The sequence below is a fragment of the Castanea sativa genome, chromosome 2, assembly GCF_040712315.1.
Source record: "Castanea sativa cultivar Marrone di Chiusa Pesio chromosome 2, ASM4071231v1".
Classification (NCBI taxonomy): domain Eukaryota; kingdom Viridiplantae; phylum Streptophyta; class Magnoliopsida; order Fagales; family Fagaceae; genus Castanea; species Castanea sativa.
In genome coordinates this window covers 15,807,994-15,878,657 of record NC_134014.1, presented here as the reverse complement: position 1 = coordinate 15,878,657, position 70,664 = coordinate 15,807,994, and the positions used below count along the sequence as shown (strand labels likewise).

General features: G+C 37.2%; 7 protein-coding genes and 1 pseudogene across 12 annotated transcripts in view; 3 read left to right on the top strand and 5 right to left on the bottom strand.

Annotated features, from left to right (window-relative positions):
* The first annotated feature begins 16,601 nt into the window (after positions 1-16,601).
* LOC142623362 (uncharacterized) lies at positions 16,602-18,856 on the top strand. 2 transcript variants are annotated; one of them, XM_075796760.1, is made up of 3 exons: positions 16,602-16,764; positions 16,912-17,060; positions 18,576-18,856. In XM_075796760.1, the coding sequence occupies exons 2-3, from the start codon at positions 16,932-16,934 to the stop codon at positions 18,675-18,677; spliced, it is 231 nt and encodes a 76-aa protein (XP_075652875.1). In that variant the 5' UTR covers positions 16,602-16,764; positions 16,912-16,931; the 3' UTR covers positions 18,678-18,856. The 2 variants fall into 2 exon arrangements, with proteins under 2 accessions (XP_075652875.1, XP_075652873.1); XM_075796758.1 differs by having other exon boundaries at positions 16,606-16,769.
* Positions 18,857-21,010: 2,154 nt separating this feature from the next.
* On the top strand, positions 21,011-26,023 carry LOC142626236 (U-box domain-containing protein 44-like). 2 transcript variants are annotated; one of them, XM_075800035.1, is made up of 4 exons: positions 21,011-21,254; positions 21,640-22,922; positions 23,502-23,802; positions 24,286-26,023. In XM_075800035.1, the coding sequence occupies exons 2-4, from the start codon at positions 21,690-21,692 to the stop codon at positions 25,779-25,781; spliced, it is 3,030 nt and encodes a 1,009-aa protein (XP_075656150.1). In that variant the 5' UTR covers positions 21,011-21,254; positions 21,640-21,689; the 3' UTR covers positions 25,782-26,023. The 2 variants fall into 2 exon arrangements, with proteins under 2 accessions (XP_075656150.1, XP_075656149.1); XM_075800034.1 differs by having other exon boundaries at positions 21,013-21,254; positions 23,481-23,802.
* Positions 26,024-32,641: 6,618 nt separating this feature from the next.
* On the top strand, positions 32,642-39,422 carry LOC142623780 (uncharacterized). Of its 3 annotated transcripts, XM_075797238.1 has the most exons (6): positions 32,642-33,020; positions 33,771-34,009; positions 35,273-35,421; positions 36,436-38,336; positions 38,608-38,767; positions 38,938-39,422. In XM_075797238.1, exons 2-4 carry the CDS (start codon positions 33,940-33,942, stop codon positions 36,733-36,735), a joined length of 519 nt encoding a protein of 172 aa, XP_075653353.1. In that variant the 5' UTR covers positions 32,642-33,020; positions 33,771-33,939; the 3' UTR covers positions 36,736-38,336; positions 38,608-38,767; positions 38,938-39,422. The 3 variants fall into 3 exon arrangements, with proteins under 3 accessions (XP_075653353.1, XP_075653354.1, XP_075653352.1); XM_075797239.1 differs by having other exon boundaries at positions 33,817-34,009; positions 38,608-39,422; XM_075797237.1 differs by having other exon boundaries at positions 38,608-39,422.
* On the bottom strand, positions 37,906-41,469 carry LOC142623779 (cation/H(+) antiporter 19). Its single transcript, XM_075797236.1, has 4 exons — positions 41,139-41,469; positions 39,994-40,995; positions 38,601-39,272; positions 37,906-38,448 (listed from the first exon to the last, which is right to left on the bottom strand). Exons 1-4 carry the CDS (start codon positions 41,337-41,339, stop codon positions 37,906-37,908), a joined length of 2,418 nt encoding a protein of 805 aa, XP_075653351.1. The 5' UTR covers positions 41,340-41,469.
* A 6,306-nt stretch (positions 41,470-47,775) lies between these two features.
* Positions 47,776-50,133, bottom strand: LOC142624114 (zinc finger BED domain-containing protein RICESLEEPER 2-like; annotated as a pseudogene).
* A 7,186-nt stretch (positions 50,134-57,319) lies between these two features.
* Positions 57,320-57,718, bottom strand: LOC142624949 (uncharacterized). Its single transcript, XM_075798669.1, has one exon. It carries the CDS (start codon positions 57,716-57,718, stop codon positions 57,320-57,322), a length of 399 nt encoding a protein of 132 aa, XP_075654784.1.
* Positions 57,719-65,830: 8,112 nt separating this feature from the next.
* Positions 65,831-68,254, bottom strand: LOC142623181 (large ribosomal subunit protein uL18c). The gene is made up of 3 exons (XM_075796580.1): positions 67,877-68,254; positions 66,414-66,575; positions 65,831-66,195 (listed from the first exon to the last, which is right to left on the bottom strand). The coding sequence occupies exons 1-3, from the start codon at positions 68,078-68,080 to the stop codon at positions 66,046-66,048; spliced, it is 516 nt and encodes a 171-aa protein (XP_075652695.1). The 5' UTR covers positions 68,081-68,254; the 3' UTR covers positions 65,831-66,045.
* Positions 68,255-69,731: 1,477 nt separating this feature from the next.
* The window catches only part of LOC142623340 (rhomboid-like protein 14, mitochondrial), a 2,510-nt gene continuing 1,577 nt past the window's right edge, over positions 69,732-70,664 (bottom strand). For both annotated transcript variants that reach the window (XM_075796736.1, XM_075796737.1), the window contains exon 2: positions 69,732-70,664. This exon is cut by the window's right edge. In XM_075796736.1, coding sequence (XP_075652851.1) covers positions 69,981-70,664 — 684 coding nt within the window. In that variant the 3' untranslated portion in view covers positions 69,732-69,980.

Below are 70,664 nucleotides of genomic sequence, written 5' to 3'. Positions count from 1 at the left end.
CTACCCGCAAGGTATAAACCCCATTTGCCGAAATAACACAGATACTAATTAAAACACAAAAATCCCAGTTCATTTCAACCTACAAGGTATAAACCTCGAGAGGCAACTCTGCATTAGACCCTGCCTTCTCATAGTCTTCAACAGTGCAAGCTTTACCAATAACACCCAAGTTACCATTGCATTAAAGGAAAAAAATCATATCACACTTAATGCCTGTCGCCTCCATTTTATTTCTCTTTGTTCTAGATGAATAAAAAAGACATATATGGTAGAATCTACATTGATAAGAACAAGCATTCTTATTGAGACTAAAACTCATAGGGAGGAAAGTAGACATATGATAGGAATCAAATATGCAAAGAAATATTAATAGTCAAAAGTATTCAAATGTATATCATCCTAATGGAAAATCAGGATCAACCAGGACAAAAATAAGCATTGATTGAAATCTTCTTTGGTATCAAGATAAGAGCTATGGATAATGGTGCAGGGAAGCATGTAGGCTATTCTAATTTGGGTTTAGTTAGCAATATCAGTTGCTGAGAACATTCAGTAGGTGGTTAAACACCTCTACAAGAACGCTAAGTTCCAAGAAAAGAACACAAAGGCTTCAATTTTTGTTAACTCTAAAAAACTAAGTACAAAATGGAATCCACTTAGTAGCTTGCCAAGTATCAAACTAATATTGGCTAATGCTATTCCAAATAAGAAACTAGCTAATGAGAATCTGTTAAAATAGATTAGAGTGGCTGCCACCCTTGTAACAAGCTGACTGAAGCCCTTTGTTTGGAAACATGGATAGTGTAACTAACTAACCACTGAACAGATAAGACTTCCAAGCTGCATAAATGGTTTTGTATTTCCACTAGTCTTGTCTATAAGCTTCAAAAGGACTTCTTCAATCACTTTACAGCCACTTGATTGACTTCTTAACATCTTGAAATTGCATATAAGATGCTCTTGCATCAAATAGTCACTAATGACAGGTACATTTGAAATTAACAATTTTTCTATCCTCCCACTTTTCCACTCTTCCAACCAAATGGACCCTTAAGTTTGATGACGTCATGTTAAGCAATCTTGGATCTCTATTATAAAAAGCTACCATTACTTCAGGTCATTCTATGGTACACACCTATTTTTTTAGTGGGTATGGTACCCACCCAAATCTTAGCCATAATTTTTATTATTTTAATTTTGACTATATATTTAAGTTTAGTAGTAAACCTGTTACCAGCACAATAGGTAGTGTATAAAAAAAAAAAAAATAGAAAGAAACAGAGAACGAAAAATTGCCACTGCCATTGCCACCGCCATCGCCATTGCCATTGCCATTGCCACCGCTCACCATCCACCACCTTTAGATCATATTCCACTACCACCAGTGAGAATTTTTTTTAGTATTTGAGAAGTTGTTATTTATTTATTTAATTTTATTTGGGTATTTTTCTTAGATTAGATTCTATCTAGGTCATGGTTTTAAAAATCGGACCAAAGGAAAAAATGGATTAGCCTTCGGTTCTCGATTTTTCTTGGTTTTTTCCGGTAGGTAATAGAGATTGGGCTGTCTAGTATGTGTTTGAAACCATTACTTGTAGGATTGTTAGGAAACCCACCAATAAATAAATTGAATAAATTGGGAGCCTAAATCCTTTGTCCAAGTCTTCAGCTTGCATAGGTTTGGGGACCACTCCATCAATTTCAAGCTTATACTTCTATTACTAACATGTTTTGTTTTGTGACTCTATTACTAGTAATAAGAGCAACGCGCATGAAATTGTTAGATTGTAAGAAATTTGGCACAAGTTAAGCTCGGAGAAAGAGCTTTTGGATTCCATTACATGTTCATTTCAGTACAAAAAAACGTGGGCTATAACAGTGTTTTTTTGGATAGGGCCTATAGCTGCGTTTAAAAAATGTAGCTATAGCTAACCTATAGCCTTAAACCACGATTATAAGTTAAATCTATAGCCGCGTTAAAAAACATGGCTATAAGTGCCGAATAATATATATACATATATTTTAAAGGGATGACCTTTAGCCACGTTTAAAAAACGCAGCTATAGCTAGCCTATAGCCGCATTTTTAAAACGTGGCTATAGGTCCAGCCAAATAATTTTTTTTTAAAGGATGACTTATAGCCACATTTGAAAAACGTGGCTATAGGTTCAGCCGAATAATATATATATATATATATATATATATATATATATATATATATATATATATATATATATATATATATATATATATTTTAAAGGATGACTTATAGCCACATTTGAAAAACGTGGCTATAGGTTCAGCCGAATAATATATATATATATATATATATATATATATATATATATATATATATATATATTTTAAAGGATGACTTATAGCCACATTTGAAAAACGTGGCTATAGGTTCAGCCGAATAATATATATATATATATATATATATATATATATATATATAAATGATGACCTATAACCAAGTTTTAAAAAATGCGGCTATATAAATTGTGAAGGAAATTTCCTTCATAATTTATGGGTGTCACCCTTTGTGTTCTCAATTGTTTTAGGTAGTTATGAAGAATTTGACTTATAGTTTTAAATTTTGATAAGAGAGTTTTAACAATGATATCATGTAGTATATTTTATGCCAAAGTCTCCAACCCCAATAAAGGTGAAATATTATAGATTTATCAGCTAGTATCAATTATTTGGTGACACCTCTTTTTTTTTTTAATATATATATAAATATATATATATATATATATATATATATATATATATCCATAAAAAGTATCAATTATCTTTGTACTTAATAGAGAGATGATGAACTTCACTAGGGTTTTTTTTTTTTTTTTTTTTTTAAGCATTAGTTGGTGCAGCTTTGCAGTATGGTTTTTTAAGAAATAGAGCATGTATTAATAAGATTTGAATAGGGATTTTAAAATATTTTTTCTTTGTCCATATTCACATTATTTGGAAAATATTTAATCTTGTTTCCTTTGCTTTATCAATTTACCAGAGCTAAATTTGGAAATGGAGAGCTTCCTTCAAACCAAATCTCAGTGCATTATAAGTTTCTATGTCTTCAGAGCAACTATCTAAGCTAATTGGCTACAACTATTGTGGGGAGTAAAAGGGCCCAAGTGGGCATATGGGCCTTTGGGCTGTAACATGGAGGGCCGACCTGCTCCAGGATTAAACTCTATGAGTTGGCTCATACGCCGAGGGTCCGAGGATACAACCAAGGGAGAGTTTCACCTCGGACAGATCCTAGAGAATTCAAGATTTCATTATAAAGGTCAAGGCACAAACTCTGGAAAGACTAGTGGTTAAAAGGGGACATCCTGAATCTTCTAGATGCACTAGTATTAAAGAAAATATCAAGGGTAAAGGCTGCCACCTCCGCATTAAAGGCTCTGCACCTACCTCCTCAGCCGCATTAATGGGAGGTGACCCAGCTGGGCGGTGAGGTGGAAACTTCTAGTCCCTTCGAAAAGTATCGGGCAGGAAGTATAAAAGGGGGTAAAGGCCAAAGAAAAAGGGCGGTAGCTAAGAAAGAAATTGAGAAAGTGTAATCTTTAAGGAAGAAGTAGAAATAATAAAGAAGTAGTCCTCGGCTCGAGTCAGGGATATCCATTGCAATTATTGTTCGTTGTTTACCTTTATTTGTTTATAAAAAGCCTGTTATCGAGCTCCAGGTACTTCAAACCTAGATTTCAAGCCCACGCTTCTACAAATTTTATTGTTTAAGGCTCGTTGCCTGAGCCAGGCGTGATTGTCTTGGGGTTCGGGTGCAATTGTGCACTTACAATTGACACGTCTGGGAAATCTAGTCTAGAGGTAGGGATACTATGGCGGGCTTAGGTGCTGCCATCCAAGTCACGGGGATCACGCGGAGGATCATTTCGAGCGTCTTGAACGTCGAAGGGATCGTGAGGGAAGCGTCCACACGGGAATACCCGGGGGCTAGCCATACTCATGGTGGGGGTAGCACTACCCACGAGGAGGGTTCTACGAGTTCCATGCAGAGGGAAATCAATCGTTTGAAGAGGAAGTTGCGCCGTGCTAAACGTAGGTTTTCACCGTCCTCGTCTAATTCTTCCTCGAGAGGAGGATAGGGAGGTGGCTACGGCTCAAGGTCGCGCTCCCCATCGGTGCAACGTCCTCGGTGAGGAGGACGACCAGCCGGCCCACGGACGTAAGAAGCTTCGTTCTAGAGGCTTAGGCAACGATGCTATGAGTAGGGCGTTGCACCAACTCTCCAAATCTCCGTTTACACGGAGGATTGAGAAAAGGAAGGCTTCCCGAAGGTTTACCCGGCCCACTTTTACCATCTACAATGGGGGCCCGGATCCGGTGGAGCACGTGAGTCACTTTAACCGAGAGGATGGCGGTGCATCTGGCACAACGAGACCACTGATGTGTAAAGTTTTCCCCTCTGGCACAGGACCTGTTGCTAAGAGGTGGTTCAACGGCCTTAAATCGGGGTCCATAGGTTCGTTTGGGGAGCTTACTAGAGCATTCGCTTTCGCGGTTCATTACGTGTGGCGAGTACCTCGGCCATTGGACTCGGCTGTTATCCATGACCATGAGGGAAGGGGAGACGTTGAAAGCATACTTAAAGGGTTGCGGGAGATGTTTAATGAAATTGATGGTGAATTTGATGAGGTGGGACTTAATAACTTTAAGGTAGGCATTCCTACTGATCACGACTTGAGAAAGTCTTTGACTAAAAAGCCGTCGTAGTGTACGTCGCCTGATGGACCGTATTGACGAGTATAAGAGAGTGGAGGAAGACCAACGGCAAGGTAAGGGAAAGGAGAAGGTTATCCCAGGGGAGAAGGGATTTCGGGTCGGACAGGTACCACAACGAGGCCGAGGAGAGATTACGTTCGGCGAGTCCGGCTCGGCGGCACCTCGGGCCGTGAGCACATGTGTTCGAGAACCGGTGCATCATTGTTGGAGAAAGTTTGCAAGGAGCCCTTTTCAAGTGGCCTGGTAAGATGTCGGGACCTGCGAAGAGGAATCCGAACCTCTTTTGTCGGTACCATCGGGATGTGGGCCACACTCACAGAAGTCGGACCCTTTGGAACCATTTGGAGCAGCTTGTAGATGAAGAAAAAGCTGAAGCGGCACTTGTGTCGACCTGCGGCGTCGGGGCAGCGGTCAGGCTCAGAACAATCAGAGGAACAATTTGTCTCGGCCGGCATTGGGAACAATCAATGTTATCTTCGGCGCACCTGGTAGGGGCCGACTCGGGTCAGGTCCGGCGAGATGGCGGTTTCCCATTCTCGGGCCGAGGATGCGGGCGGCAGGCCGAAGAGGATGAAGGGCACTTTGCCGTCTTAGATTCTCAAGAAGCGGATAAGGTAGGGACTATCCGGCCTCGTGGATGCCCTTGTCGTTATGCTTAGGATAGGGAATTCGATGTGAGGAGGGTGATGATAGATCGGGCGGCGGTGCGGATATCATGTACCCTGATCTATTTAAGGGGTTAAGGTTGAAGTTGGAAGATCTTACTCCTTATGATTCGCCACTTATAAGCTTTGAAGGGAGAGCCGTTGTGCCGAAGGGACAGATCCGTTTGCCCGTTCAATTCGGCTCAGAAACGGTTGAGGTGGACTTCATTGTGGTTGACGCGTACTCTCCATATACGCCATCCTCGCAGGCCTTGGTGCACGCGGCTTGAAGTGTCTCCTCTACCTTGCATGTTAAAGTTAAATTCCCTCGGGGGAATGTGTTGAGGGAAATCCTCGGCGGCCAATCGGTGGCCGGGCGGTGCATATCGGCGGCGGTCTTGCATCGGACGGAAGCGAGCCTTCGGCTTTAATTACCAAAGACTTATAGCGGTTAATAGCTCCTCGATTCATCTGGAATGGTGACGAGGAGAGGAGACACGTTGTGAGGAGTTAGAAAATTTCCGGTAAGAAGACCCCGGAGAGGTTCTTTCAAGTCGGTATACTTTTGCCGCACCAAGAGAAGATGGAATTGTTAGAATTTTTGAAGGAAAATATTGATGTTTTTACGTGGGATCCTTATGAAGCTCCAGGCGTTGATTCGAGCTTCATTTGTCATCATTTAAATGTCAACCCAGCTATTGTTCAGAAGGCGGCCACCTCGGCGATCTTCTGAGAAACATTCAGTGAAGGAAGAGGTTCTTAAACTCAAGAGGGTGGGGCTATCAAAGAAGTTTTCTACCCAGGAGTGGTTGGCCTATCTTGTTGTTGTTAAAAAGAAGAATGGGACATGGAGGGTATGTGTGGACTTTCCTGGTCGAACAAGGCCTGCCCCAAGGATTCGTTCCCGATGCCTCGTATTGATCAGCGGTGGATGCTACTGTCGGACATCCCAGGATGAGTTTTCTGGACGCCTTCTAGGGGTATCACCAGATTCCCTTGGCATTGGAGGATCAAGAGAAGACTGCTTTCATTACTCCAACGAGGAATTATCATTATAAGGTCATGCCATTTGGTTTGAAGAATGCTGGGGCTACCTACCAAAGGATGATGACTAGAATGTTTGAACAGCAACTGGAGAAGACTATTGAAGTATATGTGGATGATATGGTGGTGAAGAGCAAAACAATACCCTCACACGTGAGAGACCTGGCTGACACCTTTCAGGAATTAAGAAAGTATAAGCTACGCCTTAACGCCTCAAAATGCTCTTTCGGCGTTGGGTCTGGAAAATTTTTGGGGTACATGATCACTCATAGAGGCATAGAGGTAAACTCAACACAGGTTAAGGCTATTCAGGACTTGCAGCCTCCTCGAAACCCAAAAGAAGTCCAGAAATTAACCGGAATGATTGCCGCCTTGAACAGATTTATATCTCGGTCGGCTGACCGATGTCGTCCTTTCTTTCAGTTGTTGAACAAATGGAAAGGGTTCCAATGGACCGAGGACTGCGCGTTAGCTTTCCAACAACTCAAGCAATATCTTTCTCGGCCGCCCATTTTGTCTCGTCTCGAGGCGAACGAGGTCTTATTTGCTTATCTGGCAGTGGCTGTCCATGCGGTCAGCCTGGTCCTTATAAGGAATGATGACGGGGTGCAAAGGCCGGTATACTACGTTAGCAAATCTTTAAACGATGCTGAGGTGTGTTATCTACCTTTGGAGAAAGCACTTCTGGCCATAGTTCATGCCACGCGAAAGGTTCCTCATTATTTCCAGTCCCACATCGTGGTTGTCCTGATCCAATTGCCCCTCAAGGCAGTGCTACATAGTGCCGACTATTCAGGCAGGATAGCAAAGTGGGGGACCATCCTGGGGGCTTTTGACGTTAAATACAAGCCTCGCACCTCGGTGAAGGGTCAGGTCCTCGCTGACTTGGTGGCAGAGTTTACTGAACCATTGCTAGAAGAAACTCTAAAAGAAGCACACATGGATGGAAAATCAGTTGGAGTGATCACTGCCGCAGTGCCCTCGGCTTGGAAAGTGTATGTGGATGGGGCTACTAATCAAAGAGGGTCTGGTGTTGTACTTGTTCTAATGTCCCCTGAAGGAATTGTCTTCGAAAAATCTTTAAGATTGGCCTTCTCGGCTACTAACAATGAGGCCGAGTATGAAGCAGTCTTGGTAGGCATGCAGATGGTACGTAGGATGGGTGGAAGGGAAATCCATGTGTTCTCGGACTCTCAGTTAGTGGTCGGCCAAGTCATGGGGACCATGGAGGCTAGAGACCCCAGAATGCAGGAATATTTGGCCCAGGTCGACGTCGGCGGGCGGAATTTGACTCCTTTGCCTTAGCTCACATTCCTAGGAGTGGAAACACCCATGCAGACTCTTTAGCCACAATAGCAACATCTTTGACTCAGGGTTTGCCCAGGATTATCCTTGTGGAGGATTTGCTAAAGCCAACTCTTACCCCCATCAATGTGGCTCGCATCCATCTAGTAAGGCCTGGACCTAGTTGGATTGACCCGGTCGTGTCTTTTCTTAAGAATGACATCCTTCAGGACAAATTGGAAGCGGGTAGATACGTCGAAAGGCGCCACGCTTCGGTTGTTCGAGGATCGAAGCTGTATAACGATCATTTTCAGGACCGTACTTGCATTGTGTGCACCACGACTCGGAAGTGCCTTGGAAGAACTGCGTGAAGGGATTTGTGGTAGCCACACTGGGGGAAGGTCCACGGCCTGAGACTTCGACTTAGGGTTATTGGTGGCCCAATATGCAAAGGGAGGCTCAAGACTACGCCAGGAAATGTGATTAATGCCAGAGGTTCGCCCCTAACATCCATCAACCTGGAGGAGTTCTTAACCCCTTTCCAGTCCTTGGCCCTTCGCTTAGTGGGGATTGGACATAGTGGGGCCATTTTCGAGGGCAGCAAGTAACAAAAGATGGTTGCTTGTAGGAATGGATTACTTTACTAAATGGGTCGAGGCCGAACCCTTGGCAAACATTAGAGATGTTGATTCCAAGAAGTTTGTGTGGAAGAACATCGTCACTAGATTTGGAATACCACATACACTTATATCAGATAATGGTGTCCAATTTGACAGCAAAGCTTTCAGGAAGTATTGCGGTGACATAGGTATCATAAATAGGTACTCCACCCCAGCTTATCCTCAGGGAAATGGACAAGCCGAGACCATTAACAAGGTCATAGTCAACAGGCTCAAGAAGAGGTTGGACGATGCGAAAGGCAGATGGGTAGAAGAGCTCCCTCATGTTCTGTGGACGTATCGGACCACACCGCGCAGGTCCACTGGAGAAACGCCATTCTCTATGACTTATGGAGCCGAGGCGGTGATACCTCTGGAATCTGGTTTTCCTACCCTAAAGGCGAGCTCTTTTAGCCCAGAGAATAACAAGGGACTCTTGGAGAAAGGTCTTGATTTACTTGAGGAACGGCGCGAGGCAGCTATGGTCCAAATGGCTTATTATCAACAGAAGCTAAAACGAGGATATGATGCCCACGTGAAGCTAAGGCCACTTGCACCTGGTGATCTTGTGCTAAGAAAAGTTGTGGGCACCTACAGACACCCGGCTTAGGGTAAGCTAGGACCCCGGCGGGAAGGCCACATCGCATTGTTTCGGTCGGCGTAGGGTCATATCGGCTAGGCGACCTAGATGAAAGAATTGTACCACGCCCATGGAATGTAAATAATCTTAGAAGGTATTATTATTAATAAAATGTGCTTTTGTCGGTTAACATTTCAAAGTTATGAGTACCTCGACGCATGCGGTTACTACTTTTAAGAATCAAACGAAACTTGGTTAAGTGTCGTCCTCGGACCACGAACCTTGTGGAAATTGATATCTTGTCACTTGTTAAATGAGAACCTTAGTTATGCCGGGTCCTCGGACCTCCTACTTTGGGAAAATTAACATTTGAAGTTACAATCCTTAAGAATAAAACAGAAACTTGGTTAAGTGTCGTCCTCGGACCAGAAACCTTGTGGAAATTGATATCTTGTCAGTTGTTAAACGAACCTTAGTTATGCGGGTCCTCGGACCTCATACTTTTTGGGAAAATTAACATTTGAAGTTACAATCCTTAAGAATCAAACAGAAACTTGGTTAAGTGTCGTCCTCGGACCATAAACCTTGTGGAAATTGATATCTTGTCACTTGTTAAACAGAACCTTAGTTATGCCGGGTCCTCGGACCTCCTACTTTGAGAAAATTAACATTTGAAGTTACTATTCTTAAGAATCAAACAGAAACTTGGTTAAGTGTAGTTCTCGGATCACAAACCTTGTGGAAATTGATGTCTTATCGTTTGTTAAACAAAACCTTAGTTATGCCGGGTCCTCGGACCTCCTACTTAGGGAAAATTAACATTTGAAGTTACTGATCTAAATAATCAAACAGCAACTTGGTTAAGTCTTGTTCTCGGACCGCAAACTTGATTAAAGTTAATTTCTTATTGCGTTTAGAAATTAGTGCCTTACTGTTTGTTAGATCGGATCTTAAAGTTCTATATCTTTAAGTGTTAAGCAAATTTATGTAAGGAATGGTTCTTGGATCTTACATCCTACTAAAAACAAAACCACACATTATAAGGGTTTAACCGTTATATGAGGTCTTTTTTTTTACCAAGGCATTGTTTAAAATATCTCAACCATGTCATCTGCTGTTAAGTCATTAATACTAAAACATGCGAATGATTGCGTGGAGGTTATGATTGTGTAATACTTGGAGTTAGATTTGTTTGTTCTGTCCCTTTTTGACTATGTACTAATGGCAATCTTTATCACAAATACAAAAAGAATAAAGTAAAACGGATGCAACATAGGTGAGAATCAAATGAAATTGTTCTTCATTAATCATTCAAATATACATTACATATTTAATTCAAATATGGAAAAAGAGAAGTCCTAAGCTAGGTCCTAAGCTTTTGGAGGGGGGTCTTGCTGAGAAGTGTTGGTGGCCTCGGTCTTTCTGGACTCCAAGGCTCGAAGGGAGACGGCACTTGCTTTCCTTTGTCTGTCTGCCTTTGTTGGAGGGACGTTGGACTCCACATTCGCTCGAGGTCCTTCTCGGCATCCCCGTCTCCTTCCTTTTCTTTATTAGAACCCGAAGGTTACGTAGGATACGGAATTAGCTTTAGGACCATGGGAGGAAGAGCGGGAGAGTTGTTTCGGGGGTAGGAGTAGCGGCGGGAGCCTCTTCAATATCCTGTATCTCCAGGAAGCCGAACATTCTCGGACTTCCTCGGTCAGGGGATAGAGGAACTCCTGCTACGTTCAGAGCTTCCCCCGGACCTTTTGACGGTACTCACGGCAAGGCCGCAAGGCTTTTGTCGGTTGCTCCTCGGTGACCGCTACCCCTTCCTCGTAACTCGCACCTTGGCGGCTTCTAGAGAACGATGGAATGCGCGGCTTCCTCCTTCATTCGAGCAAGTTCATTCTCCAAATCAGAGCGCTACCTTTGGGCTTGGGAGAGATCGTCATCTTTTCACGAAGAAGCTTGCGGCGCCTGTCCTATAGGGTCTTCATGGTCTTCAGGTTCGCCTTGGCCCCATTTTTCTCTCTCTTTAGCTCAACCACCTCCGAGGTAAGCTTCTCATTTTCAACAAGGGCTATGCCTAAGGACTTCTCAGTCTCCAGCCTGATTTCAAGCTCAGCTATGCCCGAGTGTCTTCTATAAATTTCTCGGCTACGAAGACTTCCTGAATGGCCTGCAATAAAGTGCGAGGAAGTCAGATATAGCAAGACACTTATGAATAATCTGATATTGTTAAAAGTGGAATCTTCCTAAAAGGGTTAAACTTACCAGCGCTAAATCCTTTTTTAAAGAGAGGAATAGTTGTGGCTTGCTCATTTTTTCCAAGGTTTCCATGTCCTTGGGCAGCAGAAGAGGGCGCTCCAACACTTCGGCCAAGTGGTGGGCATGGCCTTGTTGAACCGCCCTTATACTGGATTGGCAAGAGATGGGTGCACCGTCCAGTCTTAAGTCGGGGGACCAGGTGGCCGGTGCTCGGCGCACTTCGGCCACGTCCCTGGTTTCCCCGCTTTCAACTGAGCGGGCCCTACCCTTACCTTTATCCAGCTTCTGCTGCTGAACCGATGGGGGTTGTTGTCGTGGTTTCTTGGGGTCCTTGCTGCTCTTCCCCTCGGCCTCCCCCTTTCTTTTCTTTTTGGGATCCTCGGCTGGAAGTTTTGGCTCAGCTGGAGGAGGGGGAGGTGGCAAAGATGGAAGAGCTTGGGACCCTCCCGTCTTTCTCTCAACAACCTTCGCAGCTCTATTGGTTAGGAGACCCTTCATCCTGTCCATATCCTCTTCGGATTCGTCCTCTGGTTGGGCAACGACTAACCCTACAATTCCAGAAGCCTCAGTGGCTTCTTCTTCCTCGTCAGAGAGTACGACGAACTGGTTCCCTCGAGGTCTTTCGGTGTCTTCAAGTTGGAACTATTCTATCTCCTCGTCTAGCGTGTGTGAAGAAGACACCTGCTCTTCTGGAACAACGGTTGCCTGAGAGTGCACAGCGAGGGGAATTGCCGCTATGGGCTGTGTGTATAAAACGGTGTGAGGGGCGTCAGGGAGATCGTGGTCGTCCAAAAAGTGGGGCCGGGCTACGTTTATCTTCCTTCGCCTTCGGTCACCGGCGACTATGGCGTTTTCTATCTCCTGGAAGTCCGAAGAAATGAGAGTGTACCCTAGAATCAGATGAGCAGCTCTGAGTTGTAGGTTCTCGCTGACAAACACCTCAGAGCGCAGTACTCGGTTGAGATCTGCAACGTTGCAGTGGCTTAAGCGTGGGCACACGTGTTGCTTATCTGCAAAGGAAGACACCAAATCAAACGAACATGGTCAGATTCACACAACATATAATAAACCTAAATAAACGTGAATACATGTGAATGCGCATTTTTGTGAGTATTAGAGGAGTTTGTGCGGGGGGGGGGGGGAGGTTAATCCTAAGGTGTCGCACCTGGATCTCCCCACTCAATTAGGCAGTGGAGGCCGTCGTGCCAGTTCCCAGAGACGATCATGTAGTCATCCTTCATGCCTTTGTTGGATTTGGGCAGACAGGAGATTAGCCTAACGACGGCGAGCGGGATTTACTGTCGTAACCGACGTGGGAGCGTTTTTGGGACTCGTCCAGAACGACGACATCGTGCCAGGTGTGGTTTAGCCCCATTTGCTCGTTTAGAGCATCGACGCTACCCAAAACTCTAAAAATGTTTGGGAGGCACTGATCGGGACACAAGGCGGTGGTTGCGAAGGTACTCCCGTTACGAGGGCTTCATTGGGAGGGTCATCCCACCCTCTCCAAAGGCTATCATTGGGATGATAACCTCTCCCTCCTTTCTAGAGGCCGGCCACGGCTTCTGCCGGAGCAATATTTTAAACCTACATCGCCGGGAATGTGATACTTGGCTGCGAAGCCTTCCATTCCGGCGGCGGTATCAACTAGACACTTGAATTTTCCCATCAAATATGAACGAAAGACTAAATTCTAAAAGGGTGAATGTTTATAAGGAGAGGGAGGACAGGGTCCGAGGAGAAAGGGTTAAGAGAGAAAAAGGAATAAGAACTTACAGACTTGAAGTTGTGCGAGTTTCCACGGAGTTGTGTAGACAAAAGGTGATTACTGATGTTTTGATGGGATTAGTCTCTGGAGAAATAAATGAAGGCGCAGATTCCCGAAGCGTCACGACGTGCGAGAAGCGGCCTCGAAATTATATTTGTCCCGCCCAAATTTTCATGGGATAATAAGGACCGTTGGATGCTCATCTCACCGTTGAACGTGGGGGACAAGGTATAACTTACGGTAATAAATACGCCCGTTTTTGAAAATAAAACCGCCAAGTGTCACCCTCCGAAACGCGAAACGGTTTTCACACGTGTGGTTATTTGCAGAAAGTGTGGAGGAAGTGTTCGTTGGATCAAAACCCTATTTTTCTCCTCGGATGATGAAAAAATAGAGTTTTGAGGGGCTATTGTGGGGAGTAAAAGGGCCCAAGTGGGCATATGGGCCTTTGGGCTGTAACATGGAGGGCCGACCTGCTCCAGGATTAAACTCTATGAGTTGGCCCATACGCCGAGGGTCCGAGGATACAGCCAAGGGAGAGTTTCACCTTGGACAGATCCTAGAGAATTCAAGATTTCATTATAAAGGTCAAGGCACAAACTCTGGAAAGACTAGTGGTTAAAAGGGGACATCCTGAATCTTCTAGATGCACTAGTATTAAAGAAAATATCAAGGGTAAAGGCTGCCACCTCCGCATTAAAGGCTCTGCACCTACCTCCCTGGCCGCATTAATGGGGAGGTGACCCCTGAACAGTGAGGTGGAAACTTCTAGTCACTGTTCAAAAAGTATCAGGGCAGGAAGTATAAAAGGGGGGTAAAGGCCAAAGAAAAAGGGGGGCGGTAGCTAAGAAAGAAATTGAGAAAGTGTAATCTTTAAGGAAGAAGTAGAAATAATAAAGAAGTAGTCCTCGGCTCGAGTCCGAGGATATCCATTGCAATTATTGTTCGTTGTTTACCTTTATTTGTTTATAAAAGCCTGTTATCGAGCTCCCAGTACTTCAAACCTAGGTTTCAAACCCACGCTCTACAAATTTTATTGTTTAAGGCTCATTGGGCCTGAGCCCGTGAGTCTTTGGGTCCAGGTGCAATTGTGCACTTATAACTATGATCTTTATTTGTAAAATTACCAAATAGTTGACGAGAAAATTGTTGAGGAAATATTCAATGTAATTGTTAGCTATTGATAACATTGCATTTTGGCAAACTTTGAAATCTAGAATTATTTTAAAATGTAGTTATAGACTTGCTACTGGTTTGGTGTGTTTTTGCTTTTGCTTGGTTGATTCATTTTGTTATAGGCTACTACTGGATATCCTTTATTTTATGCCAAATTGATCTGAATATGCAGAATATTTTTTCCTTCATTAGCTAATGAGTCAATAACTGATGTGCCAACAATGATGTGCTTCTCAATATATTTTTTTAATATTATTATTAATTTTGGAAGTTTAAAAATGTATTTTAGTCAGTCTATATATTAATGAAGAAATTTTGGTAATATTCGAGGTTTTGTGGTATATTAGTCATTTTATAGATTTTTAGGACTATTTTTTGACATCCTTAATTTCCAGGGCATTTTTTTTTTAAATTTTTAGGTTTATGATTGTTTTGGGATAATTCATTGTTAAAATTTTAATTATTACCAAGATTTTTATGAATTAACCAGTTATAATAATTTAAAAAATCAAATATTAGAACATTAATTTCTTAGAATGGAATCTTATGAGAATGCAATCTTGTATCTTGCATTATAAGAGGACCATCAAAACTGACATTTGTAGTAAATTATTATTATCCGATGTAATTTTGTTACCATTGAATGTGACCAATAATATAGAAGGACCATCAAATGTGACCTAGGTATTAGGTACCACAAAGGTTATCGAGATCAAGATCATATATAGTATCGATGAGAGGGTTCAGGGATCGGATTATAAAATTGGCACAAGGATGATCATACTTTTTGATTAAAATATATGAAAAAATTTACCTATGATTACTATAATTATAATTCGTAATATATGTTAAAAAAATTGAACAAAAGTAATTTGATGAGTGAAATTACTAATAAAAGGTGAAGTACCAATTTTCAATTATAATATGATGTTGGAACCATTCAATGTGAGTAAAAAATAATAGAATCACCAAATGTGACAAAAGTACAGTCATATGTGATGTTAGTATTGTCTAATGTGACATTGGAACCATCTTATATGACTAAAAAAATAATAGAACCACTAAATGTGACGTACAATAATATGTGATGTTGAAACTATCCAATATAACTAAAAAATAATAGAAGTACCGAATGCGACAAAACTAAGGTTATATGTGATATTGATAATAACTAATGTGACATTGAAGCCATCTAATGTGACTAAAAAATAATAGAACCACTTAATTTGATAAAAATACAGTTATATGTGATGTTGGTACTACCCTATATGACGTTGAAACCTTAAAAAATGTAAGTTAAAAATAAGGGAACTACAGAATGTGACAAAAGTACAGTCATATGTGATATTGGTACTGCCTATTACGACAATGGAACCGTAAAAAATGTGAATAAAAAAATAAAGGAACCACCAAATATGATAAAAGTACAGTCACATATGATGCTGGTACTACTTCGTGTGACGATGAAATCGTCAAATGTGAGTAAATAAAAATAAGGGAACCATTAAATGTGACAAAAGTACAATCATATGTGATGTTAGTACTGCCCATAATGTTGATGGAACCGTCAAAATGTGAGAAGAAAATAAGAGTTCCACCAAATGAGACAAAAGTATGATCACATGTGATGTTGGTATATCTCAATGTGACAATAGAACCATAAATGTTTTGATTACTTAGTATAGTAGGTTACCTACTTGTGGAAACCGTACTCCCCTAAAAAAATTAGGGTTTGAAGAATTACCCCATTTCTTCTTGTACCTTTTTTTTCTTTGAAATAAACGGTTTGTTTTTGACATAAAATATTTTTCGACTAGAGAAAAAATTGTTTTTTGGTGTTTGATTGTATTTTTGAGAATACCCGGCAAAACAATTTCTTGTGTTTGGTTAGTACACAATTTTAATTTTAAGTATACAAAAATTAAATTGCAATTTCTGTTCACACCACACACAACAACTAAATCTAGATTCATATTGAAGATAGTACAAAATACCGAATAACCAAAAAAATTCAACAGAATACCACGGAACCACAATATCAAGAATAAAAAAAAAAATGTCAACATGAATTAATTCAACCCAGATTTGACCGAAATAAACAATGAAGTCAAGTGGGAAAAAAAAAAAACCACATCATGTAGATCAGTGAAACAAAAAAAAAAAAAAAATTTATTATATTATATTTAAAAAGCTTGTGAATTTTCTGCTGAAGATCAGTGAGAGAGAGGAAGACCTAATCAAAGTGTGAGGGGCCAAGATTTGCTTTTTTTTTTTTTAATACAGCCCACTGGTGCAAGCTAATCTTTGGGCTGAGCTATTCATGGCCCAAAGTGGTGCAAACTAATCTTTTAGCCTACTTTCATTAAAAAAAAAAAAAAAGAATCTTATAGCCCGCAACTTAGGAAAGTTGAGCCCAAACATTTTCTGTAAATTTAACTCAGATTGGGAATAGGCCACCGATTCCAGCTAGAAATAGAATAGATAAAAAAAAAAAAAAATCTCAATTACACTTTACAAATTACAATATTTTGAGATTTGAGAGCTGAAAAAGGAAGCATTTTGATTTTGTTCATAATCCGTACTTTCCTCTCAACTCCACAACCACAGGTAAGGTAACCAACAAGTCTCCTTCTTTCACTTCTAAATTTGTGCACTCTCGCTATTTTCTTTTTCTTTGGCAGCCAAAGATGGGTTCTTTTCTTTTCTGGGTCTTGTCTTGTTTGATGAAATTATTGATTTTGTTGTCTTTTTTAGAGTACCCAAAAAAAAAAAAAATGTCATCTTTGGGAACTTCGAAGGGAATTCTGGAGATTGCGAAGTTCGGGGTTTATGTGACCGTTCCCATTGTTCTTATGTACACTTTCGCTAACAACACCAAGAATCTCCAGAAATTCATGGGAAACGTAATCTCTCTCTCTCCTTTGGGCTATAATTCTTTGTTTTGAAAATTTATTTTCCCTATCTAGTTGTGAATTCAGTTAGGGGTGTTGTTTGGGAAATGCCCTTTTATCATAAACTACTTGTCAGTTATATGAAACATGGAGCTGTTTACTTTCCCAGATTAGAAGTTTTTGTTTTGGTTTTGCAAGAATTTGAATTAACCTATTTCAATGTGCTTAGACTCACAACAATTTTCACAAAATATTTCACTAGTTCTGAGTTGGCAAGTTGTGAATTGTAGATGATAAAAGTGATGTCACCAAATGATAATCAAATTAGAACCGGCTAACTCAATTATTGTGAAAAATCTTGTGTCTGTGGCATTATATGATCTATTCACCCCCACCCCCACCCCCCTAAAAAAGAAAAGAAATGCTTGATTGGGTAGTGTGGGGGACATCCATTATTTTGAGTCTTTGCTTGTTTGTTTTTTATTATAATTTTAGTATTTTGCAATTGTGAGTTTGTGGGTGTGGGAGTGATTTCATGATTGCCTTCACAATAGAATTGGTGCGAATGCAAAAAGATGCAGGACAATAGAAATTTATTTGTTGAGTGTTGTCGATGGTATTATTGTAGCATAGATTTTTTTTAATTATCTTTGAGTTATTATTACTGCAAAAATATGATTGTCTTTCATGACATCTCATAAGATCGTTTACGAATATCTTCAGTGAAAGAATGAGCCTATTATGTTTTCTATTGCTTTAATTTGGAGAAAAAACAGTCTCTTAAACCTCAAAGAAGTTTCTAACACCAACAACCATTTCTCCTCGAATAATATAAATGAGTTTTTCACACTGATAAGCAAATGAGCTTATTAGATTGGTGGAAACTAGTATGAAAGGTAATATGTTACATGTCTATTGGCCACAAAAGCAGGAGATTTCTTGCATCCAGGATAGTGACACTGCACACTACATATTGTGTAGGCTTCACAAAGAATATCAATTTCCAATATCCTAGGGTGATAGATGTAAATCGTGTAAGATGTTTCTCCACAAAAAAAAAAAGGGCTTGTGTATGAATTTGATTTAATCACTCCTATCAAGGCTGGAATTTCATATGTGGTTTGAAAAGTTGAATTGTTTTTGTTTTTTTTTATAAAAGTGGTGAGTTATCCAGTAACTTACCAATAAAATAACTGAATATATTTCCAATTCTTTGTTTTCATAACGTGTCTAATTTATTATCTAATCTGAGCAGTAGCTTACCTGGCACCTCCTCCACTTATAAGTTCCAAGGAGAGGGCAAGGCCGTGGGTTCAGGACTTACCGTGTGCACATGTAACTTACCAATAAAAAAATGGCTATTGGCTGTAAATCTTATGACCTATATTATTGTCACGTGAAGATTTGTTTTTATTGCTTTATACTTATCGTTTTTTTTTTTGGTATGGATTATTGTCTTGATCTATTGTGAAAGCTCTAAATAATGTGTTTTTTTATTTTTATTTTATTTTTTGTTTTGTTGTGAAGCGATCTTATGTTGTGTATCCCCCAGAGGCCCAAAGGCCTCCATCACCAGAAGAATTAAGGGAGATGGCTCGTGAGCTGGCTCGTAAGAATAACATCCGTTGATGTTCTTTAGGGGTGTAAGTGATCCTTGTAGGTATTTGGTGGTATTTAGTATTGCTTTTGAAATATCAAGTTGTATGTAATATGCAGAAATGAACATCATGGGACTCATACTCAAAATAATCTTTTTTGTTTGAATAATGTTCCTTTAAATCCCATTGATCCTTCTTTATTTTTTAAAAGCTTGGACATGGTATCTTCGTAATAGGTAAGGCTAACTGACATAGTGGAATACTTCTTTAATGATTTATGTACAATTCAAGCTGGCTGAACTTACATCATTGCCTTATTTTTTGCATAATGTGACATATTTATCTCCATTGTGCCCTGTGCATTTGTCTTAATTGAATGCTGAAGCTAGATAAATGAAACTGGACCATTTTTTGTAACAAAGCTTGTAGCCAGGTGACCTGGGGAGCTAATTGTGAAACTATAGAAACACAGATTTCAAGTGCCCAATGGATACAAGATATGATGTCTCTTGTTGGGTTCTGTTTGCAACTGAAAAACATTTTGATGTGACTTGTGGTTATCCCATATGCATGCAATCTTTTGAGAATGCAGTTAGGTTTGTGCACCTTGTTTTCTATTTTAGCATCAGAGTTACCTATTAGTATCCACAAAAAAAAAAAAAAAAAAAAAAAAAAAAAAAAGAGTTAGCTGAAATTGTTCATCTCTGTGTGGCCATTTGAAAGGTCAACTGACAGCTGGTTCACTTTTATCCAACTTTGAATCAATCAAATGATTGCTGAACTTCATTTTCAAACAAGATTGACACACTCCCCGACCAGTGCAGAGCAAACGTAGGAAAGGGTTGGGTCGAGGAAGGGATATATCGGGTAGAGGAAGGGATATACCCTACCGGTAAAGTTTGTGCGTGGTATGTAAGGGATTCGGCATGATTAAAGTATGTAGGTTCCGTTCATTTGGAAACAGTTTATTTAGCTGAAATTAAATTTTTTTTGCTAAAAGTACTGTAAATAAAGCTAAAAATTAGCTGAAATAGTACAGTGGGATTTATGAATAGTGCTAAAAAATACAATGAAACTTATGAATAGAAGTAAAAATAAATTAAATGTTTAAAAAAGTTGTCCAGTATAAGCTATTCCAAACACAACCGTAGTGTTGGGTTTTTTTTGGTTAAAATTTTTATGTTATTTGAGTTTAACTAGTTGTTAGACTTTTTATTAATACAAAATTATTAGGCTCCTTGATTGAGCCCAAAGAAAAGAATAACATGTCCATGAGGGTCCCCCCACCCCCCTCCAAAATACCTTCTAGATTCCAAAGAAGGTATTGAATGACAATATAATTATTTTTTATATTTGTTATTATTTTTACAATTCTAAGAGTTAAGAAAAAATTATTAAAATAAAAGAACAAGAAAAAAAAAATTATTGAGGAAATAATTTTGCAAGACGATGACTATGATAATAATTTTGCAACAAAAAAAAACACTAAATTAGATGGAATTTATTAGGTAAGATGATGAAAATAAAATTAATTATGGCTCATATGTCATGTACTATCAGCTTTGAGATCAATCAATTTGAATGTGAACATTGTTAAGTTAATTTATTTAGTTAGCTTTATTACATAAGTGATAATTAAATTAGTTATTAGTTGAATATATTCCGAATTTTATAATAAATATACCTTTTATATATTTATAAATTTTATTAGGTGTTGGTGTATTTTACAATACATAATATATAAAAAAAAAAAAAAAAAAATTCACAATAAACAGTGGTCATAAGCAGCATGAGGAAGAGAGAGAACCAGTCCGTAAAATGCAAAATAAAGAATGAACACAGACGTGGACAAGATGTTTCAGAACTGGAACTAGTATGAATGTCAAGTGGAACCATTGCATTTAACATAATTCCATGATTCCATCAGGCATGAAATTATATAAAAAGCCGATATCTGCTAGGAAGTGCAATAATTTAACATAATTCCATCACGCATAATATTAATATGAAAGTAACACACTGGGTCCAATCTTTTTCATGTCCAATTTATATATTTTTCAGGCTTTGATTAATCATTAAATACCATACAAACCATTTGAAAACTGAAATCATTCTGGCCCTTTAAAGGGTTGAACCTCAACCTTATCTTTAGCTGACCCTTTCTTTAAAAAGAAGAAGAAGACGAAAAAAAAAAAAAGACTGGAAAAATAGGAAAACTAACGGTCAAATAAACTGTAGCTATCAGGACCCTCGTCAAAGGAAAAACAAAAAACAATTTTCATGGAAAAGAGTAGGTACTGATTGGGGCTGGCCCTCCAAGTAGAAATTTCTCGGCAAAATATATGTGCCTTCATACGCTCGTTTTTAAGTCTCTGTCCAGACCGCGTCCATAAGCTTTAAACAGCTAGCAATTTTAATAATAATAATAAAGAGACTGAAATTTCTCTGCAAGATTCCTGGGAGAAGAAAATCTTGACTTGCTCGGTCAAGTCGTCTCCTTCCGCACACGACAATGGTAGTATTATAGACTGGCAATTGTTACTACAACCAAGGTTTCAATTCTAAGATACAAACCAAACAACATTTCAAGCTCTCTCACTTTGGACAGGTAAATTTTTACTCATCCATGTTATCAGTTTTTCTTTCTTTTGCACTTTTCCTGCTTGGAACATATTCAGTTGAGTCTGTCTTTTTTTGTTTTTATGGTTACCTTAAATTTTGTTCTTTAATACCTTTTTGAATTCTGTAGACCCTTTGTCGGGTACCAAACAGAACATCATGATTTCCAAAAGTTAAGTTTATGCCAACTTGTTTAATTTGTATAGTTGCCTTCTTCTTCTTTTTTTTTCTTTTCTTTTTTTAAATCTTATAAAAATTCACTCTTGAGTTATGTTTGTTTATTTTTCAGCTTTAGCAGTATAACTTGTTATGTGAATATTATATTGAGGTTGAGACTTAGTTGTGAATTGAAACCCTCTAAATTTTTAATGAAGGTTTGTGGAGGTTTATATCCAAGTTGCTAGGTGCATGAATTTAGTTTATAATGGCTTTGGAGCTCATACCTATAGGGACCATCTTGGCCGTGCTGACAAGCCAGGTCTTTAAAACAGCTCTTGCTGCAAAAGATGTTCTTTTTGAGAAGGAGAGTTTCAAGGTTCTGTCAAAGCATTTGTTTGATATTGAACCAGTCTTAAAGGAACTGCAGCTTCAAGAATTAAATGATTCTCAAGCTGCAAGGCTTGCTCTGGAGTCTCTTGAAGCAGATGTTAAAAAGGCAAATAATTTGGTTGAGAAGTACAAAAGTCGAGCCCGCTTCTACTTACTGGTCAAGTGCAGACACATTGTCAAGGAGGTACAAGAAGTCACAAGGGACATTGGAAAATCTTTGGCTGCATTATCCCTTGCGAATACTGAAGTCCTATCAAGGATATCTGATCAGGTAGATAGGTTACAGAATGAGATGCAAAGAGTTGAATTTGAGACTTCACATTCTCAGCTCCAAATTGTTGACAAGTTAGACCAAGGTCTTAGGGACCAGAAACTAGATCAGGGTTTTGCAAATGACATGCTTGAAGAAATAGCAAGGGCAGTTGGGGTGCCTGTTGAGCCCTCTCAGATAAGCAAAGAGCTAGCCAGCTTCAGAAGGGAAAAAGAAGAAGCTGCCAACAGGAAAGAAAGAGCTGAAGTACTCTTCTTGGAGCAGATTATTGAGCTGCTCTCTCGGGCTGATGCTGCAAGGGATTATGAAGAAGTCAAGAAGCAGTATCTCCTAAGGTTTCAGGTTATAGAGCGATATGATGAGAGGGAAGAGAATATCCGACCACTTAATTCTTTTTATTGTCGAATAAGTAAAACTTTGATGGTTGATCCCGTTAGCCTTTGCACTGGTACTACATGTGAGCGAGCTGCCATTGAAGCTTTGTTAGACAGTGGGGAGAGAACTGACCCAGAAACAGGTGAGGTTCTTGAAGACACCTCTCTAAGGTCGAACCTTCCACTTAGACAATCAATAGAGGAGTGGCGAGAACTTAATTACTGCCTGAAGATACGTTGTTCCAAGGCAAAGTTATTATCAGGTATGGACTCGTCTGTGGAAGAGGCCCTGAGCCAAATGCAGGATCTTATGAAGGAGAGTTCTATTAACAAGGACTGGATTTCTGTTGGAGGGCTTACTGATATTATTATCTCCATACTTGGGAGCTCACACAACAAAGATGTGAAGAGAAAGATTTTAATTACCCTGAAGGATGTTGTAGAAGGGCATGCAAGAAATAAGGTAAGAAGCTTTCAAATACCATGTAAATTGTAAAGGAAAAACAAAAGAGAGAGAAAGGAACCAAGTATTTCTTAGTGTGCAGCGAAGCAGGCTGCCCTTTTTATTCTTTATATTGTTTTTTTTCCTTGTGCTTGTTTTGTTAGAGCATGCACCTCTATTTTTGACGATTTGGATTAACACTAATAAGTTCATGGAAAGAAGATTTTCATCTAATTTTCATTGATCTATAAAAAACCCTCCTGAAAACTTTCGTATACATTTTCTTCTGTTGTTAATTTTTTTTTGGGTACAAATATAAGGATAGAATCTCATTTTGTGTTGCATATGTCCAGAATTTTTTTTTTGAAATTCCTGCTAAGTGGATTGTACAAGATTTGATACTGTATAGATTTTTGAGCCTGAGTCCTAGTGAGATTTTTTGTTCTTTCTCTTTGTCATAAAAAATTTCATACCTGAAAAAACCTATTTGAATTTTAAAATTATCAAAGCAGAATGGGGAAGTGAATAATTTAAATGCTTCACAACATTCTAAATTGACTAGTTTAATCAAATTTATAGGAAAAAGTGTTTGAATCCCAGGGATGGGATCGCATTATTCCTTGCCTGGGGCGTGACTCAAGCATCTCAAAGGCCGCGGTTGAATTACTATATGAGTTGCTGCAAGAGAGATCTGGATGGAATGTGTCTGTTTGCAGGAAACTCTCTCATCAGCATAGCAGTGCAATTCTTTTCCTTGTTACCCTGTTAAAGGGTCCCATTAGGGAGTCAGCAGAGATTGCAGAAAGAATCTTGATGAAGCTATTTGAGATAAATGAGGAAACCATTTCTTGTGCTGCTAAGGCTGGCTGGTATAAACCACTTATTGATCGCATAGTTGAAGGTAATAGGATCCATTTACTTTAAAGGCCTAGAAATTAGATGTTTTTGTTTTTTGCTTATTAGAAAGAAAAAAATTGACATCACTTATTGATTTCATGTTTGTGATTCATGGTTGTGAAGATTCTACCACTTGTGCAAAGAAATATTAGAGAATTGTCATCTAGCAAAATCAGCAGATTACCACAAATTCCGCACTATATTATTTTGTTCTTCCCATAGTATTTAATGGTAATCAATTTTTGATATGCTATATCATGCATGAGACCATTGATGAATTTCATTTCATGGGACATACATACATTCCCCTTGTTATCCTTTTCTCTGTGTACAGAGAACTGTTCCAACAAATTTTCTTATTCTCTATGGTATATATGATATGAGTTATTCTGTTTGTACTCTTCACAATGAAGCTGCTGTGTCTGATTGACTTTAATCTTTTGAATGAAGGTTTGTCACGTAATTTAATCATTCTGAATTTTTCCAGGGCCAGAGTCTTCGAGGATACCAATGGTGAGAACAATTGTTAATACAGAATTAGTTGATCTGAATTTGAAGCTCCTTGGCGAGGAAGGGGTTATACCTCCTTTGCTTGATATGGCATCCAGAAGCTTTGAATCAAAAGAGCTAGCCTTATCAGCCCTGGTTAAATTATCAGGTTGCCATGCCAATAAAGAGTTAATTGCGGTCGCGGGTGGGGTTCCACTTGTTCTGAAACTAATGTTCTCTCCCAATGTGCGCTCAATTATTGTTGTGAAATGCTCTGAAATACTCGAGAAACTTTGTTCTGAGGATGATGGAATTAAATTTTTCGTTGATGAAAAAGGGACCCAACTTGAGTTAGAATCAATCATCACCAATTTGTTAGCTTTGCAACAGAAGCCTAACTCAGCCCACAATGTCCGGAGGCCTGCCTTGAATGCACTTCTTGGAATTTGCAGGTTTGAAGCAGGGTTGGTTAAGAAGGCAGTTCTCACTGCCAATGGTGTATCTCTAGTGCTTCCTCTTCTTGATGACTCTGACTCTGAAATTCGGGAGATTGCTATCAATTTGCTCTTCCTCTTCTCACAGCAAGAGCCAGAAGGAGTTGTGGAATACCTTCTCAAGCCAAGAAGGCTGGAGGCCTTAGTGGGGTTTCTTGAGAATGATGATAAGGGTGATGTACAGATGGCTGCTGCAGGTCTATTAGTCAACCTACCAAAATCAGAAAGATCACTCACTATGAAGTTAATCGAATTGGATGGAATTGATGCAATCTTAAACATTCTAAGAACTGGAACCAAGGAAGCAAAAGAAAATGCTCTAAATGCACTCTTCAGGTTTTCAGATCCCACAAATCTTGAGTCACAGCGTATTTTGGTTGAACGAGGAGTGTACCCTATGCTTGTAAACTTTCTCAGGGCTGGTTCAGAAACAGCTAAGGCATTAGCAGCAGCACTTATTGGCAATCTTTCCACGAGCAGTCCAAGGCTCACTGCTGTGACCAAATCAACTAGTTGCTGGTGCTTCCGACCATCACGACAACCTCTATGCGCAGCACATGGTGGTATTTGCAGTGTGACAGCTTCATTCTGTCTGTTGGAAGCAAAAGCTTTACCTGACTTGGTAAGGCTCTTACATGGAGGGGTGCATGAAACTGCTTATGAAGCAATTCGGACTCTTTCCACTCTAGTTATGGAAGGCTCTCCTCAGAAAGGGGCCACTGTCTTGCATGACTGTGATGCTATAAAACATATATTAGAGACTTTGACGTGGGGGGAAGATTATCTAAAGGAGGAGGCTTTAGGACTCTTGGAGAAAGTTTTTGTGTCAAAAGAAATGGTGGAACATTATGGATCAACAGCAAGGTTACTTCTTGTTGGTATGACCGGCAGGAATGTCCACGAGGAAAGCCGCCAAGGAAGGAAAGCTGCCAAAATCTTGACCCTCCTTGAACGCTATTCTAGATCGTCCACATGTCTTGTTCCAGGTCTATTTGGGTGAAAATTTTAGTTATTGGGATCAATATAGTGTTTGCTTCAATTTTGATACAGCTTTTGGCTTTTCCAAAGAATTGGATATTCAGTAAATCCTCAAAATCATTCTCGTTCATATAGTTTTGTTGTCTCAATTTTCTTTCTTTCTTTATACCCCTCCATTGACAGTTTTGTTGTCTTCTTTCAATTTGTGCCTTCATACAAACAAATATACAATAATGGACCACCTCCTTCTAAGTTGTCTTCGAACTTTAATTTTGTATTGTCTTAGTTATGTTATAATTTCTTCCGTTCACCCTTCTTTGTATCACTCCCAACGCATAATTCATAAGAGGAATTCGGTTTAATTTATAAAAAATTTATTGGAACACATGATTAATTTTGTATTTTAAAACCCATTGCCATTAGTCCTGCTTTTCATATTGTCCTATTTTTCATTCATTTCCCTCCTCCCAAACGACTTGTTAGAATTATCCCCTATGTGTGATATTCAACATGCAATTGATTCAATTTCAGGTGCAACTATTCACGCCCCAAATCTACTATGATCAAGAGCATGAGAAAACATACCATCAAGGAAAATTATATGCAATAATTTTTTGGGTTTCATCATGTAAACAATAATTTCATATGATCAAAGTATTAATATGCTAAATTCTTCACAAATGAAGTCAGAGCTCTATAAAATTTTATATGTTGTATGAGCTACAGATCATATGCTTCAATTTAAAATGGAAAATATGGTTTATCATCTAACTAGTAGGTCCTGCATGGGACAATATTGACGCAGAGATTAAATTGTAAGAAAGAGACTACAAAATCTCGAGTATACATATTTTCTGGGAAAGCTAACAAAAGCCATCATTTTGGATGGTGGGGAGAAAGTAGATACATTACGGGAGTGATTGAATTTAAGATGAGTTCATAGCGTTTAGAATTTTAAGGATGTGGTTTTTTTTTTTAATATTTATTAATTTTTCAGTCAGTATTCGAGAATTTCTATTGACTAGTTTTTTTTTTTTTTGGATGAACCTATTAACTAGTTTTATATATCTGTGAAATTTTATGCATTATGTTGTCTAATTGGTTAATCATTGATAGCCTACTTATTTGGACTAGAGTTTTAAGTTTAACATTGCTGGATGTTAATATGTTATTGTCTTAGATTTGCTCATGTACATGAAAGCCCTTTGTTGTTATTCTTACTTCCCAATTTCTTTTATATCGAGCCTTGGATCAGCAATATTATGGGATGTGTGGTGAGAAATTTTAGTTTATACATGTTACTAAACCACGCACTATGTGAGAATATATAATTATTATGAGATGTTGTATAATAAAAAAATTTTTTTTTTAAAATTTCATTGTAGATAATTTGATTTCATTAAAAATTAAATAATTTCTAAAAGTAATTTCAAACTCTATTTTTACAAATATATAATTTAAATTTTTTATTGTTTTTTATTGATAGTATTCTTTTTTGAAGTGGTCCATATTTTTATAATGTGCCTATATATTATATTTTCCTAATTTCTTTTCATACAACTAAAATTCTCACTTGGCAACATTTGGCTCTTACATGGAATGGGAATAATGTGATTCTTTTTTTTTTTTTTTTGTATAAATTTGACCAGTGATTGGCCTAGTAGTAGTTTTGTGTGAATATGATATCTTGAAATGAAAATTTTCATATTTTGCAAAGAACTAAAGTCAGTAATCATAGACTTTCACACTCCTTACGTAGGCTCATATTATTTTAGCTTATTTTTGTTATTATTTATGGGTCCTACTGTACTTTTTGGTACTATTTATAGGTCTCATTGTACTATTTTAGCTAATTTTTACCTTTATTTATAGTACTTTCAGTAAAATTTTTTCAATTTTAACAAAATAAATAGATCTATGGATCCTTTCTCTCACATTTATTATTATTATTATTATTATTACTTAGGATCAATTTCTCTCGTTGGCGGATCTGGGGATGTGGAAACCAAGATTATAGGCTCCAATTAAACAATAGTCTAAGGCCTTCAAATGGAATAATATCCTCTAAAATATAATATTTTATATTTATTTGTCTTATAGTATTGCATTTTTTTTTAATTATTGCAAAAAAAGAGAGACCACTTTTATTAGACCATAGAATGTCTTGTTTATCTGTCTTACGATATAAAAACTCCAATTAAAACCCAAAAATATGATGAATAAAAATTATTTTAAAAAATATATCATACTTTTTTATTTGAATGTTGTGTATTTATTGATACATTTTGCTATGTTTTATTTTCTTTTGAGGAACCGGTGAGAAATTATTTTATAAATGAACTAAATCAGCTTGAACGTTTTAAGTGTGTAAAATTTTCAGTCGCCCAAAAATTTTACTCTTCCTTTCTCTTTCTATCAAAATTAAAATTAGAATTTAACAATTTTCCAAAAACAAATCATTATTAAATACTGTGGTGGGCGTTTTTGTGATTTTGGGCTGGACTGCCTCCTGCTGTACTGGGCCCAAGTATTTTGGATAAGAGAGTCGGGATCGGCCCAACTACAACTCACTTTGGTCCAGCTTGCGCACAAAGTATGCCTTCGTTTGCTGAAACTATTGTCATATGCCCACGGCAGGCGAAACTGCCGTAGAAGAAAGTTGTGGCGGAATGGGTGTAACAAAACAATAATGAGCGAGATACGTTATTGTTAGGAAAACTAAGTAAACGGTCTTTCGCTAAAAATAAAAGAAAAGAACAAGTTGTAAGAGTAATAATAAAGGCTGGAGGAGAAACTGAAACAGTAATCAATAAAGTCAAAGAAGAATATGACTAGTTTGCTACATTTAGTTTAGTCACGTGGCTGTGGCCAAGGACGGAAACATTTCCTCAATGAGGGTAACCTCGCAGAAGCATTCTGCCATGGAAATTACACACTTTGAGGGAGCGGAACTAAATGGCTTGTGCTTGAAAGTATTCCTTAGCAAAGGGTAGGCTTTAAGAGGGAGAGAAAATCGAGAACCTATTGGTGCATGCCTGCCATTCAAATCTCTCTCGCTCTTTTTTTTCTAATTCTCTGTTTCTTTCTCTTATTTTACTATTTCAATTCTTCCTTTTGTTTTCTCTCTTTTCTTTAGTGCTTTCTTGTGCGGCATGATGGTGATCACTCTTGTGGTGATCGCCACAATTGTTTCCCTTCTACTGTACACGGCAAAGGCAACAGTAGGAGGGAGGTAACAACCTTAACAATTTTTGTCTGGTTTGAGTATCCATGTTGACCACCACTGGTCTGTCAGTACCCCAACCACCATCACTTACCTGTGCTGGTTGTGCCACTCCCCATTACCAGACAAAGAAGGTTGTTTTGTTTGTTTGCTCACCGTGGCCTTCTCGTCTGCCTCAGTGTGGGTGTTCTCCCTTCCTATTCCTCATGGCATGCACCTAGTAGTTTAAGCTTATCCTCCTTCTTTTGGATGGTATGTCATTCCAGCAGGATATTTCCCCCAAAAGAGCTTGAGCAGGAACTCTAGAATATGCTTCTCCTTCTCCCCACCACCAGACCAGACCCTCTCTTACCTCTAACACATGACCCACCACTTCTGTATTGACTGTGTACAGGTTTGTAGTGCCTAGGTCTTGCGTGTGCTCCACTTCCTGCGTACATCCAAAATCTGTCTGCTGCTCACGCGTTTGCTGTGGTCTGGGACTCATCTGTGTGTTTTACCGCCCATCCTTGACCTTTTATGGCATGAACCGTCTTCTGATCTTTCATTCCTTATTGGCCTGCATCTTTTCAAGGACTGGGCCTTGCTTGGGTTTCTCATTTTAGTCCATTCCTTACTTCACCCGTAGTCTTGTTGTCATTCCTGCCACACCATTTTACTATTCTTGCCACGGTGTTATCGGACCCGTGTTTGTTGGGCCTCTTTGGCCATGCTGCCCGCCCTTCTTTCAATGACTCTGCATGGTCATTCATGCTACTTTGGGCTTTCCCAATCTGTTACATTGCTTGTGGGCTCCTTCGTCCTATGTCTTTTTCCTTGGGCATCCTTGGCCCATTTGCTTTCCTTGGGCATTCTCGGCCCATTTGCTAATTCTGCATTCCCATGGGCACCTTACTAACTCTTTTGGGCTTTCTTGGCCCAATTACTTTATTCTTCATCCTTGGGGCTCATGGGCTTTCTATCAACTCCTTTCTTTCTTACTTCATTACATCGGACATACTGTGGCTCATTCTTGCTTTTCTTCATTACATAATGCCCATGGGTTTACTATTTCCTCCATTTGCTTTTTTCAAGACCCATTTATTTATTTTATGAACCTATGATCCATTATTCCTGCCATTAATGGTTCATTCATTTCAATCCACTAACTCTCTTCTTGCTCATATTGTTGGGCTTCTTCCTACTGCTGGGCTTTTCAAAAATGAGCCTAAACAAATACATTGTTCAATACCTAAAGCCCAATATTGCCAAGATGAACAATGGCCATTCAAACATTATATTTATTCAAATACTAATTGTTCTATTTTTAGAATTAAAATTTTTAAAATACATTATATAAATATATGAAAATAGTCCAATTAATCTATTAATTATATAAAAATGTTAATTTTTTTCTAATGTATGTATTGCTTATAAAATATTAATTAAAAATACATTTTACATTTGCCTTTGAAAAAAGAAGTTATCCAAAATTAAAATTGATAAAATCTTTTTTAATATTGACTATGTCACAAGAAAGACTACGTGGATTAACCATATGGCCAAATGAAAAGAAACTTTTAGTGGTACTTAAACACAAAACCATAATTAGTAGTAATCTTGCAACTCAAAAAGGAAGAAAAAAAATATTTTTAATTGAAAACAAATCAAAAATAAATATTATTCATTGAATATCTATACTATTTATAAAATGATTCTCCTTTTTGAACTTGACTTTTATGTAATTCAGAAATACCCTAAACCTTAGGTTTAACAGGGAAAAAACTTAAAGACAACTCGGTAAAAATATATTTCTAACTCCACTTAAAATGCCTACAAAATAGGATACTCTCCTACTAATCCATGTCTTCAAAATAAATTTATCTATTTTTAAAAAATAAAATAAATTTATGACACAAGACCAAAAAAAAAAAACTTCATCACATGCACAAAAAGCACGTGGTGAAGTTTAAAAATAAGAAAGAAAAAAAAAAAAAAACCACTATAAATTGTTGTCTCATGCCTAAAATGTAGGTCGAATGACCTTTTCTGTCATGTCCAGAAATGGTATGCCACCGAAAACATTTTCTCCTTCGCCAACCAAATTTTTACATAAATATCATTCAATTTATATTTAAAAAAAAAAAAGGCCCACTATTAATTGTGGTCTTATTCCCAAACTTTAGGCCCTTGTAAGGACATTGTGTATGAACTGTTAGTAGAATTGATGTTATGTAATATTGATATGTTAGTTAGTTGATATAAGACAGTTGTAAGGTAGTTATGTTAGTTAGTAGAAATCTGTTAGTAACTGAATGTAACTAACTGCCAATGAACTGTATATAAAGGGGGTAGGGAAGAGGTACTAAATACTAGGCATAACAGAAATAACAGAACTCTCTCTCTCTTTCTTTCTTAGGAGGATTGGTTCCCTAAGTAACCACCATCAATCCATCTCATTCTATTAATAACTCATCAGAAGTTTAACAACCCTATTATTACGGACCGAGAATTTGATGGGTTTGAAACAAAACTATTTGAAGCTGAATTTGAGGTATTCAATAGAAAGTAAAAAACAACACCTTCAAACATAGTTAATGAACTTGGACCGGATGTTGACTTTGTTTATGAGCCAGGTCACTAGTTAACTCGTTCAGCCAAATAAAAAAAAAAAAAAAAAAAAATATATATATATATATATATATATATATATATATATATATATATATATATATATATATGAGATTAAGTTAGCTAAATATATAAACAAATTCAAAATAAATACAAAAATCAAAGAAGCAACAAGGGTCACACACTCACGCTACACAACAAAAACATTAAACATAACAAATGAAAAACTAAAACATAGACTGATATACTTACCTACAGGCTACAGGCTACAGGCTACAGCTGAAAGTAAAAAGTAATCAAGTCAGGAGCTAAAAATTGATGCATAATTACAAAGGTATTAAACTAAAAAGTGATATAATGATAATAACATAGTAGTCTTTTAATAAAATGAAATTCTTGGACATGGACACCACACTGTATACAGTAGAGAGCAGAGCATTTTTTTTTTTACTTCTTTAGTTTTTTTCTTCTTTAAATTATCATATCATCACACATTAAATTGTAAAAATGTAAATAGAGTGGACTTATAGATGTAATTTAACAAAACTCATAATCACAACGGAGTCATACAAATCCAGTCAAGTTATACGGTTTGCCACAAACTCGTTGGGTTTGACATGGTTTTATCGAGTCCTATGCTTAAACAATCCAATTAAACATTGGATTGGTCAAGTTTCCGTCCACTAGGTTCCTAGTCCCACTAGCAAGGCCAATTTGAGTTTAATAACTATGTCTTCATTATTTTAAGTTTTTAAAAATTTTAATTTATATTTAAAATACTTGCACATATGAAAAATCTGTGTAGCAATGTGGCCATATTTTGCATGAAAGGCGTTTAACATGCCTATAACATGCTTGATATTTCATGATCTTGGCACATCATTAGGTATTAATATAAAGAAATCAATTCAATTGAGGCTAAAACTGTTAAAAATACATGATGACTTTGCAAAAAGTGTTTGGCAAGTATCATGGTTGGGATATTGAAAGAAACTAATAATTTTTCACACCAAACCATGTTGAGCCGGCCCTAAATGTTTATTACAAAAAGTTATCAACTAAATTAAAAATAATGTCAATAGAAAAATAGATATGGATGCTAATTTCAATATGAGGATTCTGATTTGTTAGTTAGAGAAAGAATTGGAGCATTAGGAAAAGATGAGCTAATTGTGAGAGGAGGAGATGACTTCACAAATTAATCAGCTCAGGAGAGTCTGGGTCTGTTTGGCAAAATGGCAAATCCTATTCAACTTCAAGTTGAAGCCCATAAAATCGGGGGTCCATTGATGAATGTAATTAAGCTGAAAGGTGTGCCGATTCTTCAGCAATTACGTCTAGAGGAGTGCCAGCTTAGGATATCGTCCCGCAATTGGTGCATCATTAACCAAGGAACCAATCAACCTTCTATTGTCATGGGTGTTTCAGGTAACTTCTTCTTCTTGCTTAAAACCACAGTAATTGACTTAGTTTGAGCTTGTGTTGTGGCATATGAGTCACATGCTTTGACTAATCATACTGTGACTGTACAAAGTTGAGAACTTCATGTACAAAAGTTTAGAAATAAAAGTCATTGCATGGATTGGGCTTTGTTTATCCTAGAAATTCATGGACTATTGAAGGTTAAAATGCACTATTTTTTCCCTTACCATTTGGGTCCCTTAGACTGCCCTTTTTTCATTTGGCTGAATGGTGGTGTACAAAACCTATGTTGGTATAGAACTCATTGTGCTTGGAAAGATCGAAAATTGGGTTGAAAATCTACTTTAACGCATTACTTTATGAGTTGACATAGTGACTCTGATAACAAGGGTAGAAGTAGTGAGTAACGACAACGCAAATGAGGGCAGATTGGGGGTATTTGATCTTATATACAATTTTTGAATCATGAAAAAGGGTCCCCAGCGCTGACCCTAATCTAGTTCGCAATTAAGGCTCAGTTGATTTGAGTTCATGTGATCTGAGTTTTGAACAACTGGCCATAAAGAAATATCTAGCTCAAACATGAGCACAGTTGCATTTAAATCAGTTAAACCTCTGAATTATATGATTAGTTATAGTTGTCACTTTTCTAATTTGATAAGGTATGATTGAATTTGTTCTTTCACTTGGCTTGTGGTTTCATATGTTTGAATTGGACATGAGTAACTCATAAGTTTTATATGAAATTTTTTTTAGGAAGCCTGCAGAGCTTCTCAAAATTGAATCTGTGTTATGTGATCAGATTCCAGTTGTGAGAAGGTTTACTGGGGGAGGTACTGTTGTCGTCGATCCCAACACAATATTTGTCACTTTCATATGCCATAAAGATGCTGTTGCTGGCTTACAACCATATCCTCAACCTATTATGTCTTGGACTGGTGCGTTGAACAACAAAGTTTTCCAAGGAATTGGGGATTTCCACCTTAGTGAAAATGGTAACTGCACACTTCACAATACCAGTTCCATTGGTGGAGAACTTGGGCTTTATGATATTACCAGTGGATGTTCAAATTTGATTGTTCTTTTCTTCTGATGATCCTACTGGGATGTACTATTTGAATTGCATTTTCTTTTATGCGTATTTCCATGATACGGAAGTACTTTCTCTTTTCTATTGCACTTATTGGATAACTGGTTATTTTCATAGAGGGACTGGCTGGATTCATTTCAAGGGACTGGTATAGTAGCAGACCAAATGTGCTGATGAAGGGTTTTACTTGCTATAGTGCCAGTCAGCTATCAAATGTAGCATTCTCTTGCTGACTATTTACATAAGAATCCATCCCAATTATGAATAACCTCTATATATTTTTGGGATGTGTGTTCACTTGCATGTGTGGATATGTCACATTTTAATACCAAACTAACTTGCCTTAAATGGGATTCAAGTTCAGAGTCTCACAATGAACTTGGTTTCATGGTTTTTTTTTTTTTTGGGTTTTTTATGCAAGACCAAACACACATCCCCACACATTTACGAATGCTACAAGACCTACCATGCTCTATGCCTATGGTATATAATGTTGAGCTATTAAGAGGCAACGTATTCATAAAATAAGTATAGTTGAAATGAGAATGTTAAAATGGATAAGTGGAATTACATGGAAAGATAGGATTCGAAATGAGGAAATTTGCTTAAGATGTAGTGTCTCCTATTGATGAAAAGATAAGGGAGAGTCGCTTAAAATGATTTGGTCATGTTCAAAGGAGAGCAATTAATGCACCAATGAGAGAGTGAATTGGTTCAAGTTGAGGGAATGAAAAAAATATAGAGGAAGACAAAAAATTATATTAGTACAAGTTGAGTGATTAATGCACTTGACTAGTTTGTTGAGGATCCTAACCCCAAAAAATTAGGACTACAGCTTTTGTTGTTTTTTTTTTTGTATCATGTATGCAAGAACAAGCACAAACTTGCCTTAAATCAAATAAACTAGTTTTTTTTTTTAATTATCTGAACTATACTCCCCCCCCCCCCCCCCTTTTTTATTTTATTTTAACAACTATACTGTGTTTTAAAGGCAACAGCTGTGTTATGGATACCACTTTCTTTAACTATAATGGTATCCCTGATAATCCTTGTTGATGAAACTACTGTTTGACACTTACCTCATATTCTTCCTTCAGGTTTTATATAGAAATTCTTATGGACGAATAAGCAAAGCTGTAAATGAACACCTTTTCTCATTTGGTTTCAGATTATGTATTTGGTGACCACAAGTTTGGTAGAAATGCTCAATCAATTACTAAAAACCGGTGGATCCACCACACATCTTTTTTATGGGACTATGAGGTCAGAAACATGACTTACTTGAAACTTCCTGCAAGAGCTCCCGAATATCGACTGGTATGCTAATGACTTCTCCAATTATGCATAATTTGTCCATTCTTTTGATACATTCATTCTCAAGTTGGTATCTACTATCTACTACATATATCGATTTTAGATGTAACACATAGTTTTTATAATCATTGAAAAAAAGAATCCAAGTACAAATATAGCCATTAGCTAGCAATGAGTCAAAAGAACAGGTCACAGTAAATAATGTGATGTTGACAAATATAGTTTGGTTTCTAAACGATCTTTGATTTCAATCTTTTCAAATAGGGTTTTTTCTTTTTGTCATTTTTGCTTATAACATTTGGTGGAAGGGGTTTCAAACCCAAGTTCTTTTCCATGAGAGAAATGGGTAGATTCTACTGAACCACAAAGCTCTTCACAAGGATATAAATTGTTTGCATATGCGGTGCTACTAATGCAGCAGTATTTTGAGAAGGCAATATATGGGAACATAGTGAAATAATTTGCAGACTATCCTCAGACATCAAAAATATGTAATCAGCTCAGTTCATTGATTAATTTGAGATTATTCAACACTAGAACTGCTCCCTTGTAAGAACTAGGTGGAACTAAAGTTGTAGGTTGTGGGTTCAAGATCCATTTGGTGCATCTTAACTTGTCAATAAAAAAAATACAGAGTGAAACTAAGAGAAAGTAAAGCATTGTAACCTTGAAAAATCATGATTTTGCAATTCATAATATTATTATTTGACACAATAAAGGGGTTTTACATATAATCAAGCTGACAGTTATTCATCATGATTGTGCATTTGGTAAGCATATGAAAATTATTAATTAATGCAAGATAAATTCAGATTGATGAAGAAACTGGGAAAGGGTTGAGAATCTTAGATTTATCATCTGTAATGATGGTGGATCTTTTGACATTTCCTTTACTACCCTGATTAACTTGATCTAGCTTTACTTTTTCTTTTTTCTTTTCCCCAAACACTTTTTTTTTCTACCCTGTTCTCGTAATAGCCACTTGTTATAATAATTATGCTATCTATTTTCTGTTAGGCCAGGGGCCATTTGGAATTTATATGTCGCATGAAGGACTATATGTCAAGATCAGAATTTATTAGCAGAACTATAGAGGCAACTAAAACCCACTTTTCCTTAAGATCAGCGGAGGCAGAATCCATTGAGACAACTGCATCTGTAAATACAAAATTTTGTCCCACAACCAGGCTATTGACAAAGCATGAACTGGAGGCAGCAGCTTTTGCTTCTCCATCTTTGGGTTCTCTCTCGATCATTTTAATTCTAATAACGAGTGCTAACAATGCAAGAGGTCCTCGTAGAATCTCTCACCTTTGAGTTTTGTAACAGTTGTATTGTTTTTGTATGAAATTTAATGTTTATATGACCAAATTTGTTTGATGTCACTGGATTAATCCTAATACTCACCTGAGGCATTGACATCATGTATTTTAAATTATTTCTCTTTACTGGGGAAATATTAATGCAATAAATTTAATAGTAATTCTCTCATGATTTTAGGCACCACTCAAGTGATCATTGAATAATAAAAATACTTTCAAACGAAAAACACTTTGTTGGGCTCGGGCAAAGGAGTATTTCTCTACATGGAAAAGCTAACTCTGTTGTCAATTGGTTGCTCTTTAAAACTCTATATTAAGATTTCTTTGAAGTGCATTAGGCATCTCAATTGGACAAATATTAGGCTTTTTTATTTTTTATTTTTCAAAGAACTTTGATAACATCTGTTACATCATATTATTGGTAGAGTGATTAGACCCATTACATAATACAATTATTTGTAGGAGCAATATTAGTGCTTTGATCATAATATGTTCTTTCTTAAATGTCTTAATTGTTAACTTTCTAATGTGGAAGAGTTGGTTAAAATCTATAGTAGAAGATAAGTGGTCCCAGCCCCCAGGTTTAACTCCCTACAAATTCATTTGTTGATGATGAGGGAGCAATTATTGCAGAGTTTCTTGAGTGAGCGGAGGAAGGAGATTTCGTTAATGCAAGTTCTTCAACTTCTAAGCTGTTTATTCTATTTGCATTGTTTTTATTATAGTTATTGTGTTCAATCTTTCCTTTCCAAAAGTCCTCTTAATTGAGGTAGTGCAGATCACATCCAATTCACTCGAATTTGAGTCAGAACATAAATTTTTGGTAAAAAAACAAGTTTGTAAGACTAATATAGTAAAATTTTTAAAATTCTCAAGATCACTGATTTTTTTTTTCTTCTTTTGATACAAGATCACTGATTACTGTACATGACTTACTCAGTTTCATTTATTACAGTAGATCTCGTTAAAACCCCTGTACACCTATGGTTGTAGTGACTTGTGAACTTAGCCAATTCTCTCACCCACATGACATGAATGGTTTTCATACAGCTGCATAGAGGGTGCTCTCATTTCTTTAAAGTAACATCAAATCAATAAAAGTAAAACACCACCCATGTCCAGTGGGTGTTCTTGGAAGAATATGTATATTCAAGTAGCTCTCTGTTTACACTGGTGGTACCCCATGAGGTGAATCAGGCCTGCTAGAGGTTTCTCCATAATAAGCTTGTTCCTCCACGAGTGGATGAAGATTTGCAGAGGGATTATACTGTTGAACCACCAAAACCGATGCCGTGGTGGAAAATTCTGACGATGCTAAAAAGCTTCCCACTGGTCCCAACTCTGGACAATCGGTTTTGTTCACCAAGGGTACTGTTGGGGCCATTCTTCCCACCAAGAACAGATTGTACTTGTTCAAGGCTTTTAATGCGTCCACCACCTCAGCCTTGTTTTCGACCAACATTTCCTCGTACAAATTTGACGACTCCTTCTCCTTGTTGCTGTTTGTGCTTTTAAACTCTGACAACATCAGCTCATCCTCCTCGTGATCCACATTGTCTTCGATTACTGACTTATCAAATTTCAGTGATTTTCCAGGTGAGGGAACAAATCTGATAACATTGAGCAATATTCCAGGGTGCTCAGCCATCCTCATGCCATAAGCCAGTGCTTCACGGTCATCGGGTCCCCCAAAGAAGGGCACCACTATCTATTAGAATAAAAAAGTTAAAACGATTAAACTTACCAGTTTAAATATTTAGGAAAATCAGGAATTTAGCAATATCTCCCATTTAAAACCTCGGGTTCAATGATTAAATTCATCATTTCTTGATAGTTTCAATTTTTTTAATTCATGAATACCTTGTAGGAAACATTACTGGCAGAGACTTGGGTGGTTCCTCCAAAGCCGCGGTCGACCAGAATTCCTACAGAGCAAGGGGCATGGCGGAGAACACGCTGGTTCACCAAATGGAATGAGTGTCCCAGTGACTCCATAGTTCCATCTAAACGTTGGTGCTTGTGAAATGGTATCAGAATTATGGCCACTCGCTTTTGGGCTGCACTAGTGCAAATGTCTTCATGAATATTACTGAAAGCGGAGATTGCAGTCATGGGTCGTACAATTACGCTGCTAAGCTGCCGATATGCCTCAAATGCAATAACCATCTGATCTTTGTTCTCATGTTTCTTATTCCAGAATGGAAGACCATTGCTGCGGGCTTTGTGAATCATTGAGATTGCTGAAGATCGTTCTGAAAGCTCCATGAGGTGAATGGCATATACACAAAGCTTTTGTCTACGTGTTCCACGAGACGACTCGATGATATTGATTATGGTGGGGATGTTGCGAGTGCTATGAAAACATGCTAGAATTCGGAACTCTGTGTCGACATCTTTGCGTTTGACAGTACGGTGCTTGTAAGGGGCTGCCTTTCGAGCTGGCTTATAAACAGCCGTGACGATTGGGGTGGTGATGAAGGTGGTGAACAACGCCATTAGAACCATGATAGCAAATGTCTGATCGTTCAGCACCTGCAGAGTATGTGACAAAACCAAAACCAAATGGTTGGTAGTAGCAAGTTTAATACACAAATAAATTTACAATTGGAAAATATTAAAGTTACTTATTACTAATTTTACTAAAAGAAATGTTATAAATTAGTGTGACAATTGATGTGTTTAGTATCACTTTATTTTTTGTTCTTTTGTTTGTGCTATCTTCTATTTTATAGTTTAATTTCGATTGTATTAAAGAAATGCATTCTTTAGTTTAAATATTATTTTTATCAATCCGTGCATCAAAGGGACATAGTGCTTAGCTTATCCTTAGTGAATTTAAATCTATTAGTTGTCTATTTTAGAAAAATGTATGAATTTTCAAATAAAGCTAGGGATAAGTTTAAAGAGCTATCAAATTATGTTAATTAAATTTTCAAAGTGGTTATTATTTCAGTTAGTAAAATCAAATGAGGATGTATAATATGGAAAGAAGAAAGTACTAGTTTTCAAATATTATCCTCTATTTTTAATTGAAAGTTAAAAAGCATATTACATCAATATTTATGTTACATCAATATGTTGCTAATCATATAACTTGAATTTCTCCACCCCTAACTCCCAAGCATTTTGTGCATGGGGAGAAGCCAATTGAACAACAAGACTTTTGGCAAAAGTGATCTATTTTAATAGAAAGAAAGAAACACATTTCTTGATTAGAGAATTCTAGGACTAAAATTAAGGTTAATGTACGTACCTTTCGGTCCTTCCCAATGTTGAGGACAATGAGCTCTACCAAACCCTTGGTGTTCATAAGAAATGCGAGAGCCAAAGATTCCCTTAAAGGCACCTTACATAATCGTGAAACAATGAATGTTCCAACGATCTTCCCAATACATGCGGTGCATATAACAAGTACTAGCAAACCCCACGAAGTCGCTCCACTTATGGTTGCAACATTGGTCTTAAGCCCACTGGAGACGAAGTAGAGTGGCAAGAACAATCCTGATACAAGATCCTCAATCTTCTCTATAAGTATCCCAGCAAAAGGGCCTTCCTTTGGTACCAAAATTCCCACCACAAAAGCCCCAAAAAGTGCGTGTATGCCAATAGTGTCCGTGATAAAACTAGCAGCCAATACAAGTGACAATGTGATGCATATGTGGATCTCCTTCACAGGCTCACCCTCAAGAGAGCGACGAGCCATTAAGGCGAGTCCGGGTCTTAAAACAAAGAAAGCAACGATTAAAAAGGCAACACCACAGAGTAGAACCCAAAGGGCAATGACTGGAGAGTCGTCCGAGCCCGAAATAGCAATGGCAAGTGCAAGAAGTACCCATGCAGCAACGTCGTTTACAGCAGCAGCTGACATAGCAATGCGGCCAATGTCAGTGGTGAGAAGTTTGAGCTCAGCTAGGATACGTGCTAGGACAGGAAATGCAGTGATTGACATTGCAACGCCCATGAAGACCAGGAATGGGGCTCTGGATACTCCTTTAGATATGGTGGAACGAAGAACAAAGGATGTCCCGATTCCAAGGATGAAGGGAAGGCTGATTCCCGCAAGGGCTATTCCCAACGCCTTTCTCCCGGTGCGACGAATTGAACGCATGTCAAGCTCAAGACCCACCAGAAACAAGAAGAAGAGGAGGCCAATGTTGGCTATGGTGTCCAAGACTGTCATGCTCCTTGTAGGGAAAACCTTGTGGAGAAATGTCTTGCTCCGCCCTATTGCTGACGGCCCAAGTAATACTCCTCCCTGCGTTATATATTTGTGGATTTCAACAACATAATAAATTAATGGTTGAATTTTTTTTTTTTTTTTTTTAAATTGATATATGTTATATAGTAAAAATAATTTGTAATTAAATTATTAAGTGATAATCTTAACAACACACTTACAATGATCTCTGCAATGACCCTAGGTTGTCTGATTGGTTTAAGAATATATGCAAGCGCTCTGGTAAGAACTATGACCAAACATATCTGGAGAATTAGCAAAGGAAGCGCAAAATGCAGTGGATCGTCACCTTGGAACGCTCCATTTGATGTTGCCTTCATCGGTGCCGGGCAAGCCATGTTAGTTCCATTGGGTGTTGCCATTGTAGCTACGTTGGGCAATCTTCAACTTATAATTGATTCAATTATGAAAATTAACAGAGACTACAACAAATGCCATTGGCACATGAAAAAAAAGACAAACTAAAAACAAAACAAAACAAAATAATGAAGGAGAAATTCCTTCTCCTTCAAAAACTCGCCCTTTTACTTAAAAGGTAGAGAAAGAGAAGTTAAGAAAGAAGAAAACCTCAGGCCAAGACTCCTCCCCCCAGCCCTCTTTATATTGTCTTCTCTCTCAACTGCAAATTTGTTAGATTCTAAAATTATTGAAAATCTCAAACCGTTAAGCTATTTAGACAACCGCCTAAGCCCCCAAATCAAAGTTAGTCACCTAAAATAGAATATAATAATAAATAAATAAAAATTAAAGTCTCTCACCAAGAAAAAAAAGAGGACCTTTTCTATTGGCAAATAAAATGCCTTGTTTATCGATATTATAGTGTAAATTTTTTAATTAAGGCTCAAAAATTGTAATGAATAATTTTATTAAAAATATATAAATATATACTTTTTTAATGTTGCACATCTTGTTAATATGTTTGTTGTAGATTAAGAGAGTAAAAATTTTAAATCTCTCAAAAAATTTACTCTCTCTTTCTCTCTCTCTATCAAAACTGAAAATAGAATTAATAGTTTTCCAGACAAAGTAGTCATTACTGATTCATTGTTCAATATTTGAAGTCCAATAATACCAAGAGAGACACTAACCATCTCAGACATAATATTTATTCTAATATTGATTAGTTAGATTTATTTTTAGAATTAAAATTTTTTAAATACATTTTATAAATAAATGAAAATAGTCCAATTAAGTATTAACACATTAAGTTATGAAAAAAATAAAATATTAACTAAATATATATGTTACATTTGCATGTAGTTATCCAAAATTAAAATTGATAAAATCCTATTTAAGATAGAATATGTCATTCTTCTCATTAAAGAAAAAAAAAAAAAAAGAGATAGAATATGTCACAAGAAATATTAAGTGAATTAGCGAGGAAATTACAAAAACATAATTAGTGGTAATTTTGTATCTCAAAAGCAAAGTAAAACAGTTTTTTAAATTAAAAAAAAAAGAACATAATATTATACAATTAGTATTTAAATAAGAGAAGTCCCACTAAATTTTTTTTTCCTCAGACTCCAATTGTGTTGGTCCTAGATTGGGCCCTATTATTGCGGACAACAAATTTCAATGAGGTTTGAAATGAATATATTTCAAGTTGACAGAAATGACACAATTTAAAATTTTTGATTAAAAAAAATATTTTATATTTAGGTGTGAGCTAAGTTTTACAAGGATATGTAAAGATTGTTATCGCATTTAGTGCTTTTAGAAGAGCATATCTCCTGTTCTCTTTTTTATTTGGAAAGGCATGGCAACGAATTAACTTTTAGTTACTTTGCTCCTATATATAGTTCTTGTTAGTTATACATACAAGAATAAAGAAAATCATGCAGCTCCACCCAAAATTGCTAATTGAACCAAATTATATATGGTGGATGTCACATTGTGGGGTTTGACTCAACAAAAACAGACCTTTATTTGGGTTGCCAACAGTAATGCAAGCTAAATCTTTGTTATTTTTTTTTTTGGGTAAACAGCTAAATCTTTGTTATGCATGTGTAGACTTCCTTTGACAGCATAATTAGCTCAAGAAGTACCAGATCGAAGCAATCCACCACACGAAAGCTTCCTGGCAACAACAAAGATGATTTAAAAACCTACCCGTTATTCTTTCATATAAATAGTGCAATAAAAATAGTGCCGATCTCTTTTTTCTTTTTTCTTTTTTCTTTATATTCTTTTTTGTTTGTTTGTTGTAGGTCCAAAAAGTGAATGTCAGTTCTATTGAGAGATGGTGTGAAAAATTCAACTGTTAATAATAAGTCAATTTCTTCTCTAAGCTAATCATGTATGAGCAGAATATCCCAGAACCAGATGGTAGCGAATTTGGTTGACTTCTCCGTGAATTTACTGTGACGTGCATGGAAAACTGTGCAGTTTTAAGATTGAGATATGACGCAATACTCACTCTCAATGGCTAAATTTAAGTTGAGAAAAAAAAAAAAAAAAGATAAAATGCAAATCTGAATTTCTAAAATTTCTTTAGATTTCATTTCAGTTCTCTAATTTTGCTTTTATTCATTTCAGTTCTTTAACTTTTAAGTTTATTCAATTAAAACTTTTCCATCAACTTTTATTATATGTTGTGGTTAAATTTTTAATTTTATAAATTTTTCTTCAAATTTTTTAAATTAAAAAAATTCAATTAATAATTAAAAAATATTTTTCACATTTTTTTTTTTCAAAATTTAACAAAAATGCCTTAATTGCGTAAATCTGAAACTTAAAAAACTAAAATGAACGAAAACAAAATTAAAAAACTGAAATAAAATCTAAAGGAAATTAGAAGACCTGTTTTACCTTTTAGTTAAAAAAAAAAACTTTCAATATTAACCATTAAATAAATAAAGTAAAAAAGTTATTAAAATTTGTTTTGTGAGTAAAAAATGGGTAACTGCACAATTGCTGCACTCTATCCAAATCCCCATTCTGACAGGGACCAGGTTCCAAGCCGCCACATTGCACGATGGATAATATCAACTTAAGGATTGTATGCCTTAAATGGATTAACTACCTTTCAAAAAAAAAAAAAAAAAGGATTAACTAGATTCTGGGAATTTATTCACGAATAGCCTAGCTACCAAATTTATCTATAAATATTATATTTAAAAGTTTAAGAGGAGCATTTATTATTATTATGCTATTTTTGAACTTCCTTATCTGTTACGTCATTGAACACATTATTATTCTTTTTTTTTTTTACCATTAATTTTTTTGACAATATTAAATATGTAAATATATTGGCTTTACAAATTCATCTTAATTGATTTTTTTTTTGAGAAACAATTCATCTTAATTTATTTAACTTTACATATTCATTTACTTTAATTTTAATGTTATAACTAAATAAGAAATCAATGAAAAATCGAAACTAAAATATTGTCTATACATATTCATCTTGAGGTGGTTTTAACTTTACATATAATTTTGCCTTTACATGTTTATTTACTTTAATTTTGATATTTATAACTAAAAAATGAAATGAATAAAGAGTAAAAAAAAATGTCATTAAAAAGGTATTCACAAGTCTTACTTAATCTTTGACAATAGAAAAGATACAATTTGACAAATACCCCATAAGAGGAATCCGAATTAAGGGTGTTAAAGATCTCTTATTAGAGATTTGTACCCTTATTGTTCTATTAATGACTAATTCATATGTATTCCTTCATGCGAGTATTTTTTTTATCATTTTATTTACAACACTGATGCTTTTAATGAATAGTGTTTGTTGTTGACCTAGTTGTATTCTTAGTTTTTTTTTTTTTTTAAATTATTAAGGAAAAATAGTTGCAATCATCATGTATAAAGCTATAACCAATACTTTTACTTGGGATCAACCACCTATTTCTATTGTGATTTTAAAGACTTATTAAAAAATTTGAATTTGATTATGTATTGAATATTTGACTTGATTACATTACATTTGATGTGTTTACAATTTACATATTCAGAGGAGTTTGACTTTGAATTATGATTTTAATGAATAGTGTTTGTTGTTGACCTAAGTTGGGGGGAAATCATACTATAATGCCCTATTTTATGTTGTTATTAGGTTTTAATTTATTTGAAAAACAACAGGATAATTTGGACAATAGGATGAAGAACAGTTTAGGCAATTGAAGAAGATAGTCTTAGTGCAGTTCTCATTCACTATATATAAATAAGCTGTTTAACTTTAACAACTTAGTAACAAATTATTATGTCTTTGTTTTGTGATGTTTCTAGATACTTTCAATGAATGGTGTTTGTTGTTGACTTGATTTGGGGGGAAATCATATTATAATACCCTATTTTTTGTTGTTGTCGGGTTTTAGTTTATTTAGAAAACAACGGGATAATTTAAACAATATAATGAAGAACAGTTTAGGCAGTTGAAGGAGCTGGTCTTTGTGCAGTTTTCTTTTACTATTTATAAATATTCTGTCTAACAACTTAGCAAAAAATTATTATGTTTTTGTTATATAATGTTCCTAAATGCTTGTGTAATTGTTTTAGTGTTTACAAATATTTTATATTGCGCTTCATCGTCATTATCTCATTACTATATTTTTTGAGATTTTTAAGAAAACAAAATTTCAACTTTGTGTTTTAAATTATTTATTTATCTATTAATTCACATGTTGGATTAGATTATGATAGTATTTACACAATAATTCTTCTTTTTTCAAAAATATTTTGGTACTTTTTTCCCCCTTGGAATTGTACTCTTGGTTTTTTTTTTTTTTAATTATTAAGGAAAAATTGTTACAATCATCATGTATAAAGCTAAAACCAATATTTTTACTTGGGATTAGTCACCTATTTCTATTGTGTGACTTTAAAGCCTTACTAAAAATTTTAAATTTGATTTTGCATTGAATATTTGACTTGATTACATCACATTTGATATGTTTTACATATTCAGAGGAGTTTGACTTCGAATTATGCTTTTAATGAATAGTGTTTGTTGTTGACCTAATTTGAGGGGAAATCATATTATAATGCCCTATTTTGTGTTGTTATCAGTTTTAGTTTATTTTGAAAATAACGGGATAATTTGGACAATATGATGAAAAACTGTTTAGACAATTGAAAGATAGTCTTTGTGCAGTTTTCTTTCACTATTTATAAATAATTTGTTTAACAACTTAGTAACAATTATTATGTCTTTGTTATGTGATATTCCTAGATACTTTTAATGAATGGTGTTTGTTGTTGACCTGATTTGGGGGGAAATCGTATTATAATGCCCTATTTTGTGTTGTTGTCAGATTTTAGTTTATTTGGAAAAACAACGGGATAATTTAGACAATATAATGAATAACAGTTTTGGCAGTTGAAAGAGATGGTCTTTGTGCAGTTTTTTTTTACTATTTATAAATATTCTGTTTAACAACAAATTATTATGTCTTTGTTATATGATGTTCCTAAATGCTTGAGTAATTGTCTTTATTATTTACAAATGATGATGCAAAAAAAAAATCAGTAGACTGGATGCTTTGGACTTTAAAGGGCTGGTGGTTGTTTGGAAGGCCTGAAAAAAAGAATACACGATCAAAGGATGACTGGGGTGGACCGGCCAAGAACCCTCCAATGCTAAAGTTAGTTTTTCTTTCAAATTCTAGAGTTCCAACTTTTTAGGAGTTGCAAAAAACTTACCTTCGTTTGATGTGAATGAGTGTTTATATAGTGTGTTCTTGAAGTGGTTATCTGTATTGTAACTTCCCCTATACTTGAGGAGGTCAGAGGGTTCAAGGTTAACTTCCATAACCGCTATTAGGGCTATCCACGGGTCGGGCCGGGTCGGTTTTGAGCCCAAACCAAACTCGACCCGATTGGTTCGGGTTACTGAATTTCAGACTCGTAATCGACCGAATATTCGGGTCGGATTCGACGTTTCGGATAATCGGTTGTACGGGTCGGAGTTGTTGGATTGACGGGTCTGGGCCTCAAATTGGGCCGGAATTTTTAACATTATTAAAATTTTGGTAATTTCATTTTTTTGGGCCTTCTTAGCCCAAATTACTCGATTTGGCAACTGAAATTTGCTATATATTTCAAATTAGGCCTATTTTTATTAAACTTATTTTAAAATGGGGCTTTAATTAGGACATATCTAAAAGGCCCAGAAAATGCCTATTCTTTTCATCACCTGTGATCAACATAACACACCAAAAAGCTTTTTTTTTTTATTTTTTTTATCACCTGTGATCTGAAACAAGTAGCACCTATCAATCCACATACATAACCTTTCCCACATTAACCACAAAAATTAAACACAACAAATAATATAAGCAACAAGGCAGTAAGCTAGTAGCTCAATGCCTAGAAAACCTGCCAACCACAACAAATAATATTTCTAGCAACAAATAAACTTCAATACTACCATAGAGGCAGTTACCGCAAGTTTTTGGCCAGTAACTCATTAAGGTTGAAAGCTTGGTAACCCATAATTACTTACAACAATCAAATACTATAGGTATTCCCAAAAAATAGCTTTTCCAAAACATTGAATGACTACTCTAAAGTTTATAAGTCTATAACTAATAGAAGGGAAAACCTATGAACTAAGATTTCTTTTCTATAAGCATTGACAGTTGAGTATCGTTACAAGTTAGAAAAGTGACATGTCTAAAAAAGCTTCCAAAATATTCCCAAAAAGCTCTCTTCTTTACAAAATAAATTACCATCCTCCTACAATAGACGGAACAAACAATATATTAGTACCAAATACAATACTAGCTAGTAAGGAAACCAAATTTATAATAGCAGCGGGCTAAAGGCAGAATCATACCAAGTCAGCGATTAATCATCAATGCTAATTAATGGTCGTTTGCTAGAAGTGAAACTCTTGCTTGAGTTGGAATTTGCTATTGCATTTACTGTTGGTTGTTCATTTAAAACTAGAAAAGAATAGGAAATAAACACAATAAATTAAATTTTGCTTGAATACACAAGACATTCAATAAAATTAATAGACTAAATTTCAGAATTTAAACATATTACCTAAGTCAAGTAACTTCTCCTCCAATGCCTCTACATCATCCCTTGACCGGCGATGAGAAATTGGAACTGTGGCTTGAAGCCAATTTTGTGAACATACAAGGTTTTGAACCATGAGAGGAGATAGTGAACTTCAAAATGGATCAACTATTCGACCTCCAGTGCTGAATGCAGACTCAGATGCAACAGTGGAAACTGGTACAGCCAGCACATCCTTACCAACTTTAGACAACACTTGGTACCTACTACAATTGTCCCTCCACCACTCCAATATCTCAAAATTCACATCCTTTCTCCCATCACAATTTTCAGCCAAATACTTCTCAAGCTCATTACTACAACCTGCAGATTGCTCAACTTCCAAAAAACGTTCATATCGCGAGTGAACCATCACATATGAATCACTACCATCACTTTCCAATTCTGACCTCTCACTCTCACTTTGTTCTTGCACATTTGGTGAATGAATAGAAGAGTAAAAATTATACAACTTGTACAAAAGATCTTTCACCTTATCAACCATCACTTCTGCAACTAAATTCCCATAAATTTCAGAAAAAGAAAACTTCAAAAACCTTAATTTTTTTCGTGGATCAAGAACCACAGCCACATACAAAAGAGGATTAATTTTCTCCCCTTCCCCCCCAATACTTCTCAAATTTAGTTTGCATGTTTGTCGTTGTGTTTTTCAAGAGAGTGTTTTGGGATTTAACTAAATTGGAAATACTCTCCTGAATAACAAAGATCTCATCATAAAAGACATTTGAAGTAACGTACAAAGAACCAAAGAATTTCTTCGTTGCATTATAAAAAAAGCCTTAAGAAAGTCACAAATGACCTACAATTTTGGAAATTAGCCATACACGGAGATCCCAAACCACCACTATCTTCCTTAGTCCTAAAGTACGGAGAATAACCATCATCTTCAAAATCCATTCGAAGGAACACTTTCTCAAACTTTTCACCAGTTTCTAACATGATATAGGTCGAGTTCCACTTAGTAGGTACATCTAAACTAAGAAGACTCTTGGACTCCATACCTAACATCTCCATAAAACTCCTAAAAGTTTGACTTCTATTGGGTGAGGACTTCACATACCTCACAGCTTCATGCACCTTAGCAACAGATACATCAATCTCTTTCAAACCCTCCCCCACAATGAGATTTAGGATATGAGCACAACACCTCATGTGCATGTACTCATTTCCCAAAACTGTCACATTCCAATCTTTAGTCACCCTTTGCAAAAATTTAATTGTTGTTAAATTTGAGCTAGCATTATCCACTGTCAAGGTAAATATCCCATTAATACCCCACTCACGCAATGACATCTCAATTTTTCTACCTATAGTCTCCCCCTTGTGGTCTTCAACTTGACAAAAGTTTAAAATTCTCTTATGCAATTTCCAAACATCATCAATGAAGTGACATATGAGACACATATAATTTAAATTTTGAACAGAAGTCCATGTGTCCGTAGTAAGACACACCCTACAACCCTTCAAGGTTTTCCTTAGCTTATCTCTCTCACTATTATAAATTTCAATCACATCTCTAGCCACAGTTTGGCGAGATGGGATATCCTTTAATCGAAGCTTAGGTTGTAAGGTAGTTACATACTTCTCAAACCCATATCCCTCGACATACCTAAAAGGCAATTCATCAATTATAATCATTTCGGCCAATGCCTTTCTAGAAGCCTCAACAGAAAAGGTTGTTGACACAAGGTGGAATCCATCATCTCCATCCTTTTTGGGTTTAAAAGCTAATGTTTTTTGCCCTTTAACTAGATCATCTCTATTAGGGTTCTTGGGACATATTGGCACATAAGCTAACAAATTACTAGTACCACAACTCTTACTATCAGCATTATACAATTTTTGGCAAAAATTATAAACAACCTTAGTTTTACTAGTATCACCCTCACCTATCTTTACTTTTTCAAAATAAGCCCAAGCAAGTGACTTTTTCCTGCCACTATAAGTACCACTAACAGGAGCTGTCATACTCACTTGGCATGGTGGAACTGGGGGCAACTCAGCAGCAGCAGCTGCTTCAGCTTGGGTAGTAGCAGAATCTTCAAATTGGGTGGGAATAGCACCAACATCTTCTGTAGCAGCTAGTGTTTGGACAAAGGGTTCATTAGTGAAGGTTTCCATGGCCTAAAAAAACAAAGATACGCATTAGCAAACTAGAGTAACAAGTATAATTCATAGCTTTAATAGTAATAATAATAAATGATAACCACATAAGCCAAAATTAGGAATAGTCACATTATAACAATCTTCTCATATAATCAACTTCTTGGTGTTAAATGTGTTAAAAGCAAAGCAAGGTAAATTAAAACTTCCATAAGATGCTATAACCAAAATGTTAAATAAACCTTGTATAATTTGGGCAATAGAGAACATACAAAGCTACGAACTAATAGAAAAGCAAAATTAAAAGCATCTGCAAGCCACATTAATGCATCAAAAAAATACTCTATCAGTTAGATTAGTTTACAAAAAAGCTAGCCAAAGTGAAAGTTCCCGTAGTTTTTTTTATAAGTAATGAATCTTTATTAAATGATTATCAAAAAAATAAAGGCTCTCAAGTCTCAAGCAAGATGGGAAGCATTACTGATTTCAATTGATCCAAGTTTTTCAATGTCCATAAAGGTACAAGAGGTTCCTTCCACACTAAGCACAAAATAAAACCACTTCAAATCTTAACATGCGTGCTAGTAGTAGTGTCTCACAATCAGCAAGAGCAACAAATGCCCAAAAACTTCAGCAATAATAGATGCACAAAATTTACTCAAAAAAAAAAAATCACACACTCCCTCCATCTCAAATTTTTTGCCCACCTTAAAAAACTTAACTTTTTAAAGGTGACTTGCAATAGAAAGTTACCAGTTCACAGCATTAAACTCCATGTTTTGAACTCAAATAAACCAAATAAAAAAAATGGGTATTGACTGCTCAAATAAAGAAAATGATAAGTTCAGAAAATAAAAAAATAATGTCTAATGTTAACAATACATTTAGGAAACCCGAGAATGGAATAATAACCAAACCATATATTGTAATACTCATTGGATTTAAGCGAAGAGCACCATAATTGGGTATCACTACAATTTACAAGCATTACATAATTAACAAACCATACCTTAAAGCCGTGGGTGTGTGGGTTCAAACTTGAGGGCAAAAAATAATTCTTGGAGTCAGCTTTCAATCCTGAATAAATTAAAACAGGATCAAAATTAATTAAAGAAAAGAACAAAGAACAAATGTAAAATAGTTAGGGTTTCTAAGTTTTTTTTAGTTTGGGTTTCATAGTATGAATCTATGGGTTTATTTGATTTTAACATTTGATTTCCATAACAAACCAACGAGACTAACAAAAAAGAAACAGAGAGATAACAATTACCTTACTGACTCAGTGAAGAGAGTGTGAGACGGTTTAGACTTTGGATTTGGAGAAACGGTTTAGCCTTTAGAGAGTGTGAGACTGTGAGAGTTTAAGAAAGCTTGAGAGAGCCATGTAAAGAACTAAGAGTCTGAGACTGAAGAAGTGAAGATTGAAGAGGTGAGGAAGAGTGAAAAGGGGAGGAGGCGTGAATGGGAAGCCAAAGCCATGACCGTTTGTCTCTGAAGTCTGAAGTGAAAACTGATGAAGAGACTTGTGAGAGGCATAGAGAGATATTGGATCTTTCCCATTTAACCCTCAACGTTGGATTGGCTCTTCATCTTTGATTTTAACCGTTGATTTAGAATGGGTTATTGTGCCACTATGTAATGCCTAATCAATCATATCAAGCTCAGTTGGTCTCTCATCAAGACCATTCATTTTAAATTTCAATTTAAGATGGACGGTTGATATGGATGTTGGATGGTGTGTGAGAAAAAGTTACTTTGAGACTCGGGCTGGGCATTGCTGGGCTGCTGAGTATGGGCTGTTCCTGCAGGTGTTGTCAAATCTTATAAAATATTTTTTTTATATAAATGATTCGGTCGGTTCGGATTTTACGGGTGAAATTTTTTGAAATCCGAATCCGAACCGAAATATTCGGTTTTTTTCTTTTGGCAACCCATGACCGACCATAGGCTGATTCGGATCCGCCCGTGGACCTTCGGTTCGGGCGGGCGGGTCGGTTGCTCCGGGTCAGTGGACACCCCTAACCGCTATAGGAGTTAGAATATTTTATCTTTTTCTATAACTGTCGTTGGAAGTTAATTTCTGCCTTGAAATAATGACATGTGGCTCTATTTACTGGATCTTGTGGATAAACCTCCATGGAATTTTCCAAGTGTCGAGGGTCGTCCAAGCACCTGACTCATGGACGACCCCTATGCCCCTAGACAACCATCCTATTAAGGACGTTCATTTTTATCTACTAGACCTGAATGACTTTTTTGGACAAGTCTGGAGTTGGTTCAATTCTCAGCTCACCATCAATTGCCCCCTTGTCCAAGGGTCGTCTAGAGTACTGCATGGCTTAACACTATTCTTTGGGACGTGTGTCCTTATGTCAGCAGTTAGGTGTGCCACGTGTCATGATCTCATTATTAACTAGTATTGTTGATTCACTTTTTAGAGGAGTATGCCACATCATTTTTTGGTTGGTCATGTCGTTTCAAATGTCAAATTCCGCTGCCTATAAATAGTGGAATTCCTCTCCTACCCTTCACATTTCTGAAATTTTCTTCCTGGACATCTGTTGTCTAGCTCCTCGTCTAGAAGTTTTTCCGCGTCTATGGTCTCTCTTTGTCTAGACCTAGGTATTCTCTTTATCCTCGTCTTTAGGTTTTAAGTTTTCTTCCAAAATGCTTGAAATTGTTGTTTCCTCTTCTAGCAATAGTATTGATAGATACATAGACGAGTACCATGATACAACTAGTTATAGTTCTAATAGTAGTAGTGATAGTACTAGCAGCATTGGGGGAAACACTACGGGCGAGGAATACACATCCAGCGTCCTTGGGGTTCCATTAGAGGTCTTTTAGGAGCAGCTTAGGACGAGGGCAGCTTCTGGGTCTCGAGTTGGTCCTTCGACGAGCGTCCCTCCATCTCCTCCTTTAGACAAAGAGGAGATAGTTTATAGTTGCGCTGTAGGCATCCCTTCCAAAACGAATGAACAGAGACTTAATTCACTTAGGGCTTGATACCAAATTCCCGACGACCTTAACCCTAGGTTAGCCGTCCGTGGGGAGTGGTGTTGCAACCCTCGTTTTGGGATAGGCGTCTACGAGGCTTATCTTCTAGGGGGACTTAGGTTACCCCTTAATGCTTTTGCTAGGAAATTACTTACTAGGTTAGGTTTAGGAGTGTGTCAATTTAACCCCAACGCATGGAGATTAGTCGTTTCTATGCAAGTTTTGTGGAGGGAAGTATTTGAAGGGGGTCGTCCTCTCACTGTGGACGAGTTCCTCTTCTGCTACAAACCCTCAGTGATTAGTCAATCCCTTGGCTTTTACCAATTTACAGCCAGGGGCAAAGATTGTAGATTAATCAAGTCATTGGTAATGTTTGATAGAAATTGGAAAACAGAGTTTTTCTTCGTCTCTGGTTTCTGGTTTGGGCACCCTGTAGAGGTTGGCAGGGATCCATTTAGTCCATATACCGGAGAATTAGGCAACCTTCGTCCTGAAGGTAAGTTTGTGTTTTGTTTTGCTTTCGCCTTTTTTTTTTACATAGTGTTTTATCTTTTATTTATAATCGTCTAACCCTTTTTTCTTCTTCTTTCTCTTTCAGCTGTTAGATGATCATCTTTAAGCAAATTTCATCGTGATTGTGTCCACAGAGCTCGTCTATACGTTGATAGGAGCTTTCATTCGCTGGTGACCCTTCAACGTCTCGCCACGTGGGGACTCAGCCCTGAGCCATCTACTGAAGCTATTACCCACGAGCTCACTGTTCACAGACGCGAGTTTTCTTTTTACTTGGAATTTATTTGTGTTGTTTGGGTTATGTTCTTTAGCTAAACTCTAATATTTTCCCTTTAGGGATGGCAACCATGAAGGAGAATAGGGGAAAGGAGGTGGTGGATGAGGCGACCAGGCCTAAGGCTCAATCCCAGCCTCGTCCTTCCGTTGGGAACAAAAGAAAATCTTTATCCAAGACGTTGAACTTGGGAAACCTCCCCAGTCGTCGAGGAAAGATGGCGAACCATGGGTCGTCCAGGCCTGGGACACCTCTCAATCGTTCGTCCAAGTTTTTGATGTTGACTCGTCCATTCCCCCTGAAGTCACTCCAGCCAAAACCACTGCGACTTCCTCGTCCCAGCCTTCCCAGAGGGTTCCTATAAACCTTTTGGAAAGTGAGGACTTAGCTTGGGAAAGGTTTGAGAAGTCTATAACCAGTGAGGACATAGCTGCGTGCTATGACATGTCCTTGAAAGAATTTAAGCATTTTGGTGTTCATGATCTATTCAAGGTATGTAATTACTTTTCCTTCATCTTGTCATAGTAATATGTATATGTATATACATTTTTTTAACAGAGTTTTTGATCATTTATGTAGGCAATGTCAAAGTTAATTTCCGCGTCCAGGCAGGCCACGGAGTTGGATAAGACGAGGATTTTACTTGAGACGAGGGTCCTAGAGGTCAAGGATGACTGCAAAGGCTAGGCTGAAGTGGTAACCAAGGCTAAAGATGAGGCCAAGGAACTACAGAACCTCGTCAAAGAGCTTAGAGCTGACGCTATTTAGAAGAACACTCGTCTTGACTACCTTCAAAAGTGGAACGATGAGTTGAGCGCCCTTCTTAACAAGGCCAAAGAAGACGTTGTAGTGGAGTTTAGAGCTTCCAAACAATTCACTGATTTGTTGGACACTAACTACGTAGCTGGTTTTGAAGACTTTCGTATGGACGCTATGAAAAACTTCCCTAAAATTAACTTTAGCTCCATTAAGCTCAACCTTGGTGCTACAAGCTCTCTACTCTAAACGAGCTCTGAAGATGATGCCACCACCCAACCCACCTAGGATGAGCCTAACGATGGAAACAATCCTCCTTAGTGAAAAGTCTTTGAAAAATTATCTTGTCATTTTTCTTTTGTTTTTGTTTTATGCATGAGGTCCGCTGTTTTGGGCCATTTAAATTTATTCAAGTACATTTGTCTCATCTATAGTCTTTGTGACGAGCTTTCAAACAATTTCCTTCTAGTCTTTAACTTATAAGGGTTTTCAGACGGTGGTCATTTACCCTTTTTTAAGCTTTTATAAATGAATGTTTATTTTCATTGCTTTATTTACTATTGAATGTATTGTCATATGGACAAACTTTTTTCCATGTTATACTGGTTTTTTAAGTGTGGTCTATCCACTCATGGTGTTTAGCTCGTCCTTGTTCAAGAATTCCCTTATGTTCAATATTTTTGCCATTCTTTGAATTTCACATGTATAACTCGTCTTATAGATGACATTGCCTTTACCAGCTTTGTTCGTCCAGAAACTTGACTTAGCCAACTCTTGTTCCTCATCCATAAGCTGGACAGCTTACTTTCGTCTTTAGGTAAGATGCCTCCAACATTTAACTCGTCCAAAAATTGGATCATCTTGGCTAGTTGTATTTATCCATAGATTTCAAGTATTCTTATATGCGTGCATTTTCTCGTCCATTTCTTAGACCCTTATGCTTAAGGTTTTACCTTGTCCATTAGTTGAGCATGCATTTTCTCGTTTATTGTTTAGACGAGTATGCCTTTTTGTTTCTTTGCTTTATCCTTATTTTAAGGAAAGCTTGTAGACGTTACACCCTTACGTCCAGGGATTTTTCTCGTCTTAGGTCTTAGCCTTCTTGTGGAAGAAATTATGAGAGTTAGATTTATGTATCACATACATTGGAAATCCAAAATGCATATACATAATATAAAATATCGTCCACAAGCATGGCACATGCTTAAAAGCCAGTGCCTTAGGGAAATAAAAATACTTATACAAATAGATAGACTAAGTATGTAACCTTGTCCACCATAATCTTGTCTTTAGACAGTGCATAAGTTAGAGCCTAATGCACTTTTTAGGGAATCAAAATATTTAAAACATGCAGTAGTAGTAATAAACAGAGTAATAAACATGGATAAAGATGAGGGAAACACTTCAACTTCGTCCATGACCCTACTCATCCAGGCTGACCCTTCACTAATAGTACCTTCTCAGATGCTCGACGTTCCAAGGGTGATCCAGCTTCCGTCCATCTAGAGCTTCTAGGTAGTATGATCCCTGCCTTTTGCAATTAATGACCCTATAGGGTCCTTCCCAATTAGGTCCCAGTTTCCCATGAGCTGGGTTCTTGGTTGCCAAAGAGACCATTTTAAGGACGAGGTCTCCAACGTTGAAGCACCTGGGTTTCACCATCGTATCGTATTGCCTAGCTATAAGATTTTTGTACCTTGCTGTCCTCTGCTCCACATCTATCCTTACCTCGTCAATGAGATCGAGGTTAAGACGAAGTTGTTCTTCATTCTCCTCGTGCTAATACTGCATTACCCTGTGGTTGGCCATGTGTACTTCTGCAGGTATGATTGCTTCGCTTCCATAGGCTAGTTTGAAAGGGGTTTCCCTTGCAAGAGTTCTCACAGTCGTCCTATAAGCCCATAAAACACCTGGTAGCTCATCTGGCCATACTCCCTTGTGCTTGGCCATTCGCTTGTGGGTGGGAGGGTGAGGAATAATGATTTTTGATTCCAAGTTGTTCACAAAATTCCCTGAAAAGTGTGTTATCAAATTGTCATCCATTGTTAGATATTAGTACTGTGGGTATCCCAAACCTGCATTCAATATTCTTCTACACGAAGTTCTTGAAATTTTGCTAAGTGATTTTTGCCAAGGACTCGGCTTCCACCCACTTAGTAAAGTAATTGATCCCTACAGCCAAAAACTTCATCTGCTTGGTTTCAAGCGGGAAGGGACCTAAAATGTCCAGTCCCCATTGCGCAAAGGGCTATAAGGCCATTATCGGGGTCAAATACTCTGATGGTTAGCTAGGGATGTTACTGAAGCGCTGGCACTGGTCACACATTTTGACATAAGCCTTAGCATCTGCTTGAATAGTTGGTCAGTAGTAGCCTGCACGGACGACTTTATGGACTAATGCTCTTGCTCCCGAATGATTTCTGCATGCTCCTTCATGAACTTCCCTCAACACATAATTCAACTCGTCTGGAACTAAGCATCTTAAGTAAGGCTGAGAGAAGCCTTGCTTATACAGTACCTCGTCTATGAGGACATACTTGGCAGCTCTAATCCTCAACTTCCTAGCTTTGTCATTGTCTTCTAGAAGCCTTCCATCTTTAAGATAAACTATTATTGGAGTCATCTAATTTCCTTCTCCTTCAATTTGTTGTACCTCTGGAAGATTTATGCTTGGCACATATTGAACTTGGTCATGGTCGTCCATCGCTCCCCCACTAAAGCTGCCTTTGCCAAAACATCCGCTTCCATGTTCTCCTCCTTTGAGAGTTGAACAAAAATGGCTTCTTTGAATCTTTTGAGGAGTCGTTTTACTTTGTTAAGGTACTTCTTCATCCGGTCTTCCTTGGCTTCACACATTTCATTCACTTGATTGATGATCAACTGAGAATCTCTTTGAACGACTACTAACTCCGCCCCCAAGGACTTAGCCAATTCTAATCTTTTGATAAGAACTTCGTACTCAGCTTCATTGTTAGTAGTTTGGTATTGTAGACGGGCTGTGTATTTCAACTTATCTCCTTTTAGGGGCTTGAGTATAACTCCGATACCCCCTGCATATAACATGGACGAGCCATCTACATTGATGACCCACCTTTAAGCCCCTTCCTCTTTGTCTAGCTCGTCTTGACTGGGAATGAACTCTACAATGAAATCTGTCAATCCTTGTGCTTTTATCGCGCTTCTTGGTTGGTACTTGACATCAAACTCACTAAGCTCTACGGCCTGTTGGATTAGTCGTCTTGCAGCTTCCAACTTATTCATTGCCTTTTTTAGTGGATGATCTGTCAGGACGTTGATGACATAAGCTTGAAAGTAATGTCTCAGCTTCCTAGAAGCTGTGACCAAAGCAAAGGCTAGCTTTTTCATCATTGGATATCGTCCTTCCGCTCCTCTTAGCGCCCGGCTCATATGGTAAACCGGCTTCTGTATCCTCCTTTCTTCTCTAATCAATGTCGAGCTCACTGCATATGAGGACACCGCTAAATACAAATATAATTCTTTACTTGGTATAGACAGGCTTAACAGGAAAGGAGTAGTGAGGTAGGCCTTGAGGTCTTGAAAGGCCTTCTAGCACTCGTCCGTTCATTCAAATGCCTTCTTTAGAACTTTAAAGAATGGCAAACACTTGTCAGTAGCTTTTGAGATAAACCTGTTAAAGGCGGCAACTTGTCCGGTGAGAGACTGGACTTCTTTGATACTCCTTAGTGGCTCCATGTTCAGTATTGCTTGGATTTTATCGGGATTCGCTTCAATGCCCCTGTATGAAACCATGAATCTAAGAAACTTACCTGATGAAACTCCAAAGGCACTTTTACTCGGATTCATTTTCATGTTATATTACCTAAGTGTATCAAACGTCTTCTGAAGGTCATCCAAATGCTTTTCCTCGCCCAAACTCTTTACCAGCATATCATATACGTAAACTTCCACATTTCGTCCAATCTGTGGATGAAACATATGGTTAACCAGGCTTTGACAGGGTGCCCCCACATTCTTCAAACCGAAGGGCACCACCTTGTAGCAAAACAAGCCTTGGCTAGTGATGAAGGATGTTTTCTCTTGATGCACCTCATCCATCCTTATCTGATTGTAACCCGAGAAGAAGTCCATGAAACTTAGCAATTTATGACCCGCAGTTGAATCCACCAGCTGGTCAATATGTGGCAATGGATAGCTATCCTTGGGGCAAGCCTTATTCAAATCGGTAAAGTCTACGCACATCCTTCATTTGCCCTTAGCCTTCTTGACCATTACCACATTAGCTAGCCAGTCGAGGTAATAAATTTCCCAGATAAACTTCGTTGTGGTCAACTTTTGGACTTCTTCTTTGATCACATTATTTTGCTCAGGGGCAAAAACTCTTTTCTTCTAACATATGGGCTTAGAAGAAGAATATACACTCAGACGATGGGTAATGACGCTCGGGTCAATACCTAGCATATCCTCAAGACTCCAGGCGAACACATCAATATTCTTCTTTGAAAATTGGACAAGGTCTTGCTTTGTCTTCTTCTCTATGCTTGCTCCAATTTTAATGAACTTCTCGGGGTTACCTTTATCCAAGGGAACGTCTTCCAACACCTCCATGGGCTTCGCAGCAACCCTTTTCTCGTCTATGTTCATCTTCTGCACGTGCTCATCCATGGCCAACATGGCTAAATAGCATTCTCTGGCAGCCAATTGATCTCCCTACACTTTACCTACTCCGTATTCTGTTGGGAACTTAACAGACAAATGGTAGGTAGAGGTTACTGCTTTCCAACTATTTAAAGTTGGTCTTTCAATGATAGTGTTGTATGACGATGAACAATCAACAACAAGGAAGTTTATTTCTTTGGTTATCTATTGGGGATATGCTCCTACCACCACAGGTAATGTAATGGTACCCATGGGTTGCACTTTCATTCCTCCAAATCCTACCAAGGGTAAGTTTACTGGATAAAGTTGATCTCATCCAAGCTTCATTTGTTGGAAGGAGGGGTAATGCAAGAAGTCCGTCGAACTCTCATTATCTACCAACACCCTTCTAGTCATATAGTCAGCAATGAGTAGGGTGATGACGATCGCGTTGTCATGTGGGTGGTGGATTCTTTCGGCATCCTCATCCGTAAATGTAATGGCTTGCTCGTCCGTTCCTCTCATCCTTGGATGATTAACCTGTCGAGATTCCTCCTATAATAACTCTTATTTCTCCAAGTGGAGGTCATGATGACTATTCTACCTTCGCCTTCAACTTTTCTTCCTTGTTTTCTCGTCCAAGAAAATTTCTTAATTTTTCTTGTCTGATGAGATTCTCTATTTGCTGTTTCAAATCAAAACACTTGTTCGTGTCATGCCCATGGTCTCTATGGAAGTGGTAATACTTGTTCCTATTGCGTTTGTTGGGATCTCCTTTCATTTTCTCCAGCCACTTCAAGGATGGGTCATCCTTGATTTGCATAAGCACTTGTTCAAGTGGCACAATCAATGGCGTATACTGCTGACTCCTTGCTAAAGAACTCGTCTTCTTGTTATCTCTATCTTTCTTCTCCCCTACCCGGGCCTTCTTTGGACGAGGACCCTGCTCAGGATGGCACGGGAGATCCGCTTCCATGCGCTCTACTCTCTTCCTCTTCTTGGCTATGATTACATCTTCTACGTTCATGAAGTTTTGGGCTAAATGGACAAGTTCAGCCATGGTTTGAGGCTCTTGTTCATAAAGCTTTTGAATGAATAAATCGAAATTAACTCCATTATGGAAAGCTATCAATAACAACATGTCATCCATCTCGTCCACTGTCAAGGCTTCCCTATTGAACCGGGTAATGAAAGACCGCAAGCTTTCATTGTCCCCTTCTTCTATGGTTAACAGGCTGGACGAGGAACGTTTGTGCCTTTGTCCTCTGATAAAATTGTTGATGAACAACTTGCTCAATTCTTCGAACGAGCCTATAGTGTGTGGAGGTATCTTGATGAACCATACTCGCGCTGGCCCCTTAAGGGTGGTAGGGAAAGCCTTACACATAATCTCGTCTAGAACTCCTTGAAGGTGCATGGTAATCTTGAAGGTGGCAATATGATCACACGGGTCGTGCGTTCCATCATATAAGTCCAAGGAAGGCATTTTGAACTTAAGAGGTAAGGGGTGACTACTGATGGAAGCCATGAAAGGGGAGTCCATTCGATGAACTAAATCATCTACGAGATTCACCCTTCTCATGCTTTCCCTCATCTTGTCCGTAGCCTTCCTCATTTGGTCCATCTTCCTCTCCAAGTGCGGTACCCCTTGACTGGTTCTCGGACTCAGCATTTTCTCCTCTACTTTCTTGACTCTGGGCTTGCCCTTCCATGTGTCTTTCATAGTGTTGCCTCCTTAGACTAATCTCCCTAGTCAACTCTTGGTTTTGACGGGTTAATTCCGCCATGGCGGCTGCCATGGACTGTATGTGTTGGATGGAAGGCGGTTGCATGATAGGTGCTGACTGAAGATCACGGTGGGGATTACTAGAAGCATCCCTACTCTCCTGGTGGCCTAGGCTAGTGGCTCTTGATCTTGTCCGAACCATATAGCCTTTTATCGAGGAAAGTTAAATTGCAAAATACAATCAATCGAACTTCCCACAGACAGCGCCAACTGATGATGCAAAGAAAATCAGTAGGCTGGATGCTTTGGACTTTAAAGGGCTGGTAATTGTTTAGAAGGCCTGAAAAAAAAATAACACACGATCAAAGGATGACTAGGGTGGACCGGCCAAGAACCCTCTGATGCCAAAGTTAGTTTTTCTCTCAAATTCTAGAGTTCCAACTTTTCAAGAGTTGCAAAAAGCTTACTTTCATTTGATGTGAATGAGTGTTTATATAGTATGTTCTTGAAGTGATTACCTGTATTTTAACTTCCTCTATACTTGAGGAGGTCAGAGGGTTCAAGGTTAACTTCCATAACCACTATAGGAGTTAGAATATTTTATCTTTTTCTATAACTATTGTTGGAAGTTAATTTCTGCCTTGAAATAATGACATGTGGTTCAATTTACTGGATCTTGTGGATAAACCTCCATGGAATTTTCCAAGTGTCGGGGGTCGTCCAGGCACCTAACTCATGGACGATCCTTATGCCCCTAGACGACCGTCCTATTAAGGACGTTCATTTTTATCTACTAGACCTGGACAACTCTTTTGGACGAGTCTGGAGTTGGTTCAATTCTCAGCTCACCATCAACAAATACTTTATATTGCTCTTCATCGTCATCATCTCATTAGTGTATTTTTAAAGATTTTTAGGAAAATAAAATTTCAACTTTGTGTTTTAAATTATTTATTTATCTATTAATTCATGTGTTGGATTAGATTATGATAGAATTTACACTATAATTCTTCTTTTTCCAAAAATATTTTAGTACTTTTTTCCTTTTGGAATTTTACTCTTGGTTTTTTTTTTCTTAAATTTTTTATGGAAAAATAGTTACAATCATCACGTATAAAGCTATAACCAATACTTTTACTTAGGATCAACCAACTTGTTAGGTTCTAAGACCTTTAGGTTTAAATGTATTAGAACACTAATTTGTAATATTGGCAAACCATGATCAAAACGTTTTAGTCTTGTTTAGACTGCTCAAAGTATGTGTCTTTTATGTAAAGTTGGAATTGAGTTGCTACAGAATTTACTGTGCAATTCTGTCTGGCTCGATCTATCGAGAATTAGACTCAGTTGTAGATTCAAGAGCTTAAAGATATACAAGCGGGAGTGCTTGTGCTTGTGCTTGTGCTTGCTGGGAATCCAAAAAAGAAGCAATCTGTGGACTCGGAGCTGTCACGTGGTCGTGGTAGTAAGTTTCATACTCGAGGTAGCAATAGGATGTTACTGGTCTAAGTCGCTATTGTGTAAACTTCAATTCTTTCATAGTGGATTCAGTTTTACCTTGAGAACAGCTAGGTTAAATCTTTCACATGTTTTTTACCGGTTTGGTTTTCCTGGGTCATCATATCATTGTGTTCTTTATATTTCCTCTACTTTGCATGATATGATTTATATGTGTTAACCTAGATCTGCATAATTTACCTAAGTTAATCACTTGGCTAAATAACTAGGTTAATCTAGTTATGTTTAAGGGGTCTAAAAACGTACACAACTATTTCTGTTGTGTGACTTTAAATCTTTATTAAAAAATTTGAATTCGATTATGCATTGGATATTTGACTTGTTTACATCACATTTGATATGTTTTACATATTCGGAGGAGTTTGACTTTGATGTGAGTTTTATTTTTCTCTTTATTTTTTATTTTGAATTGTAGGCTCGATAAATATATTTTATATTTTCTAATTTTATGGGATAAGAAAAATACTCAATAATTTAAAGTATAGATAATCTCACAACCAAAATAAACCCAAAGGGATATAGATAACACCGCTTTATTAGATACAGATTAACTGTTTTGGCTCACCATTTTATTAGATACATATTAACACCACCTAATAGATACAGAAACCAATACATGCCACCCAAATGAATCTACCCAAGGGATAAGATATAATTTATAAGAAATCCATCTTCTGAAAAGTACAAGGTTTTTAATCTAAAAATACACTTTGATTTTTATTTGATTCAACCAAAAGGCTTAATAGAGCTTGGAACAACCCCCCAAGCATAGGAAAATGAAAATAATAATAAATACATTCATTTAACCTGATCAAAGTTAGATATGACTCTTAGGAATTTAGAAACACAATAAAGTATTTGTCTGCCTAGGACAAATGAAACACAAAGTTTGATTCGTCTTAGGAGACACTAAATAAAGACTATTTGACTCTATAAATAATAATAAAAACATTTTAAAATAATGGGATGCTATTCTAGTCTTCAAAGAAAGCTTTTGGGCAGGACAGACATCACATTGGGCTTGCTGGATCTTAGGACACTCCAATGTCATACTCCCCTGCTTGAAAAAGACTTGCCCCTAGCCCACTTGGTCTTCTAGATCTTCATAGTAAGGAGAAAGATCAGAAACTTTGAAGGTTGCTGAAACACCCTAATCTCTAGGCAAATCAATCTTGTGAGCATTTTCTCCAATCCATTGCAACACCTTAAAAGGTGCATCAGCTCTAGGTTTCAACTTAGAAGATCTTTTGGAATGAAATCTTTCCTTCCTAAGATGAATCCAAACCAAGTCAACATTGAAATTCTTGGTAATAGAAAGTGGTATCAATTCAAGTAGTCTAGTAGAATCAAGGCCATAAACTACTTCAAAAGGACTATGACTAGTAGTTTGGCTAGTGGGTCGATTATAAGCAAACTCGGCTTGGGCCAAAAGAAGATCCCACTATCTAATGTTCTTCCCCACAAAGCTTCTTAAAAGATTTCCCAAACTTCGATTCACAACTTCAGTTTGTCCATCTATTTGTGGATGATAAGAAGAGTTGAATTGTAGTACAGTTCCAAGCTTCCTCCAAAAAGCATGCCAAAAATGACTTACAAATTTCAAATCACGATTAGAGGTGATTGTTTTTAGAACACCATGAAGCTTGACTATTTCTCTGAAATACAAATCAACAATAGAAGCTACATCTGCAGTTTTGTTACAAGGAACAAAATGAGCCATCTTTGAAAATCGATCAACCACCACCTTAATAGAATCCTTGTTTTTTTGAGATCGAAGCAAACCTAAAACAAAGTCTAGCTGACATCTTTCCATAGAGCCTTGGGAATTGGTTAAGGTGTGTACAACTCGATGTTCTGACTGTGACTCTTAGCAATTTGGTAGGGTCTACAGCTTATCATAAGAGACATAACATCATGGGTCAACTTGGGCCAATAGAAATTTTCTTGAACAAGAGCCAGAGTTTTGTCTCTTCCAAAGTGTCCAACAAGACCTCCCCCTTGAGCTTCTTGAATAATTGTTCTTCGTAAAGAACATTAAGGAATGCACAGTATGTGGTCTTTGAATATAAAATCTTCTTACTACAAGAACATAAACCTTGGAACAATCTTTCCACATATCACCAAAGTCTGGATCATCATTATACAACTCCTTAAGAACTTCAAAATCTAACACCTGCACCTCCATAGTGTTTAGCAAAGAATGTATTCTACTCAAGGCATATGTCACTTGATTCAACTTTCTAGAATTGTGTTTGATAGAAAAAGAATAAGATTGAAGAAATTCAACCCATCTAGCATGTTGACTGTTGAGAACTTGTTTGGTTAGGGTGTTTGAACAACATTTTTCAGTGTTTAAACACTGAAAACTGTGGGCCCAAAAAAAATGCATTTGGTAAGGGTGTTTTTTATTAGGGTGTTTGAGTTATGTTGCTTATTTTAGGGTGTTTAAACACTGAATTTAGAAAACTTCTCTTACTAGTTTTCAGTTTTCAAACACTAATGAGTCCACTAGTAGATGTTTAATTGCTAAAGAAATGTAGCACTTTGCATATATAGGGTCTGTTTGGGAATAATTTATTTAACTTAAACTAAAAGTTTTTTGCTGAAAATACTGAAAAAAAAAAAAACTAAAAATTAGTTGAAATAGTTCAATGAGATCCATAAATAATACCAAAAAGTGCAATAAGACCTATGAATAGTAGCAAAAATAAGCTAAATAGTAAAATAAACGGCCTAATATAAGTTATCCCAAATGCAACCTAGTGTGTGTTTGAATACCGTTTATTTTGCTGAAAACTGAAAACTTATTGTTGAAAACAATAAAAAAATAATTTCCGGGTTACTATTCGCAGCTGAAAACAATGTACATTTACCTTAATGCACTATTTATGTCCCATGAACAGTGCAAGAAGCGCTGGTCAAAAAAAAAAAAGGCCAAAACGTAGAAACGCTGGACGTAGACATGATCCAAACGGGCCTCTAGTGTGTAACAAAAACCTTTCTCCCACCTGCAAATCAGAGTGGACAGATCATGCAACTCTTGGTAAACAATTAAGATTCTTGTAGCCTTGTTCTATTTAAAACCAATGTTTGTTGTTCAGTCCCTCTACTGTTTATAAACTACAAGCATGTAAAACTTGCCATTTTGAAATCTTATTTTCTACTTCTTTCTTCAACATCTCTTTATGCCCTGGCTCTAGCAATCATCTTTGCCTCATTTTAAACACCCCCCCCCCCCCCCCCCAATGCTCCTGCTATCTATGTCTCAGTAGTATAATCACCCTATTAAAATGGATACATATGAAACAGCATCATGCAAACACACAACTTCAGCATTTGCCTTCAAAGCCATCATTCCAAAAATATGGGCTTGTCTAGAGTCAGCTGCCAACTTAGTCATGCGCAGAAATACAAACAAAAGCCTTTCCAAGAAAAACAAATCACACACACACAGGCTGATGCGTTCTTCCATTACAAGATTCCACAAGAGAAAGAAAATATTTTCAAAGAAAGGACTATTACTGAAATCTCAGAACTGAAGCCCATTTTCCCGAGCTGCATTAGCAAGGGCTTCAACACGTCCATGATATGGGTATCCACCTCGGTCAAAGGCCACTTTTGTGATTCCTTTCTCCAAACAGGACTTTGCAATGACTTCACCCACCTTCTTTGCCACATCCTGATGGAAAAAAACTTGCAGGGATGAGGATTTTTTCTTTAAAAACAAGAATTCAAACAAGAAATTAACTTAAAACGGGGTCTAGAAAAGGGATAAGGATGGCTAATTTACTAATCAAGGCACTCAAATATATATAGGCAGACGTTAGAAATGAAACTTTGCTTAGGTAGCAAGTACATGGGTTCAAATAATCCATAAATGGATATTTGGGAACTTACAATAGTGGGTCCAGCGCTATAGTCGAACTCCTCGGAGATGGGTTTCTGCATTGTTGAAGCCGAAGCAAGCGTGTGCATCTTGGTGTCATCAATCACCTGGACATAAAGATGCTTGTTGGAGCGGAAGACACACAACCTTGGCCGTTCCGTTGTCCCTTCAACCTGAAAAACAGAACATTGATGGCAAAATAGAAATGCCCGGTATCACCAAATGATCAACAATAGCAAATTTCAGAATGACCAGTTCATGCTCCCATCCTCCCAGGGAAAATTCAAAAAATTATTTGAAAAGAGAACAGAAATATGTCCAAGTACTGACTCAGTTTGTAATCATTATAGAACATTTTATTAATTCAGAGAGAAAAACACTTGCAAACATTCATTTTCTGAGGAAAGGTTATTAATGTGGAAGGTAAGCAAGCTTCTTCATAGTTTTAGGTTAGGAACAGTTATAGAGACTAATATATGTCAAATCATATATTCCTCAGTTTCCAGTTCCTGAATTCTGCTCCATCCCATTTTTCCAAATATAATTCATAGAATTATCAGCTTTATTGCCTCTTGAAATGGATAGCAAACACAGTCACAAAGAAATTTCTCCATTTGATGAAGTTGCCTGCTAACACCCCATTATTGTTGCTAGTAGTATTCAACTATAAACGGGCAGGATTCCAGAAAGTCTTCGCTACTTCACTCACTCCCAAAAGATTATCAGCTTCCATCTAGACAATACCTTGCCCTCCTCTCTTCAAAGACCTTCACACCAATTCCATCCACAGGTACACCTCATATAACTACTGCATGGAGCGTAAATTCACCAACGGCGATGAAAACCTGAATTCTTGTTGAATGCAAGCTTAAAAAGCTTAGCATCAACTTCAAAGCCACTAGCTTTATAACTCAACTAGTTGGCACTTCTACACAAATCCCCATCCCCAACTATCGAATTATCAAAAATAAATAAAAGCATCAACTTCAACCCATCAAGACTCTTCATATCTAAAAATAAGAATATAAAAAGTTTTTTTTTTTTGGGTATTAAAAGAAAGGAGCCAAGAGAGGCCCATGAAACAAAAGGAAAGAAGAAAAGGAGGGGAACCCACGAAGCAAAGAAAGCAGCATTGTACAGCTAAACGGAAGCACTAAGATGAGAATTACAGAATTAGCATTGTGAAAAGTAAGGCTTATTTATAGGCATAGCTGTGTTGTCAAAAACACGGATCTTGCTCTGCCAATCAACTCAATTAAATAGCTTATCTACTCCGTTTCAAAAGAAGATGAAGCTGAGTTGAAGGCTTCATTCAGTCAGTCATTTCATTGGGGCAATTTCGCAAACATAACGTATGCATTGCTAAGGCGTATAGAAATTGCAACCCCCAATGCAATAAAATTGAACACAAATTTTTAAGCAGTTGTGGTTCAAAGCGAAGAGAATAATAAGATGAAAAGAAAAGGGTAGGTACCTTCTTTCTAATGCGAATATGGCGAGCGGTCCTGTCTTCTCTTCTGGTTTTGGCTTTAGCTTGAATAACAAGAGATGGAGATACCCTTTGGGTAGAAGAAGAAGAAGCAGCAGCGGTCAGTAACTTAGGCCCCATCCATAGTTGTTGCGAAGATGCCAATGCACTCGCACTCGCACTCTGAAGGAATGAAATGGAAGTTAACATTCTTTCCTTTCTCTCACTCTCTCTTTCAATCTTCAGTCTTAACTCTTAAACCCAACCTCCTCCTACTTTGCTCTTTGCAAAACCTTATCCCTTCTAGCTATAGGATGGATAGCGTGTGTCGGAGGGGCGCGCGTGTGTTTTTTCTTTTCAAACTCTTTCTTTTTAATGGATTATGTATGTCATCTTGTTTCTCGATTGTTAATGCAATTTTTTTTTTTTTTTGAGTTTTTCTTTTCTTTTATTTTTTTAAGAATTTTTTTCTAATTGATTCCATTGAATTTCAAACTAATGAGATCAGCACCATATTGAATCATTGATTATTTGTCACCATAAAAACTACCTACACTACACCACAATGATTTAGGGGGTTAATCCAATCCCAAATTCTAAAAATGAATACAAATTATGTGAGTGTCATAGCCAAACAGTGGACAAATTCTAACAATTGCATTTATTGCTAGACTTGTCTTATCTTAAAGTTATTGTTCTCACACTCATCCCTTCAACCAACTTGAGGGGACAACTAGCTGGCATGTCTACTATTTAATTTACAAGTTAATAAAGCTGATACCTTAACACATATTCCCTTACCGAAGCTGACAGTGCGATCTGCTGGTAGATCTCTTAAATGAATTTCTCGTCAAAAACCTCTTCATATACTTTATAAATACCTCCCCACTCAAAGGAACAGGTAAGTCTAACAAACTCTATGCACCATAGCTCTTCCATTTTCCATCACTAGTTTTCTAAATTAACCATTGAAGCCTCCTTGGTCACTCCCCTCCAGGTGGTTGTGGTTGTGGTTGGTCTTAAATCTTCTTCTTTAGCTTGTAATTAAGTCAGTCAAGAAATTTATCATAGTTCAGTTAAAGTAGAAATCCTTGTTGCAGTTCTATTGCATCCCACAAATTCCACCTATCCACAAATGAACAAATTAGTTTCTTTTTTATATAGACAGGATTTGAACACTTGTCCGCCTTTGTTCGATAACCAAAAAAAACCCTTACCTTAATTGAAATTCACGTTAATGCAAATTTTATTACCCTCATATATTATCATTTTTTTAATATTCGAACCTACTCTTAAAATAACACTAGATTAACATTATAGTTTTAATATTTCAAAACTGAACAAGTGAACATTACGTTTTCCACCCAAAAGCCACTAATAGCCCGTAGAAGAAGGCACGTTGTTAGGAAGAACCGTCATCCCACTAAAAGCTGAAAAGGAAATTCAACCAATATCAGATTGAGATCAAGCAGAAAAATGACCTCAACCTATATCAAATTGAGGTCTTATTTTCATTATTCAATAACTTTTCATGAATGGATTTTTGTTTGGGCAATCCAAATAAAGATGACACCTATCATCTAGATAAGAGTCATCAATCACCTCCCCTTAGATGGGGCCATTCATCAAAAGATAGGAGTCCATAAAATAGTTTACATCAATACATCATTGTTATTGTTATTAGTTTGGCTTCATCGTTTTATCAGGATTTATGAAGACCTGGTTGTAGTTGTAGGTAATGCACACTAGAGTTCACCCAAAAATGCCATCATACCTAATTATTTGGCTTCATTCTAGATTTCTATCATATATGCATTTCCAAAAGCAATTTCTATCTCCCACCTCCACTGGCACACACCAATTTTAATCATAAACAACACAAGAAAATAACTAGATAAGAGGTAACCCAACAGAAAAGAGGCGCCCGGATTTACAACTAAGACTGTCACAAAGTAACAATCTTCAGCCTATATAGAAAACAATACAATAGGGCCAGAGAAAGCAGCATCAAAATAGAAGTCATGTCTTCCCATTGATATCTGCCTTCTTAAGTTCAAATGAATCTACTGTCTTCCTGAGGTTTATAAGCACGGGCTTTCTTGAATCATGATCATCTCCCAAATCTGTCAATCCTCCTACGCCGTACTTCTTCTAAAGAAAGGTCACGGGAATGATGTAATGATTGACGGGAAGAAAATCCATTTCCGTTGCCACTTCGATTTGTCCCACACATCTCACAAACACTTAACCAACCAGAATTATCAAATGTGCATTCTTGGCATCTCCACACATCAGATGGAGTCCTTCCTGTGTCAGCACCATTCCTACCAACAGTTCCTCTACCAGAAATCCTCCGCTGCTGGGACCCAAAGAAGTTCCTTATAAGCCTCACAGGCCAGCTCAATGCACCAGCTAGACCTTTAAAGAGTACAGTCAATGGGTCTGAACCTGAATATCCACCTTTCAAACGCAGATAGAGAATCCCAGCAAGTATTCCACCTAGGTGACCGAGGAATGAGACACCAGGTACAAACATTTGGATGAGAATCAACTCTGCCCATGCAGAATATCTCGCTGGCACTACTAGTCCATGCACATAAGTATAGTCTTCTGACTGAGAATTGAGAACAACTTTCATGGCAAAGAGAACACCAGAAAATCCAACAGCATACTGAGAGTAGTATGCCTTCTCATAGTCAAAGAACAAGAGAAGGGATTTTGCTAGTATAAGTGTGATTCCCTGGGACATAGTAAGAAGAGCAGCAACCATAGAGGCAAACTCAGCACTTCCCAT

Coding starts and splice junctions, on each gene's coding strand:
- LOC142623779 (XM_075797236.1), bottom strand. CDS start 41,339: ATGGCAACACCCAATGGAACTAACATGGCTTGCCCGGCACCGATGAAG. Junction 40,996..41,138: donor GGGTCATTGCAGAGATCATT/GTAAGTGTGTTG, acceptor TATATAACGCAG/GGAGGAGTATTACTTGGGCC. Junction 38,449..38,600: donor CCAGTAATGTTTCCTACAAG/GTATTCATGAAT, acceptor TTATTCTAATAG/ATAGTGGTGCCCTTCTTTGG.
- LOC142623780 (XM_075797239.1), top strand. CDS start 33,940: ATGTCTTGGACTGGTGCGTTGAACAACAAAGTTTTCCAAGGAATTGGG. Junction 34,010..35,272: donor TTTCCACCTTAGTGAAAATG/GTAACTGCACAC, acceptor ATTTGGTTTCAG/ATTATGTATTTGGTGACCAC. Junction 35,422..36,435: donor GAGCTCCCGAATATCGACTG/GTATGCTAATGA, acceptor ATTTTCTGTTAG/GCCAGGGGCCATTTGGAATT.
- LOC142623362 (XM_075796760.1), top strand. CDS start 16,932: ATGTCATCTTTGGGAACTTCGAAGGGAATTCTGGAGATTGCGAAGTTC. Junction 17,061..18,575: donor TCCAGAAATTCATGGGAAAC/GTAATCTCTCTC, acceptor TTTGTTGTGAAG/CGATCTTATGTTGTGTATCC.
- LOC142624949 (XM_075798669.1), bottom strand. CDS start 57,718: ATGTTATATGCAGGGGGTATCGGAGTTATACTCAAGCCCCTAAAAGGA.
- LOC142623181 (XM_075796580.1), bottom strand. CDS start 68,080: ATGTTAACTTCCATTTCATTCCTTCAGAGTGCGAGTGCGAGTGCATTG. Junction 66,576..67,876: donor ATATTCGCATTAGAAAGAAG/GTACCTACCCTT, acceptor TCTGTTTTTCAG/GTTGAAGGGACAACGGAACG. Junction 66,196..66,413: donor ATAGCGCTGGACCCACTATT/GTAAGTTCCCAA, acceptor TTTTTCCATCAG/GATGTGGCAAAGAAGGTGGG.
- LOC142626236 (XM_075800034.1), top strand. CDS start 21,690: ATGGCTTTGGAGCTCATACCTATAGGGACCATCTTGGCCGTGCTGACA. Junction 22,923..23,480: donor AAGGGCATGCAAGAAATAAG/GTAAGAAGCTTT, acceptor TCAAATTTATAG/GAAAAAGTGTTTGAATCCCA. Junction 23,803..24,285: donor TATTGATCGCATAGTTGAAG/GTAATAGGATCC, acceptor GAATTTTTCCAG/GGCCAGAGTCTTCGAGGATA.